This window comes from Gambusia affinis, linkage group LG21 (genome assembly GCF_019740435.1).
Source record: "Gambusia affinis linkage group LG21, SWU_Gaff_1.0, whole genome shotgun sequence".
Taxonomy (NCBI): domain Eukaryota; kingdom Metazoa; phylum Chordata; class Actinopteri; order Cyprinodontiformes; family Poeciliidae; genus Gambusia; species Gambusia affinis.
This window is the reverse complement of record NC_057888.1, coordinates 8,665,640-8,730,335: the sequence shown is the minus strand read 5'-3', so window position 1 is coordinate 8,730,335 and position 64,696 is coordinate 8,665,640. Positions and strand designations below refer to the sequence as shown.

Below are 64,696 nucleotides of genomic sequence, written 5' to 3'. Positions count from 1 at the left end.
AATGGTTGTACAAACATATGTTTTGGGCACATTGAAGGCCTTCTAAATTCCTTCTGATATGCATCTCTCTCTGTTCATCTATAAGTAAACTGGTCCTGCCTCTCAAGTATCCATGTTTTTCAGAAACCAAGGATTTGTTCTTTGTTTCTGTCTTGGTTTTGTGGCCTTGTCCAGGAGATGTTCAAAGTTTGGGATGTAGCTTTAGAACCCAATACTAGTCAACTTCTCCACAACCTTTTCTCTTATATGCATGCTGTTTTTTTTTTGTTTTGTTTTTTGTCTTCCTGATGCTGTTTGATCTCTAATGTTCTCGAACAAAGTTCTGAGATGGTTTATACTTTTAACTAATGAGTGACTCTGAAGGCAGTTGTGTGCACATCGCATCTTTCAGATTTTTTATTTGTAAACATTTTCTTCCATGTCACAGATAAGATAAGATAAGATAAGATAAGATAAGATAAGATAAGATAAGATAAGATAAGATAAGATAAGATAAGATAAGATAAGATAAGATAAGATAAGATAAGATAAGACATTGATAGGTAGGTTTAGCAATATTTTCTGGCAGAGTTCACAGAGTTCAAATTTTCCATTTGTGCAAGTCTGATAACCTTTAACTTCTATCCATTTGTATAAGTAGCTCCCCAAACTGTTTCATTCACAAAATTAATCTCTTGCAGGGACATTCCGGTCCCATTCCTCAGCGCTAGTACCACTTTTTCTCAGGACAGCTGCTGATCCTCAAGAATTGACATCAAAAACTTTTGTGTCACACAAAACAACTTCCAAGTCGGCATATAATTTCTGTCAAAGTCTACACAAGGCGTACAGACAAGTTTGTTGTAAAGAAATCTCTGTCCTTCGGATGGGAAATAGCAAGTCTCGTCTCCTTCAGCTTTGTGCCCTTTAATTTGCATTGTTATGGAAAACCACTGGATTTGGACAGAGCACGAAATCATTGAGGTTACCATAATAGAGAGTGACAGCTCCTCCTTTTCAAATCTGTTTGGAGGTAAAATCAAAATTCCTGGGAAAGAAAAACCAGGGGGCATAGAAATATATTTTACAGCTTTGAAAACAGATGTTTTAGGATGTGCAATATGAATTGCACCTGCAAAATTTAAAGCATTAACTAGTGGAAAACAATTCTTATGCCACAAAAATGAAACAACTCATGACCTTTGTTGCTTTTGTTATTGTTTGAAATTGGAAACAATATATTTTTTTATTGATCAATTCCATTCTGCAATATCTATCTGTGTGGAATAACTGTACCTTAATGTTTGAAAGAAAAAAATCTTTTCAGTCCAACCAGCCTATTAATATTCATAGACTAATTTTTATGTTTTTATTTATTTATTTATTTATTTTTTACAGGGAAGTCCCTTAATACCTTCTCAAATTAAAAGTCTTGTGGCTGATCCTCTCCATTGCCCTGCCTTTTTAGATATTGTTCTTGTGGCGCAACAAAATAGCCTCTTCCTCACCGCAGGACCCTATAATGAGCCGATACAATGAGGGTTCAGTTCAAGTTCACTGCTCACCTCTCCTTGGTCTCTCTCAGGGTCTTTGTTGATGTTTGTGAGCCCAGAGGAATTTGGGGGTTAGAATTTGGCTGCAAAAGCCAATGGCAGAGTCCGACCACAATTTTGACTCCCAGAATGACACACAAAAGGGGAAAATCTTTGCTGATTGAAAAACAGTTTCAACCTGTCAGACAAGAAAAGACATGGGGGTAAAAAAAAGTTGGCTGATTTAATTGGTATAATGTGACTGAAAACTAAGAAAATATCACTTTTACACTTGCATCTACTTTTCAGAGAGTATTATACACATTTCAAATCATTTTACAAAAATGCATAAAAAACATATTTTTTGTTAATGTGTGAAAGGAAAGTTTTTCCAATTTTAAGCCAGTTAGGCGTACCAAAATTATTTTTACTTTTCATCTACCAGAATAATTTTTTTCACTTTTTTCCACTTCAATCCATCCATCCATCCATCCATCCATCCATTTTCTTACACCCTTGTCCCTAGTGGTTTTGGGAGGTGCTGGTGCCTATCTCCAGCTACGATCCGGGCGAGACGGGGGTACACCATGGACAGGTCACCAGTCTGTCGCAGGGCAACACAGAAACAGACTGGACAAACAACCATGCACACACACAATCACACTTAGGGAGAATTTAGAAACACCAATTAACCTGATAGTCATGTTTTTGGACTGTGGGATGAAGCCGGAGAACCCCGACATCCCACGGATGCACAGGTAGAACATGCAAACTCTGTGCAGAGAGACCCCGGGCCGGGAATCAAACTCAGAGCCTTCTTGCTGCCAGGCAACAGTCAGTTAATATACTATTAAAATTTGATGGACACCATTTTAGGATCTCTGAAAACATCACTTCACTGGATAGATCCACAAGGGATCTATCTGTAGAAATATGTTTTCCTAATCATCTATTATATGTTAGTATATCTAAATCTAACAAAACTGGTTGGAGTTGTTTTACTGACTAAAACATGAGATATCTGTCTTAGTGCACAACACAGCTGAATGCCAGAGAAAATTTCAATCTCTGATGCATTTACCTAGGTATGATGTTTCTTTGTCAATATCTTTTTTGATCAGTGCAGCTTGTTTCAGTTGAAACATGGGACTTAACTATATTGAGTAGATTGTAGCACTCACATTGCTTCTGTCAAAATACAAAAAAGGTATAGGATAGATTATGTTTTTTTTATATAGCATATCAGATGTTTAGTGTCATTAAACTAAATTTACCTGGAATTACTGCAAAATATTTATAATCTCCTTAATCTAACAGAGAAAACCTACAGACCTGATACTTTATGGACTTGCAGACAGTACAGTCTATTTCCAATTAAGGGATATAATATATAAAATATGTTTACAGACCTTTACCCATTACTGTCCAATCCTATCTTTAGTCACTAAATGGTTATAACTCTGTGTAGAGGCTTGATTCTCGCTTCTGGCCCATAATTATCATTCCTGTTGTGTGTGACACAAGAGGCATTAGAGAGGTCAAATGGAAAGGCTTTAGGCACTTAGGCTAGGGGTTTTGCTCAACATCAATTGTGATTGTAAAATGCTTTGAGGTGTTTTTTGACTTTTTATCATAGAGACCTTTTACAGTGCCTTGCAAAAGTGTCACATTTCATCTTGTTACAGCCACAAACTTCAAAGACACATAGGTAATTGTTGCAGACCAACCAACAGTAGTTTCACTACTGAGGTGGAATAATAATAATAAATGGTTTTGAAATGCTAGTCACAAATAAAAAGTTTGTAAAAATGTGGTGTGCATTGGAAATGTTAAGTTCATTACCTGGAAATGGAAAGAGCTTGGCACCAAGAAATGTCCGCATCTAAACTGACAGGGAGAGTGCAAATCTGGTCTCATTGAGAAAACAAGACAGGGATTGTTGAAAGAAAGCTTTAAAATGTGTTATTTGCAATTCACCACAAGCCATGCAAGGGACATCCACAGCAACCATGTGAAAGAAGGACTTCTGGTAGATGAGACAAAATGTAACATCTTCGTCCGATATGATAAAAGCTAATACTGCTTTCTCTTCACTATTATCCAACTTACCTTACGTTTGTCTATCACACAAAGCCATACAAAAATATGCTGACATTGTGGTTGCAACATGGAAAAGTGTGGTAAAGGTTCAGGGGTATGAATACTTCAAAAGGGCCTATATGGCCCAAAGCTTAATAAAACCATCATTTTTCTATATATTATTCATGTGCCTACATCTTATATTTTATAGATAAATAGTGTACTGTTCTACAGACAGATCCTGCTCTTCCTTCAGCTTCTCTAAGTGTGTTCTTGTCCTTCAGTATATAGATATCATCATAAAACATGGTAACCCCAAAAGACATTCCATGTTTACAAAACTCACAAATTACACAGATGTTTAAGTAGGAAAGAAGGATGGCCACACTGATGCAACTTTTTTAAATTGTGAACTAACCGGACCAGACTTTATCTTTTTGAAACAGAGGGAAAAAGACTTTTTGAAGAAAAACAAAACTAGTCTCTCACCATCAGGATACTATATGTTTTTTTCATTATGTAGCTTTTTTTTAAAAATAAGCAGATATTCTAGGATGCATTTATTTGCCGGATTAGGTTGCATGGAAAACAAAACAAAAAAAAAAAGATTATATATATGTGTGAATGGGAGAGTATTATGACCTGCACAATTTATTTGTGTATTTCATGTTAGTTTGAGAACAGCTTATTAAACAATTTTTACTAGTAAGAATAAATGAAAAGAATAAAATGTGTTGTTTTTTATAGAAATGATAATACAAGTGATAAAAGTACATCATAGAGTTTGCTTGATTTAAACTAAATTACTGGTTTTCTTTGATTCTCTATGACTTATCTGAAGTTGGTTTGCAGAGGGAACATAAATTCCATTTACAGCAATCCCATCCAGTTTATTCTGTTGGATCCCAAGGTGTTCCGATCAGCCGGGGTATAAAGTTCTCCAGGAAGTTCTTGGTCTTCTGAGGGTTCTTCTCCCTATTTTGCAGTCATAAATTCGCAACTGGCCATTTTCTAACACCCTTGTCCCTAGTGGGGTCAGGAGGGGTGCTGGTGCCTAACTCCAGCTAACGTTCTGGGCAAGAGGCAGAGTACACCCTGGACAGGTAGCCAGTCTGTCTTTTGGACTGTGGGAGGAAGCCGGAGTATACGGAGAGAACCCACGCATGCACAGGGAGAACATGCAAATTCTGTGCTGTTGTGAAAAAAATACTATTTCCAAGCACTGTTGAGGTAAAATCACTCACTCAGGTTTATTCATATATTGTGCACAACCCAGAGAGCTTGTAGGACAATCAATAATGAAGCAAGTCTGGATGGAAAGCTCTGCCAGGCAGAGACTACACATGAGTTTTATACCAAGGATAAAGAATTCACAACAAGGGGCGAGACAGCCTGGTTCTGATGCAGCTGTAGAAAACAACTTCCAACCTTCTACATGTAACCCAAATAATTCTTTTGGTGAGAGTTCATAAGCATATCATATAACATGACTAGCAGATGTGACCTTATTGTAATTTTTCCATCACAGTGCAGAAAGACCCTGAGCTAGGAATCGAACCCAGGACCTTCTTGCTGCAAGGCAACAGTGCTACCAACTATACCATTATGCAGCCACTTTTTGCACTTCAAGTTTACTCTCTAAATCTCCTGGAAAAACATTCATTACTTTTAAATTTTTATCCATTTTGTCATATTACAACCAAATTATGTATTGTATCAATTTGACTTTAGTCATAAAGCAAGATAAAGTAAAACTTAGTGGTGGAATGATAGAAAGAATGACATATTTTTATGGGTATATTTCTTCCAACATTGCACATCTTGAAACTGAAGAAAATAGCTGATTCCTCCTTGAAAAACAGCTCAAATTCAGTCAGATTAGATGGAAAACATCTGACAACAAAACATTTTGAGTCTCATTATAAATTAATTACTTGGTTTAATTTCAGTCTGAAGTATTGCGTTGCCTCCAACAGTTTTTTTTCTTACATTGCCTTACATTTAACTCCAGACCTCTTAACTTAACTTTGACGGCCCAGAACCAGCCCGCAGCATACCACCATGTGTCACTGTGTGGATGATGTGCTCAGGATGATGCATAGTTTGAGTTTTCAACCGCACATAGTGAAAATGTTGATATTGCTTTTATTTGATGAACACACCTTAGTTGAGTTGTTTCCGGTGTCTTCCACATAGTTTGTGAAACTTTAAACTAACAGTCTCAATCTTATCCTAAAGGATATCCTGTGTCCTGCAACTTACAGATGTGATTTTGTTTCACCTGATTTTAAGTTATTTTAATAATTCTAAATAATTAGGTCATTTGCAGGAGTCTATTGAATTTAATTCAGGTCTGCCGAACCAGGGATTAATTTAAAATTTGCAGGTTTAATTAATTTAAAATCTTCACATGCCTGTGAGGACTGGAGTTGAAAGCCCAGCTTTAAACAGAACTTCTTATGGCTTTGTTTCATCTGTGATTTTTTTCATCCCACTTTTCTTTAAATGGAATATGTGCATAGTGTTTAAATAGGGTAATGCCAATGGCAATTAGCTGTTCTGGATTTCATTTAGGAGTATAAGATTAAAGCTTTTAATCTTATATTCCTTAATAAAGGTGGTTGAATAAATATGCACATCACATGTTTCAGACCTCTATTGGTAGAAAATGTTAAAAACCTTGTGTCAACCTTCAATTCACTGTTTTGACCAGTGAATTTGGGATATTACTTAATATCCCAGTAAGCATTATAAGTCTTGATAAGCTCAAGAAGTACGAATTCTTCTGAAAAATATTGAAAATATTAATCTAAATAAATAAACGAACTCATAGGGTGGTTTGAGCACCCTATATCTTCATATCATTGGAACGCCTCTGAGTTTCTTAGTCATTCTAAGCAGTTTACACATATGGGCTTTAATAGTAGTGAATTAAAAATAAATTGTGCATCTGTCCTAATGCAACAGTGCAACGTGTTCTTGTTATCGTTAGAAGTGCATCCAATGGGTCTATGCAGCAAAAAGATCGAAGAACCTGCTTGTCTCTCCACCCCCAATACATCATCGCCTCAAACCTCTCTCTGCCATGTTTGTACCGTCGTCGTGGGGAGAGACTGCTACTGTACAGACGCTGTTTCGTACTACTCCGTTTTTTAACTATAATAATGTTGACGTTCTGAGTATTAAATGCACCCACTGCTTCCGTAAACCTTAAGCGGTTGGGCTTTGCACAATGGCAGCCGACGCTCAGGGTGAGTATTTTTTTTTTCTTGACCTAAAAATGCTAAGTTAGCTGTAAGCTAACATGACTAGCTAATGCTAATGGGAGCTTTCAAGGAGGCTGCAGCCAAGGTTGTAGGCCGTGTTGTAGACCAGCGACGGAATGTAAAACACCTAAAATGTTTACAGTGCCAATATCAACACAGCACAGCTAATTTCGTGAACGTGATAACACTCAATTGAATAAACTACTTCAATCACGTTGAGGCTATAAGAACGAAACAATTACACGCAAGCTAGCACGCAAGCTAGCTTCTAAATTGGTGCACAACTTGTAAGAAAAATCTGTCAACTTTAGAATGGCTGGTATAACATCAAAGTAACGTGATGTTTAGTGGTTTTACATTTATATTACTGCAATTTACGGAGTGTTTTTACTCGAGGCTTGTTGTGTTTACTTGGTATTAGATTAGTGAGGCCATCAGAAGCTTCGAAGCACGTTAGATTTAAGACGAGGGTAGTTCTGAGCTCACCCAAAATAACATTACTGTACACATACAGATGCATTGATAATTGCAGACAGATTATACAGTATTTTTAAATAAACGAATGAATTAGTTAAATTATGCATTAAGCTTGCCGTTTAAAAACCATATAGGCAAAAAAAAAACCTTACCAAGTTTTTACTTTATACAAGGAATGCACAGTTTCTATTATTATTTCATATCATTACTGTTTGTGTATGTGACTGTCTGTGTTTGACATTACTGTTTGTTTGTTGGTTTGTTTGTATTGGTAAGTACCTCTTTTTTAGTGTTGTGGTTTAGTTCAGCGTAAAAGAATATTTTTTTCTTTTTGGTAAATGTCACAATGATGACAGAGAGAATATGTCTTATTAGTGTCTCCAAATGCAGAAGTTTATAAACAGAATGATTAATGTCTCTTTAAATAAAGAGGAAAAGCCCAGATGTTGATGTCATGGTTTTGCAAAATTCTGGCCGGTTAACTGACAACTGAGATAATTGGAGGCCCATCGGTGGATGTATTTTAACAACTTTCTTTACTGAAATAAAAAGAAAATGTCAGATTTCAGTTTATAAATGAACACAGGGACAAACAACTTTATTTTGGAGACATGCCCTGAGGCCTGATGATTCTAAAGTGGAACTGTTTGGTTGTAAGGACCATGTTACAATTGTATGATAAAATCGGATGCTTGTAAGCCTAGGAACACCAATCCATCTGCGAAGAATGGGGTTGTTTTGCTTCAGGAGGAACTGGTGCACTCTGCATTAGGAAATAATGTCATGTGGAAGTATTGAAGCAACATCTAAAGACATGAGTCAGGAAATTAAAACTCTTTTTCAGATTGATCTTCCAAATAGACAGTAACCTGAAGCATACAGCCAAAGTGCTAAAAAAGTGGCCTCAGGACAACAAAGTCAATTCTTTGGCATAGCCATCACAAAGTCCCGATCTCTAGCCTATAGAGAAAGTGTGTGAAGGTGGTTTGGTCTATAAATGTGACTCAGTTCCAGCAGTTCTGTCAGGATGAATGGACCACAACTCCCGAAAACTATTGTTAGAAGTCTGTTCAAATGCTGAAGAATTGTATATAAAAATCTTATCTTGAAGACGTTAATAAAAATGGTCACAATAACAACTTTTGCTTGATGATAAATTGTCTCAGAAGTTATTGTGATAAATAATAATATTTCCGTTTTGAGAACATTTTCAAGTAAAATAATGACAATGGCATAATAATGCAAGAACACATTCTCAAACATCAGTGAGAATAGTTTCAGAATAGAAACTAGAGAATAGTTTCAGAATTTGGAAATGTTATATTTCTGTGCCGGTCCCGCATATATAGTGAATGAATAAGTAAAAAAAAAAAAAAACATATTTATTCTGTTTTATTTTATTTATGTTTTTCAAATTGTATTATACTTCTAGAACAAGAACTCAAATCATGTAGGGAAGGAATCTTTTATAGAATATTTTTACTTTTAAAAAATTTAGCTGCATTCAGATTCTTAATATATTTATAAACCTGGAAATCTCTATGCATGTAATAAGTGTGCACCCAGTTGTTGGTGTTCCTATTCTACATTTTAGATATGAGTTTTTAAATAGGGCTAAAGTCTGACGTAACATAGTCTGTGTTCTTCTTATTCATTGAGGTTTGTAGCTTTGAAGGGTGTATTTTAACATATAAAACCTTACAACATTCAGCTTAAATAAATCATTCATTCACTTAAGAGATTTCTATGCATCTGAAAATGCACTTAAAATAAAATTGCTGAAATAATAGTTAGTTGAAGTTGGATCTGTACATATTTGGCGTAATGATATTTACCTCAAAAATATGTTTTTGGGGATTACTTGATGTGGTTCTCCTTAATATGCTAAATTAACATGCTTAATTAATAATGCTTAATTAATATGCTTAATATGCTAAATTCTAAGACACTGGGTCAGTGTCTTAGAATTTAGCATTCCTGAACATTTTATTTTTATTATTATTTGAAGTGATCCCAGATGCACAGTATTAATACATTTTTAAATTATACTACTTGCAGTATTCTGACCTATTTTTTGTGTTGTTGTTTTCAAATGTTTTTTAGATTTTTATGTTACAAATTGAAAAATGTATGCACTGCATATTAAAAATAATAATCATAAAAAATGTTTTCAGCTTTTGTTCTCAGTAAATTGGGAACAAATTACTGAGAACAGTAATTGTGTTTGCTATAGCATTGGTATGTCTGTAATGCTGATGTACCGATGCTCCAATGCTTGGTCAGCCTGCATGTGAAAGCTTGGCATAGTTGCAGTTTTAAAAACTTCACGGTTGAACCTAAAAAGTATCTTCCGTCAATATCAGTGAGCAACTTTTCATGATTCAGACAGACAGAATTAAATAAAGTCTTGAACTAACCTAAAAAGTTAAACTTAAAGTACATTTAAGATGCGTGCTGAAATACTGTAGTGAAACTTGTCCCCCATCTCATTAACCTATTTTTTTTAAAGTTTCCTGTCTCATTTCTCTTTCCTCTCTCTTCTAAATGTCTTTGGGGCATATATTAAAAGCTGCTTCAAGGGTGCTCATACACAGAAGTGTAAGCTAATTAAAGTTTGGTATTAAGTAGCTAAAAACACATTAGCAAAGAACACTTTTATACTTGTAAATGTTATTCACAGGGTAGAAATTTCATCACATAGCACAAAAATCCTCATGGACCAGTTGCTGTGAAGAAAGATTGACCAATCTTGCTTTGGATTTCTAATATCTGGCACTCAACTTTGTAGCTCTTCATTATGCCTTGTGTCTCCAGCAGTTCAGTTTTTATGGCCATGTTTGTAAAACTTAAGTTAACATCAAAAGTTAGATTGTTTTGTGAAGTTTTCCTTATCAGACATGCTCCCAGGATAATATTATAGGTGTTAGTGTTGACAAAGATTGGAGTTGCTGAACTCTACTATTCTTAGATATTGGGTATTAATAGTCAGTATCTTAAGATGCCCTGCTTGACAATAATCATGTAGCTGTATTTTGTTTTACTTCATTGCTAGTAATAGTACTTTATGAGCTGTAGCTGATTTTTTTATTTATTAACTTATTGTTCCGTGATACTATAGCTCACTTGAATTAATAAATGAGAAAATACTATTGTTATCTAAAAACAATTAAATATTTAAACTGGTATTAAAGAAGACCATATGTTTTACTGCAGAACTGCAATTGGTAGTATATTTATAAGAGAAACTGTTTTTCTGTTGCAGACTTTGACTTTGATGAGTATGACAAACCTGGTGCTGAGCGTTCCCGCAGAAGAAGAGGTGGAGAAGATGCTCTGGAGAGGTAAAACCTCACATCAAAAACGATCTTCCTTTCATAGTTGTCTTAAAATATATGAGACTTTGAATATCACCAATGAAATGTGCTGCAAATATGAGCCTTCAAACATTAAACTTGTCTTGTGTTGCAAGCATACTTGCTGTTATATCTGATAACAGCAAGTAGGTTATTTACCTACCATTCCCGCTTTATAGGAATTGGTTTTTCTGCCGCAGTGCCCTGTGTTTAGTAGAGGGACTCCAGTGATTACGATTCATAGATGTAAACAATCCTTCTGCTATTGTGATGCTAGAGCTTGTTTACTGCATTTACCAAGACAGAGCTACATACAGCATTGATCTTATTGTTTAGTCAAACAGAAACTTAAAAGTGTGCTTTTAATCTAAGAAGTTAATGTTAAAAGTATGTTAGAACCCCTCAAAATATATGTACCTGCTATATGTATAGTTATAGAACATTAAAGATCTGTGCAGATGGTGAATTTATAATTTTTTTGAGGCGAATGCTTAACAATATTAAGAAGAGATGTTGCCCAATACGAATTTGTAAAAATAAAGATATTATGTCATTGTTAATAGCTCAATAGAATAAAAAGGCTCAACTTCCTTAAGGGTCATGTAAAAGGTCCTGTAAAACATTATATTTTTTTTAATGAATAAATTATAATCTTGCAGATTGACAACCACAGTGACAGTATGGTTTTAGATACAGTAAAAACTGTCTCTTAAAATTTTCACCTTTATGCTCCAGTTTCATCTGAAAATCCAACTGCAAGTCATCTTTTGTATCCTATTGTAATCCATAGGGGGGCCCAGAAAATCTTTGGGAACCACTGGTTTAAGGGCAATTGTTTTTTAATTGCTGTCCTCATGTAGTAACATTTGGGGCTGCAAGATGACAAAGCAGGCTTAATTCTATCTACATTATCCATCTATTTATTTGTTTATTTGACACTGCTCTAATTTTATATTGTTCAGTGATTTGGAAGAAGATTTGTTGGAGGAAGACTGGCTGTCTGCTAAAAAGGTAAGCGTAAACAAAACTGTTTGGAAGTCAGTTATTGTTTTATTTTGCAGCAGCAAAACAATTGAGTTTGAAGCGGATTTTGTGCTTACAATAGGAATATGACGCCCAAAACATTAGGCAGTATTACTGTTGAAACCCTTGAGAATAGTTGTGAGGATTGGACATGTAGCAGGTGGCTCCTCCACAGGGGGAACTGTTGATGTGAAACAGGAGGAAATGTAGTGGACAAAAAAGGCCAGTGTTGACCTGCCCAGATTGCCTTCACCACATGGGAATAAAGCATCCTCAGGGGTTGGAGGTGACCTGCCCCCACGCCTTTAACAAACACACACACACACTCCTAAAAGAGGCATAGGAGGTACAATTTTAACATGGGCTGAAAATGTCACATTAGAATGATGTTTTTTTTACTATGTTTTAGAATCCTTCAGAAATGTCAGATGAAGAGCTAAATGATGACCTTCTTCAAAGTGATGATGACGACCTGAACACAAGGTATATTTCCATAAAATAATATTTCCAGATAATTATTTAGCTCAGATTTAGCATCAGTGTTTGCTTCTGTTTCTGACACTTTAGCCCTGCCTCTTTTGCCTTTTTTATTAATCTAATAAGCATTTTTGTCAATGTAGCAACTAATTAAAGCAGCTGATTTCCCTCAAGATATTCAAAGCATTTTTTTGTAGTTTATTTCTTCAATTTATCTCACATTTAGAATTTTGTTCTCCAACAAAGAACAAAATATAGGTAGAAAAAGCAGATTCTTCAAAGATATAGACAATGCTGCCCTTATTACTTTTTCAATCATGACTGTATCTTTGAGTAATCTCATTTGCTTTAAACCCTTTACTAAACTTAAATATTGGATTATGTTTCCATGTTATGTATTAACTTCATTCACCAGTTTATGTCTTCTTTAAAAAGTATTATTTTATATTTAAAATTAGCTGGACAATGGTGCTTAAAACAGCAAAAGTTCAAAACTAATATTCAGGGTTTTGGCAATTACTTTATGGTATGAGGATCTTTTTCACACTTTGCAAAACGTTCAGCTGATTAGCAGCCTGCATTGATGTGAAGGACAAAGTCAAAGAAGAGAAATGAAAATCACTTATTCTTATGAGTAATTGATTTTTCAGATTATTATTTAGATAAAAAAGGGTCACATTCTGTTGATTTTTCATTTAAACACTTAAGCTTTTTAAAAAAAATACTAGAAATACACTAGAAGAGGCAAATAAACAAATAGTTCAAGTAAAAAAAAAAAAAGAAAAGAAACATTTTATGACCTGAAATACAATAACATAGCAATCCTTTGGAGTACGCTTGACTATCTGTGTCAAAGGATGCGTCTACAGCTAAAAATAACAATTCTAACAACATATGAACATCTCAGCCTTTTCTGCTGAAAGAACATCAGTTGTTCTTTCAGCAAATGACGTTTTAGTGAGCCTGCATACTGCAGCTAACAATTACTCCATTACTAAATTAGTTGACGATTATTTCAATAATCATTTCATCACATTTAGTAATTTAGCTCTTGTTGAGGTGATTAACTTTCACAATGAGACCCAGCAGCTCTAATGTTGTTTTCTCTCTCAGTGGTCACCATGCTACATACAGCATGGGAGCTTCCTATGACCAGCAGGGCAACTTGCAGGAAGCAGACTACACAGATGATGTCGTGAACCTGGGTGCAGAGGGCTGCGAAGAGGAGGAGGAGTTCCGCCAAGAGGAAGAGGCGTATGCAGAATCCTACAACCTGGAGGACAACACAGAGATGTCTGAGAACCAAATTGATTATGCCGGAGAGCCAGCTGAGGGTGACGATGGCTACCAGTATGAAGTGCTAGACATCGACATCAACGAGCCATTAGACGGTGAATTTCAAGTGAGTTTTCACATTTGCTTATTGCTGCTGTGTAAAGGTTCGCACGCCCACACACAATCACACCCACACGTTCTCCCACTCACACCCCCCCCCCCCCACCTCTATTGTATCCCAGAGATAATGTCTCGTCTTGGGAGAAGTCAGGATGAAAAAAAAATCTATTCAGGAGACGGAGACATCTGTTGGCGTTTTTTGGGCAGAGGACGATTAAAATCATTATCACCTCCTGCCAGCAAATTTCTCCATCTTGCTGACAAAGTTTACTTGACGGCTTGTTTGGCCGCTGTCGCCTTTGAATCCCGCTGCCATTGTAACCTTGGGCCGTGTATCTTTAGAGCAGCGAGAAGCCTCTTTGTGTCGGGGAGATGTGCTGCCAATCGCCAGAGGTTAATATGGGAGGCCCACCCCCCCTTTCTGGCTTTTACACTAGATCTGATAAAGTCTCACACAGGTGAAAAGATTATTGACCTTCCTAAGGACACTCCATACAGTTTTCTAATGATTGATGTTAGTTTCTCTTTTATTCGTTTCCCTTTCCTCTTTAGCCAGACTAAGAGAATCAAAGATAAGGCCAAATCCATGTGCAAATGTCTGTTATGCTCCATTTACTGTGTTGTGATTGTGTTTGGCACCTGACAGAGATATATTAGCCCATCTCCCCTTTCAAAATAAAGATAAGATGTTGACCTTCTTAGCCAAAGTGGCTGTCTCTTTCCAATCTAGGGGGATGTGTGGGTATAGATGCGTATTTGCTGTTTACAGGGTCACTAAACTGGTTGACCTTGACTCTTTGCTCACCCTTGTTTCATTGAGGATTATGCGGAATGGTTTAAATGATTAAGATGTTCTCCTCTCTTGGGAGAGTCATTCCATTTGTTTGCTTCTCTGCAGGTTTGTTTTTATGTTTTGCATTTATGTGCTTTCCAGTTGGGAGGTTAATGGGGTACAACAGAGAAACACTGTTGTGTGACCTGCAATCTGACCTTATTTACCAGCTAATGCTTGTTATTCTGAATCGCTTTACTAGCTCTGTTAGTAAGTGAATGACTTGTAGATTTTTGCCTCTGCAACAGACTTATTTATTTTGAATTGATAATAATAAATTGCAACGAATCAGAAGCCGAATGAAACAGTTATGAAGATAAAAAGAGAGAAAAACTGATTTGTCATCCTGGAATGTTTTGCTTCCTTCGCTACGCAGTCGTGAACTTACAGTTCAGCCAATAACAGTGATTTGTGAGGAGTCAGTCAATGATATTTTCACCATCACTGAAGCAGGGAGGAGTGTTTTTATCTGTGCCTGCATTTCTGTATATCATGTCAAACATTTACATCTCATTGAATTTCAAATGCTGTCAGGAATAGTAATGAAGCCTTGCTCCCACTGTTATGGTAATTTGCCTTTGGAAAGGGGTGGGGCTCCCTGGTGCCTTCCAAATCCTCACCATAACATTTTGGTCTCCATTCTCTTGTTTTTTTTGTCTCTGTTGATGTAAAAATTTTATATATCTAAAATGCAAATCCTACATTAATTCAACAAACCTGTATTTTTCTTAATTCACTCACCTCTTTTGCTTATATTCATTTGTTTGTCGAGATGATTCTTGCTAGTTTGCTTTCTAACAGAAATAGGATAGGATTTTTTTTACCAAGTATTTCAAAATTACAGCAGTACATTGTTGGTAAATATCAGAGAACTGACACTTACTTTGTGTATTTACCTTTAAGAATGAGGAATTTCAAAGATCCAATGGCAATGAAGCAGACACGACTCAGGAGGAAGACGCTGAGGAGGGGAGAGGAGAAGAGCAGCAAGAAGACGACGCTACAGAGGAACCTCCAGTCTATGAGACAGAGGAGGTGGGCTTGGACTAAGTGCTTTGATTTGTGATTAAATCTAAAACTATATAATACAAACTTCTCATTTGTATGACTTTTCTCAATTTTGCAATTATTTATTTTTAACAAATTTATATAAAAAAATAAAATTTGTATTATCAATCAGTCAGTTGACTGGTTCATCTGTGGATGTTTTTATATTATTTTAGCTAATGTTTTCTCAGTAGGTGCTTTGTCAGGCTTAGACAGCCTCTTGAGGCCCCAGAGCTTCAAGTTTAAGATCTCTTGACCTGTTTTTCATAAACGCAACTCTTTTCTGTAAAAGTTGTTCTAATTTTTAAGATAACATTTTTTTACACTAAAAACTTGGATGGACCAAAGAATAGTAACTCTGACATGAATTACTGTAATTGTAGCTGGAAAATTTAAAGTGGTTTACTTGTTTTTTTTTTTTTTTTTTTTTTTTTTTTTTTATGTTAGTGGCTCTTATTTGCAGCAGAATGTGGGTAGAGGGATTTCGGGGGAAGACTATGCAGCATAAGTCCCAGATTCAGGAATCGAATCCGGGACAGCTGCGGCTGTTCTACCTCTGCACCACACACCGCCATGGTACTTGTGATTTTAATGTTGGGCACTGTCTCCAGGGTGGAAATAAGACTCTTCTTGAGGTCGAAACGCAGGAGGAATCTGATGAAGAGGACGAAGAAGGCGCAGAATCTGGCAGAATACGGTTTAAATCTGAGAGGAAGGATGGCGCTGTTGTGCGCCTGGCGGACTCTGGCAGTAAAAAAAGGCACATCCCTGAAACTCTAGGTATGCTTTTTATGTTTTCTTGATTATTTTTGTAGATAATTTATACTTTGCTCCCTGAAAGAGGAAGGCATGAATATTACGTTTCTATGTGTCTCCAGAGCTTTCAGACAAGGCCAAGAAAGACTTGATGGAGTTTGAGGTGCAGGAACGGCAGAAGAGACAAAACCGTCACGGAGGCCGAGGCAGAGGAGCAGGAGTGGGAGGAGGGGGGCGAGGAGGCAGAGGAAGAGGAGGTTTCTCTGGCTTTGGAATGACAGATTTTAGAGGAGGACAAAGAAGAAAAATGCATGACCCAATGCTGCCCCTGATGGGAAACATGAGCATACAGGTAAACTTATCTGCCCAAATTTCATTTGGGTTTTTTGAAAGTGTTTCTCCCTTACAATAATTTACATATTATATACAAATTTATTGTGACAGACTAAAACAAAGTTAGGGTATAGTTTTCAAGTGGATTGAAAATAGTACATGGTTTTCAAAATGAACAGCTTGGCATATTATTTTCTGTTCAACCCTCCTGAGTCAGTTTTTTCTGACTCAGGAGGATTGCACTTTTTTTTTGCACTTTGATCTGCAAGTGCAAGCCTCTTTTATGGTAATTTTATATTACCCGGATATAGTGTGCATTATTTCCTTTTTATGTTATCAACTTGTGACATTTGTGACTATTTTTTTTTTAATAAAATCTGTTTAGCTCAAATGCAGGTTTAATACATTTAAATAATGTCAAATATTTTCTGTTTTGACAATTCTAACCTCCAAGTTATCAGGGTGTAAATCTATATTGATGTACTGAGAAAGTATATACTATTTTGAATAATAACGTCGATACTTTAGTGGTAATGTAACAAGACATGGTTTTTTGTTTGAAAGTTTTTTGATAAACCAAATTTTATATATACCATTTATATGGGCACAACCAAAAACATGGTTGTACCATCTTGCTATAACAACAAATTAAACTTTGACACTAAGTACACTTAATGTTTATACTTCAACAGAAAAGCATGAAAAAAATGTTTTCATTTGACTCTGCCCACAACTCCTCACACAATGTTTTTGACTCTGTCCTCGTCGCGTCATGCTACAATGGTTTTATTTGATAGATCTTGTTTTGAAATCTCTTTCCAACTGCAACATACAGCTTCACTGGATCAAATATATGAACAGTTTCTAAACGTCAGACCATATCTCCAGTTTGATGTTTTTCTAAATTTAGTTTCACTTATTAGTGGCTACTTGTGGAAAATAGCTTCTCCAAAAGTTCTATTTTCTATTAATAACTCACCTGATTTTTCTCTTGTACATATTCAGGGTGATATAGAAACTAAAAGAAAAATCTGAACTGTTGATATCAGCCTTTTTCTTGTAACCCGAGCTGTTTAATATGCTACAACGATGCCTTCCGTAAGTAGTACACATAAATCAAACTGAAATTAATATCTTTTAAATAAATTTTTAAACAAAAGCTGTATAGATCTGTGGCGGTTCTTCAAACTTTAGCTCAAGGCTACAGGTAACAAAACAAACTGAGCTAAAGAGAACCCCTAAGGTTAAAGTAGTTCTCAAGGCTGCATTTAAACTCCAGCACTGCATTTTTTTAGGTTATATTAATTAATAATAATAAGCTGTAAAATTCCAAACACAACACCAACACAGGGAATGAAAAATTAATGGCACATGGATGACATGCCAACACCACAAACATTTTGTTGTCTGCAGTTAATGAGGTCGTGCTTTTTGCGACATACTGTAATTGTCAGGTTTTTACCATTTGACTAATGTGGTCAGTGGCATGTTTGTTTGTTTGCTTGACCAATTATCAAAGATCAATTTGAAACACCACTGAGCTGTACCGTTTGATCCCCCCAGCATTTATCAGTTGGTTAGTATATTTTTGCAGGTACAGATGTTTATGTTTGTGACTCATATTCATTGTAGCTCCCTTTGAAAGTGTCCATTAAAATATAAATACTCCTTAAATTAAGATTCTGTTTAACAGTTACACCTCATGTTGCCAATGAAATGGTGTCATTCTTAATGGGAAGACCTGTGTTTTGACAGCTTGTCTCGTTTTCTTACATTTTCCAATTAACAGCCGTCCTCTCGAATGCCTTCCCCGCATCAGCAGCATCTGCAGTCCCATCAGCACCACCCTTCGCGTCCAAGAGGACCACTTCCCTTCCAGGAGCACGGACGCCCCATTCCCCAGCAGGCTCTTCAGCCGCTGCTCCCCTCTCACCTGGCTCATCGCTCCCCACCGATACGACCCCAGCTGGAACAACCCCCACCTCGAATGATGAATTCCCCGCCGCCTAGTTTCCCTCAGCATCACCAACAACAGCCCACTCAATCCAAAAACATCCACATTAACCCCCATTTCAGAGGACCTGCACAGCCCTCTGTACAAAGTAGGTTATCCTATCAATAATGACTTTTTATTTTGACATGTGTTGTCTTAGTTTCTTCTGTTTAATTACTTTAGTTATTTTTTTATTGGTCAGAAAAAAAATAAAATAAAGAGGTACATTATTATAAATTATTCCAGTAATCCTGCACTCCATTTATCCCGGTTCCTAGGAGTATCAAGAATAAAGCCATAGTAAGCCATGTTTGCATTTTCTCTCAAGCTATCTGGGGAAAAACTGTAAACATAATGCATTTTAGTTAGATGAGACAGAAATTAAACTATCGGGCCACTTGCAGAACACTTTGTGTGGCAGAAAACCAAAATTACATGTAGTCCTTAATGCAGGTTCTCCATTCTGAAACATGGCAATAGCAGAATAATGGTGTGGGGGACCCCTGTCTTCATGAAGAAGAGGGAAGCTGGTTAGAGTCAGTGGGAAGATGGCTGAAGCAAAATGTGGAACAATCCCGGAAGAAAGCCTGTTAGAGGTTCCAAAAGACTTGAGACTGGAGTGTAATCAACTTCTAGCAGGACAAAGTCCCTGAGCACTGAGCGAGAGCTACTGTTGGGCGGTTCGGATGAAAGTATCCTGAGTCTCAAGTCCATTGTTACACCATGGGGTTTTGCTCTGGAATGGCGATTCCTAAAGGGGTCTTAAACTTATCCATTGCTTTTAAGTTTTGCAAATATAAAAAAATGTATCAGAGATCACAAACTGGGTTTCAAAGTGTTTAGTGTGTGATAAATCAGTCAAGATTTAGGATGTTAATTTCCAGATGTTGAAATTTTTTTAAATTAAAAATCCAAAAAAAATTATAAAAAAAATCTTGAAAACTAAGTCTTAAGAATACAGAAGATTTAAATGAAATATTGAAAGAACACTTAAAAGACAGGATGACATATGAATGATGTTATTGTCCATTGTTTCATTCATTTTTGCACATGTAGTATTTATTTGCACACTATTAAGTGGAAAAGCTCTGAATGAGTTGTTAATATACTGTCTCTGAATCTTTCTTTGCTATTAAAGAAAGATTAATAGCAAAGAATCTATTTTGGTGATTCTTTTGCAACGTAGTTGCACCAAAATTGAATTTATTGAATTATTTGATGCCAAATGTTATGAAACTGCAAATGCCGTCTCTACTTTTTTGTAAATTGTTTTGATATTAATATTACCTTGAGATCCCTGCTCCTTACCCATCAACGTAAAAAAAAAAAATAATGTGGAAATGTAACATTTATGCCTAAGAATCCTTAGTATAGAGATATCTCCTCCTCTCTGCAATCATCCCCTCTCTGCCTACTGCCTCTCATTTTCCTTGTTTTCCACCCCTCCCCCACCTCTTGCTCCCCGTTTCTGCCGCTCTCTTCTCATTGCAGTGCCCTTGATGCCTCCTGCTCAGAGCCAGTCCAGACCTGCTGTGGGTCCTCAGAGGTTTCCTGTGAGTAGCAGCTGCTCCTTCACCTTCCATTTGCTTCACTTTCTTTCACTCGCCACACGGTCGATGTCCCTTTATGTTAGAGGAAATATCATTACTTCAATTAGACCATGTGCACTGACCAAATACTGTTAAAGCAAATCCATAAACAGCGATACGAGCCTGGGTGTACAACTGGAAACACATGATAGGAGCTCCAGGCTGAAGACTTTTGGAGGCAGGGCTCTGCTGTGACGGGAATTACTTAACAGCTCTTCATGGATGGTGTGGAGCTCAGACAAGCCAGCTTGGCACATAATGGTATTGTGAATATGGGATATACTCTTGGTAAAAATTCAGTCTCTGCAAGTTTGTGTCCTAAAGACGCAGAAACGTTCTCTCAATGATATCTGAGCTAGTGAAACATGGTGGTGGACTGAGGCGTCCCCCCACCTTCCATCTTATATTCTTACATTTGACATACAAATGTATCTGAGATTAGTGATTTTTCTGGAAGAAAGGGTCTTCCATTTGAGTCACAAAGAAGCCCTCCCAAAAGGCGACAGAAATATCTTTCAAGACATAATTGCATTGAAGAAGCCTGCTTGCCACAAAGTGAGCCGAAGTGCCCTAAGTCGCACCATCCTTTTAGATAATGATGCCCAGGCATCAGGTGGGGCTGCTGCTGACTGACATATTTCTGGAAATTGCATTTTATATGGATTTATGCAAATTAGCAATCAGAAAATGACTACATCCAATTGCCTTCATGTGGCTGTACAAATGAGCCTGGCTGTTTCTCTGGAGACGCTCTTAATGAAAAGCTGTATTTTTATTTACCTCTTTCTCAACCTTCTGTGTCAGAATGATGCTGCTACTGTTCCCATACGTCTTAACATCATGTTGGATGTTGACAGCAGACTTGCTAAAAAACAGTTTGGGCTCTTATCAGAAAGCAGAAGATGTATTGGGAAGAGAATTCAGACAAGTTGGGAGATAAACAGCACAATATTGGATTCCCTAGCTGTCTATCACATTTAGGCTACCATTGCCAAGGACATGATTTGAAATGCAGGTGACACACCAGCAGGCAACTCTCCATTTATCAGTGGACATGTGATTACGCGTGATTATCATACATTATCATCCCATCAAATTTAATTGTTTAAAGGCTGGACTAATGGGGGGTCATAGCCTCCAGTATTAATGCATAAAATTTTTGGAGACAGGTTTTGAAATATTAATCTTAACACCAATTAAAGCTCTTCTTAGGAATGTTTGTTTCTACGGATCTTTAAGCCTCTAAACTCCAACTTATGATGATTTTTTTTAAATTATTCAATAAAATGATTAATTTATCGGAAAATCAACATATGGAGGAAAAAAATAAATGCTTGAAAGAACATTTTGTAAAAAAAATTAGATGCTGTTTATTTGATAGGTATTTGCTTAGTTTTGAAAACATTTCTACATTTTGGGAATCCTTATTCTACGTTGTAATGTGCTGGATAGGGAAGCTTGGCTTCCTTCCATCTATGAACAGTCATCTCTTGGTGATGCCTACTGATGCTGATGGCTGTAGAGGAGTTGCTAATGAGGTGTGTGAAAAAGAATTAATGTCACAACAGCGTCTGTGCCGAGCCAGAAAACAAAGCTAGCAGTTCATCTTGGTACCCTGCTATTTATGAGTTACAGTTTGAAATAAGTCAGCATCTACAAAAGTTAACAGGACTTCTGTGCAACACTGCTTCTAATAATAATGTCAGAACTGTGAACTGTGGAACCTTAGTTTGAGACTGTTTGTGAAATTTTAAAAGGACAGTTGAAACTTTTTTCTATTGCAAGGTTCTGTGGAGTTTTGGAATCAGTATCCTACACATAGTAGGTAGTGAAATTGGTATCAGTTGTACTTTTAATTTCTCCCATCTTAATCAACCCTGCTTTCAAAAATGCCATCATATCCCCTATAATTGACATTTTTAGGTGGCATGCGACTTGAGTCACAAAGCTTTCAGATGATAACATACAATTAAGTTACATATGAAATTGGAGCATTTTTGCATTAACATTTTATAGCCATAATTCATTGAAATTTTTGGCTATAACAAGAAACAAACCAATAATCAAAAGTTAATGTCAGTGGCTATGAAAAATGTAGTTTACAGTTATACAACTGAAGTAGAAAGGGGAAAAATATTAATGCATATGTATTGCCATAGAATTCAAATATTTCACAAATCAATTAACTTTATTGTTCACTCTAAGAAATCAATATAAATTATCTTAAAAAACCATCTTGTTAAAATCAGATGTTCATTATGAGTTGAGTGCTTTAACATTTGGCCTCCTCTAATATATTTGCTTATATTACACCTTTTTAGCTGGGAGCTTCACCAGCTTCACTCAAATATTGAGCTTTCCAGACACTGTTTTATCAAGGATTAGAAGTGAGAGGATGAGCTTTGGTATTTGAGAGGTATTATATGGACACCGGAGTCCTCATTGTGCAAACCTGTCTGTCTGACCTTTTAGAATAGTATGATTGTGCCCCCATTGTGATCCCCTGTCTTCATAAGCCCCTTTGATTAACTTTATGTTAAGCAAGTTTTGGGGACTCTGGCCTTGCTTTTTAACACCTCTTCTCTCTAAATACCTCCATAGAGCAGTGGAATAAAGATGGATTAGGCCTTGATAGCATCTTAAGTAATTTACAATAGGCTCAGAGGAGGCAAGCAGCCCATTTGTGGAAGTGTCACGTGTTGAATAGGAGGTTAATTTTTCAACAGAGATGAATGTTTAAAGAATAAAGGAGACAGTTATGAGGGGGGATTCAAATTCCAAGGAGGGATTAAATAGTTGTTATCTGGTTTTCTTGGTTAAATTGATTGGGTTTAGAGTAGAAAGCTGTCGACCAGACGAAGTGGTTGAAACAAAGATGAGGCCACCTATTCCCCCCCGAAACACCCTTTCCTTATTAGACACTGGCTCTTCATTTATATCAATAAAGCCCCAAAAAATATTAATGCAGGTTTGCTCAGGAATTCATGCTGAAGGGTTCCTTTGGTATTAGCATGCATATTGATGTTTACATCTGTTTAAAGATCCCAGCACTTCAATTACTCACACTCTCCCTGCCCGGTCTAATTCTCCACAAATTCCCTTTATTAGTTAGAGTGTTTTTTTGATTATTGAGTTTCCAGATTGGTGAAATGATTCATGAGTTTTGTGGGGTTTTCTTCCTAGGTCCTGGGAGACTTCCAGCAGCACATGCCAGGTAATTTTGGTCCACCCCAGCGACTGCCTCATCACATGGAGCCCCTAAGGAACCAGCCACCTCAGGGCCCTCAGGACAGGGAGCCTCTCTTTATAGGAGGTTAGTCTCAACGTCTAGCCTTGATGAGTGTTAGGAAGCCTTCAGAACATATTGAGCTCTCTTCATCACCTCTAGCACTATACCTAGAGGGTATGCTGCCAGCTCTCTGGTGCTGCTGTATTAGCAGATCTCATGTTAAATGCATGTATGTATATACATGTGAATGAACCTTGGAAATGGAGTTAAACATACATATTTATGATTTTTCATACCTATCGTTAATGTAAAATTGATAACCTATATTCTTCTTTCCCCATTCACCCTAATAGAGTTGTCTGATGTTGTTTTTCATGCTGCAAAGAAATCTGAAATTTCTTCTTTGTGAGAAAACAAACTTAACGGAGCTGTTGTTGTTTTGTCTTCCCTGTGTGTCCACAGAGTGTGGAGATTCATCACGGTTTCCAGGTCAGCATATTTTTGATCACCCGGGGCCCGGCACTTTGATGAACAGCGGCAACAACCTCCACCACCACCAGCAGCAGCTGCCCGGCCAGGCCCACATGGGCTTTGGCCCTCCTGGAGCACCCTTCAACCAGCCAGGCCAGGGCCCGTTAGGACTGTTCCAGAGAGAACCTCCGAGACCCAACCTCCCTCCCCACCAAGGCCACCAGGGGATGGTGAACCTGAATCAACAAGGTGGTCCTCCAAACCAGCCCCGGCCTTTCATGAGCCCTCGGCAGCCATTCGGCCAGCAGGGCAACATGTTCCCCCCTCCACCAGTTCAGTTTGGGTTGCAGGTACAACGAAGAGTAAGTGGTAGACATTTCTTTATCTTGTTTATGCTCTGATTCTGCTTGAAACTTTTATTAAGTGTTCTGAGTAGTTTTTATGTTCCCATAAAGTTGAAGTTATTTTCAAAACAGTCTCACTTAGCAAGAGCCAATGCATTTTGTCAAGAGAAATAGACTAGAGCTCCCCCTAGTGAGGGAATCCTTATCGTATGATATTTGAAATCCAACAACAAATAAGATAAGCAACAATTAAAGTTCTGTTTATATCAATCACCAATAAGTAGCATGTAAAATAGACACTTGCAGAATGAAATGACAAGTGGGATAATAAGTAGACTATGAAATATACAAAGGTAAGATTTTATCCTCGTCTTCCAAGTTTGTCTGTTGTTGATGATGGATACAAATAAATAGGTTAGTAATATATATATATATATGTGGTCTTGTTGAGAGGACCTTCATATATATCCTCAAATTTGAGTTTTAAGTCAAGTTTATTTGACTAGCACATTTCAGCAACAATCCAGTTCAAAGTGCTTTACACAATAAAAGCATGACAGAGTAGCCAGTTATGAAACAAGTAATAAATATCGCATTTTGCCAATTACCATAATCAAAATTATCAAGCATATATATGCATATATGAAATGTATCGATCAATGTTCCAGTTATTAATTAAAGGCAAAAAGTTTCCATATGACTCTACAAAGGTGTCTTTGCTTACTGACAAGGATTCTGATCGTGAATGTAGGATTTTATTGGTCTCATTTTTGAAGATGAATTTATCAAAAATCAAAGCAAAGTGAAATGGATTTTCAAATCCATGTTAATAAAGTGCAATACAAACAGGCAAAAATTTTATGTTGTCCCTCTTAGGGATAACCTTAGTCATAATTTTAACTCATTGGCCAAAATAGAGAGTGTCATAGTCTATGTTTGTATTCTAGTTCTATAATGCATTTTGTTGTTTTTGTATTTTTGTGAATCATATTTGGACTTTTCTGGCTCCAAATCAAATAGTCCCTTTGGTGGTGATAGCATTAATTTTGATCTGCTCTGTTTGAAGTCAGCTGGTCAGTAGTTGAAAAATCAATCAAAACTAAGTACTGCAATCATTTAGCAGTGTGTCCTTTAAAATGAATATGGATAATCTTGTAATTTTTTCTCTCTTCTATACACACAAATAAGTTAGACTTCAGCATATAACCTGAATAGAGAATTAAGAGTCTCAAAGTTGGTATCTGAGTTGGTGGACCAAAAATACTAAATTTCAGTTTTACCAGCTTTGCAAACAGAATTTTTCATCCATTAGGTTATTTCACTTAGTTAGAAGAAGAGCAGTTATAGCGAATCTGAAGACTTCAAGGAGAGGTACAAGGAGGCGCCATGGGCATCAAAAGGCCAAAAAAATATTTTGCTCCCTGATCGTGTTTCCTGGGAGGCAGAGCATGTACAGAAAAATGTAAAAGGCCCCATAACAGAGCCTTGGGATATTCCATGTGAAAGAGATGATATTAGTTGAACACAATTTCACAAGTTTGCTGTCTATTACCAAGTAAACATTTTATAGAAAAATAATTCAAGATGATTTAAAATATTTATTTTAATATGAATTCTGCTACCGTTGCAGGGCTTGATGCCTTCCCCCCCTGTCTCCCAGCTGCCACATCATGATCCTTTATCTCCCCATCCCATACATCAGCAGCAGCACCACCACCACCATAGGCAAGAGATGCCCCATCAACAGCACCAACAGATAAATCTCAATGAGCCTCGCTCCATGACACATCATGGTCAAAATCCTTTCCATCAGCAGCAGGGGCATGGTGGCCCCAGGCACATGAATCCCCGTTCTCAGAACCCCCCACAGAGGAACATGTCAAACAGGCAGAGAATGGTAAGAGATCAACAGAGAAGGTCATTATTTGTCAAAGTGAAATCCGAGTGTTCTGTTTTGCCATAGTGTCGCAAAATTAGTCTTTAGTATTTTTTCATTGTATTTATTTTATTCAGTTGGAACCCCTCAATTTCATTTGAGACCAAAATTATGCAAGTAGATAAAACGTAATTAGAGACCTGAATTAAATCTCTTTGTGTCTTCAGAACACGCCCATCTCCAAGCAAATGCAGCACCGCAACAGCAACCTACGGGAGCTCCCTGTAGCACCTGCTAACACAAACATGAACAGTTCCTCCCCCGCTGCCAGCATCAATCCTGTTGCCAGGACAACGCCGGGAACGCGTCCGGGGCAGAACATTCAGCCGGCGTATGGCGGTGGCAGAGGAAGAGGCCAAGCTGCGAAGACTGAACCACAGGCTGGGGAAGCAGGCAGGGTGGTGACTCAACAACAGGAAACTCCAAACACACCGTACATCTCAATACCACAGGTCAGTGAGCAAGGATCAGACCCAATTGCAAGAAAAAAACAACAAAAAAATAGCTGTCCTGATAGTTGAGAAATGCTTTTCCCCTGTTAAGCTGCTCTAAAATGGGACGTTGTATATTAACTCAGGAAATACCGTGCCTTTCTGCAGTAGTCGTTCAGTACCTTAAATTTTAGATTTATTTAGAAATATGGCTCAATCTGGCCAATACTGTTAGTAATCCTAGTGAATACTGTCAGTCCACTGTAATCCATTCCACATTGTCTAAATGTTACATATTTTAAACTAGTCCAAGTTTGGACTTGCTCTAGACCTAATAAAGGGAAATTTGGCTGATTCAGAAGTGAGCTCCAGCATTTTATTTTTTTCTAAGTAGAAGAAGTTGAGGTAAATGTTTTGTACAATGGATTTCTGATATTAGTGGGGGTTTGAGACTACAACTAGTTAAAATATTTGAAACCATCTCTATGAATGCCTCTATTTTAACATTTCAACACCAAATACACTCAATATGCATAAACTGTGCATGTTAATGCGTATTAATAAATGGTACTCCTGGACTGGCTGCTTTGTAACTCCATCCAAGAGCATGTCAAGTAGCATTGTCTCTATATATTTCAGTTTCCCAATATGCACTTTTCTTTGAGAGTATTTCAGATTTTCCAATTTGGAATTGCGTTCCACAGACAAATTTGCAAATAGACAGGTCTTCAGTGTTCTCCAATGATGTAAAATCTCTTTGGAGTAAAATAAATTAGCCATGCCTTAAGAGACACAACTTAGGAAAATTTTGGGAAAAATTTTAATTTTATGTGAGAAATATAGGATGCTTCAACTCCATTAAATATAATTGTGATTTTAATATTGACTACAATTATTATAATTTTTTATTCTTTGAGCAGCCCTTTTTACTGTTAAATCACCTTTTGCAACATGCTTTTTATGCTGCAGGACCCTGACGAAGATGAGGAGACGCGACAGTACCGTCTGAAGATCGAGGAGCAGAAGCGTCTGAGAGAGGAGATCCTGAAGAGGAAGGAGCTGCGTCGGCAGATGCAGGCTGGTGTCAGGAAGAAGGAGCTGCTGGAGAGACTTAACGCTCAGACAAACACACAAAACCAGGACTCTACTCCTCCACAGACTCAACCTTCACTACCAAATCAGCAAAAGCAACTCCCTGTACCACAGCAGCAGCAGCAACAGCAGCAGCAAGAACAAAACCTGCTACCACTACAGGCTCACCAGCAGCAGAGGCCGGTTCCTCAGAGACCACAACAGTCAGTAAATCACACATTAGCTAATCCTAATCAGGACAGTGCCATGCCTCCTAGCATTCCTGCCCTGATCCCTGCCCCACGCCCCAACGTCAAGTCACGCCTACAGATGGTAAAAGGGAGCCCAGAGGAGCAGCAGACCCCCGGCTCAGGTCCTGAGCAGCAGTGGAAGCAGCCCCAACAGAACCAACAGCAGCAGCCACTTCTGCTGCAACAAAGAAGAAACAGCTCTTTACAGAGTGCAAACAAACCGGGCGCTCAAGTTCCTCAAAAGAACACCCCTCTTTCGGTGAGGCAAGGCCCAGCTCAGACTCTAGGACCTAAAACTGGGGCGAAAAGAACTGTGATGCAGCGAGTGAAAAATTCAGGTGTGGAAGCCCAGCAGGTGCCACACAAAGTCAGAGTCGTCAAACTTTCAGGACCGGTGAGCTCAGGATTTCATTTTTATTTGACACCTTCTTTTGTGTCTGACATTTATTTGATCCTTTGCTGTAGATTTTACCCACAAGGGAAACTGCATAACTGGGGAAGGAAATGCCATTGATTCCCTCTCACTGTCTATTTTGTTATGTAGTTGATATCTAACCTATGAGAATGACATGGTGATGTCTGTGTCATTTTGGTAAAATTGGATCTGTTAACAGTATCTTCTATTAAGCATTAGGAGCTGGTATTTAAGCCTCCATGTCTTTACACACTTTTTAGCTCTTGGAACTCAGAAAGTCTAGTGGCATTAATAAAAAAAGATCAGTTTGACATTTATCTGTAGAGTTGGAGAGTCCTCGGCTCTGCTTTTAAAGGTTGATGTCCTCTTTTCAAGACAGATGGGCAAAATAAGAATAACAAGATATTCAGGAATGCCATTTCATACTCTCTTGATCCACTGGAATTCAAAACTATTGATATCTTTTGAACTTTTTAAACATTTGGGTTATGTTACAATCCCATGCTTAAGAGTTTTTCATGGAAATATTTTTTTGATTCAACAATATTGTCGGCATTTACAAAGTGACACAGGGTGTGTTGTCAAGTGGTGTTCAACACATCTGAGTAATTACTTTGTAGGACCACCTTTTGGGTCGATTACAGCTGCAAGTTTTATTAGGCATATCTTTACAGTGTTGTGCATCTGCAAACTGAAATACTAGTTCATTCTTATCTGCAAAATATCTCAAACATACTGCATAGTGAACTTCGTATTTTTTGTTTTTTGACACGATAGTGTGGTAGACTCTGTTTGATTGGGGATCAAAATAGCAACTTTTGTTACATTTTCAGTTGGTGCGGTTTGACATTGCACTGTCAAAAGAACCAAACCTTTTGAAAAAATGTTCACCCCCTCACCTGTGGTGGTGCTGTACCAAGATCCACAACATGAAAACCTCTGAAGAAGACATATAGGGCAACTTCCTTCTTCACAAAATGTAAATAAAAATGGAGTTGGGTCATATTTTAGCGGTTGTAGGATTTCTCTTTTGTCTTTGGCAAAAGACCACGACCCATTTCTCCCGTTTGTTTAGGTTGTATTTACCAACAATGCCCTGCTCTAGTTTGATTCCTACTTATGGAGTGGTCTCCGGTTCACTTGCATCTGCATGTGGTTTCAAAATGCACCATATTTCACTTCATTGGAACCGAACCTGGGTTTAATTGCACTGTCAATTCACATTGGACTTTCTTAAGAACCGATCCAGAGTTTGATTAAAGTGGACTAAAAAGAGCTGGTGTGAACACGCTTATAAAATTCTCAGAGAGATTCCAGCTCTGTGCTTTAACTTGACCATTCTTGTGTTCACACGCACAAAGTTTTTAATCAGTTCTCTGTGTCTGCAAAAAAGATGATCAGCATAGCATGATGCAGCTGTTACCTTGCTTTACCATAAAGATGATGAGTTCAAGATGTGCAATTACAATTTTCAGCCATTCATAGACTGTTTGTGGGACAAAAGGTTGAGTTTTGGTCTAATCAGACAGAATAATCTTCTCCCACAATTTTAGTTTACTCTGTGGCAAACTGTAAACAGGAAATCTTATGGATTTCTTCAACTTTCAACCATGGCTTGTAACCAACTAACATAGCTTTTATTTTTAAATAAAGGCTACGTTAGTGTAGTGCACTATTATTAGTTGTCCTAATGATGCATTTTTGTGCCTAGTTTGATGGACATTTTGGCCGTACCTTTTCCATTCTTGGACAATGGGTTGAACTGAGCTCTGTCCAAAGTTTGGGTTATTAATTTAGAATCTAATGCTGCATTAGATTTATCAACAACCTTATCCCTGAGTTGTATGCTGTGTTCTGTAGTCTTCATGATGCAGTTCATTCATCAATGCTTTCTAACAAGCCTCTGAGGCCTGTTTCAGAAAACAGCAGGGTTTGTACTGAGAAATTATAGATGGAATCTTATTGAGGCCTGTCAAAGTAATGCCTGTTAAACATATGTGCATGCCACACTTTTTTGATTTTTATTTGTTAAATCTTTAAAACACATAATTTTCTTCCTACTTCAGAATTATCCACATTTTCTATTGAGCTATGGTATAAAATCCTAATAAAATACATTGAAATGTGTAGTTGTAAGATGACAAAATAAATCTTGAAGGTTTATGTAAAGTTACTGCTTTGTTCTAATTGCACACTAATCTTTTTTTTTGTTATTTTTGAACAATGACAAAGGGGATGCACGTTGTGCATTAATACTCATCATTGAAGAGACATGTCAGTGGGATGTGATACTATTTGAAATAAGCCGCTTTCAGCCCCTCATCCCTTAGGATGAAGCAGCTGCGGTAAAATTGCAGACTGACTGCAGATGAAGTTCACAGGGTGTCACTGTGTTAATGGACATACTAAATCAGGAAATCAGATGACTCTGCATCTGATTTCCTGAACCTTAAAGGGGAAAAAAAAGTGTAGGAGGATCTGAAGTGGAGGAAAAGTGGTTGAAAACGAAAAGCCTCATAAGTTGCAGAGCGAAGAAGATTCCCTCCTGCATTGTTCTGCTGTCGTCAACGAGAGCTTGACAATGTTATCTCCTCTTATTCCCCTTCCCTCTTCCTCTCTGTCATCCCTCAGTTGCTTTTGATATCAACCCATCTCTCAGGTGTGAGGCAACAATAGATGCCAATCCAAGACCCTTGTAATTAATCTTTCTTGGTTGAAGGTGTACGGGGGGATAACATAATACCTGTGTAAGAAAGTTGCCACTTTTGAGGATTTTGGATTTGTATAGCTTAGGCACAGAGATAAGAGGCAAATTATATTTTCATCAGAGGTAATACAAAAGCAGTGCAAAACACAAAAGCTCAGGAAAATGGTTGTGTGTGAAGCAGGGGGAGGGATGGGATACACATCGAGCTGCTGTCGCTTCAGTGTAATACAGCTTAGCATTTGATGGGCTCAATCAGGAGCTGTGATTTCTATAGAAGGGATTAATCCATTTACTCTCCGCTGGGGACAGGTCAGAGATAGCGGCTCTTTTCTTCCCGTGTATTGATCTGTCACATCTTTCTGCAGAGTTGGAGAAGGGACGACCTTCAATTCCTCGCCGCATGTCAACAGCGGAGCTGTGACTTTATTTGATAATGAGACCATCACCTTGTTGGGTTGATCTTTATTCTCTGCAGAGTGGCTGATAGAAATCCAGTTCCAGTGATTGCAGATATTTAGTTTCTTTTGTGGAGCTCCTTTCGCAACCCTTGGTCAATTATATACAGTTCCACACAGAAGTGTTAATACCCCTTGAACTTTTCAATGTTCTTCAATGTATTTTATTGGGATTTTATGTGACAGACAAACACAAATAGTGCAATAGTGGAATGGAAAGAAAATTATATGTTTATTTTTTATATGCAGGTTAGAATATTAGGGACATGGCAAAGGTTTGGAAAAGCTGCTCTGGTCAGATTAGATCAAAAATAAATCTTTTTAGTCTAAACACTCTACTCATTTCCATAGTGGAACATGGTGTTGGTTGCACAGTTCTTTGGACACGTTTTCCCCCTGATTAAAAAAAAAAAAATACTAAAATTATAGTCTCCCTACAATTGCAAACCTGGCAACCTTTTGCTATATTTTGCAAAAAAGTTATTAGTGTCAGCCAAAATTGGAATCAGCAGATCAGGCTTTTTAGAGATCGGTGATTGGACAGAAAATTGCAATTGGTGAACCCCTACCTATTTCTAAGTACAGTAATCATTATAGTAATCAATGTAGCGGCCATTAATCGAAAGAAAAATGTATTTAGTAGTTGCTGATGGAGTACTAGAACATGTTTTGACTGTTTACATTTTCAACAGAACATTTATAAGGAAAATAAACATGTTAAAATTCTTTATTGATCTTCTATATACTGTGTATATATATAACTCCTTTTCTGTTTCTATCTTTTTATCTTTATCTACTTTATCTTTCTATCATGTATGTATTTCATTACAAAGCTCACAGTCTCAAAGCTGTTAGAGTATTTCCTAAATACAATACTAAATGATTTGACAATTATTTCAGTAATCAATTCATCACAATTAATCAGATGAATTGTTTCAACACTTATTTTGATTGGTTAATAAAACTGGCATTGCAATTACTTCATGCTATGATTCTTTGAGAGAGCACAGAATTATCCTGCTCTTGGATAATGGGAGGACAAATGCTGCTGTGTAAACTGTTGGCCAAGTACTTTGTGTCGGGGCTGCGCACAAATAAAGACGAGCAGAATTTGGATAGTGACCTAGTGTTTTTTCCTCATTGTTCCAATCCAGAGTGGAAAGGGGCCCGAGGCAACCAGCAGCCCAGCGCAGCAGCAAGGCACCTGGCAAGCACCTCCACTCAACCAGAGCGTCCAGAGGAAGGTGACCATGATGGGACAGCAGCAGGCGGGACCAGGTGGAACACCGCAGGCTAGCCGCGGGGGCTCGGGAGACGCACAGCAAAGCAGGGTGTGACATGAAAGAGACCTATCTCTATCTCTGTCTCTTTTGTTTTAGGACACTAAGAATCTTTTTACCTGTAATGTATTTATTACCAGTGTAAACTCATGTTTCAAGGCAACTCCCAGCCAAAACGTCTCTTGTAAAAAGTGATTATGCCGGCGCTGGGTAGATGTAGCAATCATGCAGTGGGACAGACTAGTGTGCCAGGTTCAGGCGTATTGACAGGCTGAAAGCAGTAGAACAAGCAGGGATCCTCCATCTCCCCTGGCCGCTCCACGCACATGTCACCACCAGGCTCTTGTCACTGGTTCCAGACTCGCAGATGCTGACAGTGTAAGGCAGCCACCACTACACCTGCATGGCTGCTCTGCCTTTATGCTCCCTCAACCCCCAGATACACACACACACACTCATAATCATATTTCCTCCACCTCCTCCTCTTTCTGCACCAGGGGAAACATACCTCTCTCTCACACAAGATCATATGAAGATATGTCATGCAGCCTGGCATCATCTTCTGACGTTTATGTTCTGTGTAGAAATATGATGAGTCAATCACGTTAAAAGTCTGAAAGGCACAAGAGGAAAAATATGTGACGTTTTTTTAAACGTATCTTTGAGCATATATACTGTTTATATCGTCAACAGAAGCAGAGTTTAGAATTTTTTTTTTCAAGCCTTGTTTTATTTATTTTTGCTCACTGCTTGGTTTAGGTTGTCGTATCGGGCCGGGGTCGAGGTAGAGGGACCGGTCCGATGGGACGGGGTCACCCACTACCCACTAAGCAGAGCCAGAGAGGAGCAGAGAAAGAACACAGCACTGTGAGCATCGAGGGCCTCTCCACATCTACCACCGAGTTTCAGCTCAAGAACCTCCTCATGTCCATCGGCCCTATAGAGGTAGGACACACCACATCTTTAGAAAGGTTCAAGTTTAAAATTAATTTTTGCAAACGTTTCCTGATATAGTTTTGGTCACAAACATCAATCTCATTTATGTGGGTTTTATTTGATGGAACAACCCTTCTGATAAAATAGTGGCTAGAAGAAAGCATTTTTTGAATTAAAAGCAATCATGTCAAAGTAGGTGAATCCTTTGGTGTGCAGCTAAATTTCAGTGTAAAACAAACACTTCAATGGCACTGGCAGCATTATGCTGTGGGGTTGCTTTTCGTTTTCAAAACAGTGAAGTTGTTCAAAGCTGATTGAAACATGGATGCACCTTATATTGTGTTGATGATCTGGCAAAGAAGAGATCTGTAGAGCACTTTCTATGTGTTGAAAGTGCTTTTATTCATTATATGCTTAGATATAAGGACATCTATTTTACATAGAGAAATTGTGATGAAACTCATGATCACAATTTTACTGTTGGAAAAAGAAAAGTTGACATATTTTTGACATGTTGCCCTCACCCTTCCAGTTAGTATTTACCAAATATGGGACATGATTTGGGACAGATTCTCCATTTAGACACCTTGAATCGTCTGTAGTTTTTATGCCAGGCCACTATTTGGCTCTGTGATTGTAGCATGTCGTTAAAACGTATGTCTTAGCTTTCACGTCATTTAGAAAACAGTAACCCGTCTCCAGTGTACCATTCATATGCATTTTTTGTCAGAAGTTGTATTAAGCTAAACAGATTACGTGGCACAATAGAGTACAATGCTATCACCCATCGTTTTTATTCGCCCGTGCTGGCGTAGACAAACCCTACGCCCATGTGTTCTGGGCATGTGCTCTTTCACAGTGCTTCACACCTCTGCAATAGTTGTTCCTAAAAACTTCCATTCTGAAACCTGGTTTCAAAAAGTGATCGCGTCAGAGACTCGAATCGATCACTGGGTATGTGTAACACAACGGCTGGATCACAACAGAAATGTTACTTTCACTAAAGAGCAGCTTTGTGTAAATGGGGCCTCAGTAGCAAGACTAGAAGCTGATGTTCACAGAAATACTTTGTCTAATTTGACTGTGCTTGTGTTACTTTTCGAAAAAGAAGGGGAAAAAAGTTCAGTTCCTCAGACGCATCGAATACAAATTTGTCACACTTTTTAGATTTCTAATCCTTTAATTTCACTTTAATTTTGCTGTTTTGCTCTACTATGTTTGGTCTGTCACCAGTAAAAACATTGATGCTTGGTGAAATAATATAAAAGGATTCAAAGAGTATGAAATTCATCTCTCCACCAGTGTAGAAATGTGATCTCTTAGCGCCCTCTGTTGGGTTGATTTTGAAGTTAATGAATAAATTACCTCAGTTGGCCCCACCACCCCCATGTTCTCTTGTGTATTGGATGAGTATCTCTCTCTATTCAGTTCGTTCCTTCTCTGTCTCCTGCAGATGTTCAAAATGATGCCGCAGCAGAGAAAAGCTATTGCCAAATTTTCCAATCCCCAGCATGCTGCGAGTTTCCAAATGAGCTTCCATAGGTAATCAATACTCACCTTCCTTTCATCTTTGTTTACATAATTAAATGATTAGTAGTCCTGATAGAGCCTGTGATGATTTCACGTACGGTGTCTCTCAGCAGTCTGTGGTACAAACAATTTTATCACCATTGCTACACAGGCACATGATTGATTTGTCCCACATTGATGTGTCGCTGACTGATGGCTGAGGAGCTCAGCAGATCCACCAAAGGGTCTCTTTCTCCTGCTGTGGTGGGAGTCTCTCGTGCAAAGCTCTGCTCCACGTGGGTACAGGATTATTTCTTCAACGCACTCATCGTCTCGCCACAGATTTCATCATTCGTCTCCCTCCAGTTTGGACAAATGAACACAAAAGACAGTAGCTGTGTGCATGCATGTGTTTGATTCTGCCTGCCTAGTGGCTGTAGTTTTAAAATAGCATTGAAGAGACACTAAACAGTGAATCATCCCTCGATGTTTGAACTTTCTTTTTTCCCCCTATCTCAAAAGGACATGGTAAAATCTATCATGGGATAATTAATGGTTGCTGCCCTCTTCATTGAGTTGTCTATAATAAACTTAAAAAGTCACTTGATTATTATTCAGCTTTAAACACCTCATAGTATGTTTATTTTATACTTCGGTTTCATGCAGGGAGAAGTTTGTGGTGTCATTTTTACTCCCTCGCTGTAGATGGCAGTATTTTATCTCTTTTGTTGCATTGTTGGTTTCAGCCTAAGCTTATCCTCAGGTTGGGTTTTTTGGCCAATGGCGCCATCTAGTGGGGATGTTTCATGCAGGGACAGAAGGGACCTGGATTCTGATGGGATGTTTACTGTAGCAGCAGCTGAAGTTAGAGATCCTTAGATGGTTTAGTTTTCAGAATGCCAAACTCTCTGTGGAGTTTGTAAATACTGTTTAGTCTTTCTGGTTCTCCTCAGAGTCCTCTGGATTTAAAAGTTAAAGAATTTCAGTTTCTTTTTGTTCTGAATGTAATTCAATCTTTTAGCTGTGGATTGTAAGGCATTGGAGATAAATGATTTCTTTTGACATGCGGTTTGTTTGTTTGTCAGATTATGTACTTGTCAAAAGTTTAGAGCTGTACCAAAAATAGAAAGTTTATTATTATCAAAGTCACTTGATTTCTTATAGTTGGCAAGTGCTATATTTAGAATGTTTTTTTAATTGCTTTGGGAGAAAAACTGCTTTCATTCATTCCTTATTCTTTTTTTTAAGCCAGAGAAAGGATCTAAGATTTTGAAGTCATCTGATTGGTTGATACCTTATAACTGAGCAGGGTGGTTTACTTGGATTTGAAATCATTGTCACTGCTTAATACCATTAATTAGAAGAAAAGTCAAAGAAATTTAACTGCAAACCTTGTACTATAAATTGAATTCACACAAACACTCATCTGAACATGCTGAAGTAGTTCAGTTAAAAGCTATTGGGAAATTACCCAGATTTCTCCTTTACTTATTATGATAAAAATTTTCAGTTTTTCTGTCTTTTTATATTGTATTACATAAATCAGTGATAAACAGGTTTTCTGACATTTCAATTGACATTTAAATTCATTTCATTTCCCTCTCTTTCTCCACTACATCTTTTTATGTATTTCACAAAAAAATATCACTGAAGTTGGTGACATTTAAATATTATTTGTAGTAAATGTTGAGGGAGCAACCATTAAACATCTAGTGGTCCTGTATATAAGTAAACAAGACATTTTGCTCTTAATTTATCCTTTTTGACTATTTCTTTCCTTTCCTTGTGATAGTCAAGTTGTAACAAGTTAGTTTTTTTATATGTAAAAGCTGAGCTAATTTGTCCAGAGAGAAATCCTTTTTACGAGTGGTGTGTTTCTATTTTAGAGTCACAACAAGAATTGAAATTTCTGTTCATGAGTGAAAAAACAGCAACAAACGTTTCAAGGAAAACAACAAAAAAAATGCTAATAAAAACATGGCCAATATACCGTAAACATGCTGGTATGTGAAGCCGGTCAAACATTAGCTCAAAGATGTGTGCTTGGTTATGTGTGATGTTCATGTGTCTGGTGCCTTTATGATGACGTCTCTTTATATGTGTGTTATATTTTAATCTTTTGTACTTCACAGAAGCTGTGAGTTTGTGGGTATTCACCAACGTGTCGTACATTTATATGGAAGATTTAACAACTACAGGATTAAACCATTTCTAAAAATATTATTCCTTAGGTTTAAATATTTAAGAGCCAGCCTTAAAAATGCAACCTCATTGTCCATTTTTTCACTGATTTTTATCAGGAATATTAGACATTTTAGCATTCAGGTTTTACAGTGGTGACATCCTGATGTGCAGCCTCATAAAACAAAGCCTGCTTAATTTCACTGTGGTATAATTTAGATGAAATAAGGATAGATGAAAAATTGGAGTATTAAATATGGATGCTAGATAGTTTGACAAAACTTTCCCTTGGCTGCTTATCTGGATGAAACCCCAAATGAAGATCCTAATTTTGTGTTTTACGCTACAATCTTGTTTACAAGTTCTTGTTTACTTCTGACCATTCTGCATGTGTCACAAACTCTTTTAGAGATATTTCCTTTCTAATTTGGGTTTAATTGAAATAATTTACTTTTAAAGAAGTTGCACATTCATGAAGTTGCTGCACTAAGATCTTAGTAACTGAGGGTATGAAGCCATATGTTACTAATTCCTTCTTGTAAACAAGAGGTTTTACATTTAAGTTATACTTTGTGTCTGAACTGACTTCACCATGTTTCATTCTCTTTGATTTAAGTTGAGCTATTTTAGAGATTTTTTTTATTTATATGTTTCATGTTCCTGTGTTTTAAGTTGTTGATTTTTCTTAAGGTGTTAGTAAATCCTGTGGATTTGGAACAAGTATCAGCAATGCTGCTCATAATGACAATATTATAAGACATTATGTCTTTATAATTCCAAACACAGATTCACATTGAATCTTTTGTACTTTACAGTGAAGAATGATTTGCATACAAACTGTGAATAGTTGAACTTGATGCAGTAATTTTGCATATTAACGAAATATTGCAGTGAGCTGTTTAACTAGCAGCAACTGTTTTCCATCAGACCACATGTGGTTACAGTAGACTTCATGCATTTTTTTTTATTATTTTGGTTTATTTTTTTCCTCTGATCTTTTATTAAGAAGTTTTATCAGTCTATTAATTGATAATCAGAAGGTTTATGCCAGCTTTGATCAAAGGTGTAAATTCGTTGGATGCTCGGAATCACTAATGTATTGCTGTTTGTTTTTGTATTAGGCCTCAGGATCCAGATGATCTGAAGATCTGCTGTAATCTTCATATTAATGTTCTTTTCTGTTTTTTTTCCAGATCAATCTCATCCATTAAAGACGCACTTATTGTGGTTTAAGCCTGAGTGACCATATAAATGGCCTAGCATGTAGTAAAATGTAGTTCAGCATACTTGTATTTAAAGTAGATGATTTAATAGAGTTGCAAACATGAATCATTTAAAAGTGGCAACGTCTCAGTTCTGTAACACAGGATTTTACTATTTAAACAAAGGTTGACTTTTTGAACAGCTGTGCTGTGTTGGCCATTAGTGTTGTTAGCATCACGAAAACCGTAGCATTTGTGTGTTCCCTTGATAATTCAGTTCCCTAGCTGAACTATGGTTTGCTAAACAGTGCCAACATTTTCAAGTCCAGTATGTTCCCTAACAATCCCAAGTTGATAGTTCTAAAGAATGAAATGCAATATCTTCACTGTACTCCATGAAACCTTCCTGTTATCTTCTGAAAGTTATGCTCTTTTTCACTCTCTTGCCGCCTGAATGTAGCTCAGATATTTGTCAACATGCTATAGAAAATAGTTTCCTTTTAAATATCTTCTTAATGTTTCTTTGCTTCTCCTAACTTCATCTTGCTGGTGCTAAACATAGTTGCTTAGTCTTTGCCTTCTTCTCTCAGTAACAACTTTAACACTGAAGAGGGTTCTTGCTATCACAAGCAGGATAGGCAGGCTTAACTGAAAAAGTCCAGCTGTTTATTCTGATCACAACGGATTTTTCTTTGGTCATTTTTATTATTTAGTGAATACAACTGTGTGTTAGGATTATTTGTGGATTTGTTTTTGTCTGTGTAATATTAAAAAAATCTGATATTACTCTTAAAATTAGAGTAAGATCAGATTGTTTCTGTTGGTTTATTTGAATTAAGGGAAATTGAACAAAAGGGGAAGTTGAAGCTCATAAAACCTATTCAAATTTAATTCAAATATTGTTTTATTTCAAACATGATAGCAATATAAAGTAACAAACTGTTTTGTTCACTGGAGGTACGTGTTAATTTTACTTGTGTTCTAAAATTGCCTTGCTTTTCTTCAAGGCCTCGTTTTCATAGAATTAAACCAGCAGATTTGCTTTATCAAAAAGAAAATGCAATACATTTGTTTCTGTAACTTGATTTTTGTCAGACTCTGTTCCATGCCTGTGAACATAGGCTTGTCTTGTACAAACTTTATAAACGGTTTGTAGATTTTGTTGATCCCTGTAAACCTAGCATAATTAACTTTTTGTTTCTTTTTTTTTCCCAGTTCAGTTTTATATTTTTATTATATGTAGTCAGGTCTTCTCTGTGACATTCCTAGTCTTTGGTATGATCCACTTCTTGTATTGTTTTAGTCACACAGGCTAATAAGTTTTGCCTTTAGTACTGTCTGTAATGTCTGAATTAAATCCATGCACTTTATCTTCAACAGAATAATGCTGATCTGAGCACTTTGATGGACCAAGGACACGCCTGTCTCATTAATGCTGTTCCATATGCCTAACGGTCAGGTTTTCTTTCAGCTGTTCAGTTCCTGGGCTCAGAATGAAGGTTTTATCTTGACCTTTTTTCCCTGAACAGCTGCAGCTGATTTTTTTGTTGCTGCCTCTTCTTTCCTTTGCTCTTCTACTTACTTACGGTACACAAACTTGACCATTTCTCATCTTTCCTTCCACACCTCTGTTGTTGAGTGAATTGCAGCAGGTTGGCTTCCCTGGATTACCATTGTTTGTTAGCCCTGTGGATGGAGGTTTCCACTTATGTGACGACTTCTGGGCTCGCAGAGCAGACACGTAACTCTAAAGAGAGCCGCTTTATGGCTTTCTCTGCACCAAAGGGTCCTCCAAGCTTCTTGACAATCACTGTTTGGTCAGACTCTTTAACAGAAGCCTCTATGGACTCCTGATGTTGAACTGTATGTTGCAACAAACAAGTGACTAAAGAAATCCAACATGTTGGAGTTTTGATGGAAAATGTTGACAAAGCATCATCATCTGTCTTTACACCCTTGAGTGATATTTCAAATGTGAAATGACCAGGATTATGTCTGAAATTATTGTTCCATTTGTTCTGATGCTGTGAATGTGGAAAATCTTCTACAGTTATGTACATTTGAACATGTGAAATGTTTCTATAAAGTTGTGATTTGTTACATTGGAAAGCAAAGATGGAAAATAAACTATTTGACACAACAAATGTGTAATTGACTAATTGGGGGGGGATGGGTTTTTTGGTGTAAAGGATTTAAAAAGTTAATTTTCTTTTATACTTGTTGGTTCGGTAACCAAATTATAAAAATTCTGCATATTTTTCATTTCTTTTTTTTTTTTTTTTTGCTTCAATCACTGGTTTTCTAAACTTAGCATGCAAATTTTTTTTTATGGTTTTGAACATACATTTTACTTGGAGGCCTCACAGTTTGCTTTTGTGCAAGCTGTGAGGCTGTTGGTCCGCCTCCCAATGGATTAAATTGTTGCATTTTTCTGATTATGCTGACCACTCAAAGAGCCTTGCACTATTGCTAAATTCACCATATTACACTAAAGTTAATATGATTCCCAGATCAGCATTTAACTTGAAAGTAAGTGCTCATTATTTGGTAGAAGTGGGAATTGAACCATTAACTTTCTGATTGATTTCCTATTGCACCATAGACTTCAAAGATGTTCTTGTATACAAAGTCTCTCAACATACAAAGTCTGGTTTGGTCATTTGCTGGTCATGATAATGCCTCTTGGATCGTAGAAAAATGCCATCAACCACTCTTATTAAAGTCGCATTTTACTAACTTCTGTTGACCAGTTTAAACAAAAGGAAATAGATCTTGATATAACTGTTTTGAATCTTGGTGTTATTTCAGTGAGTCTGTAGTGTTCAGCCTCTGGTGTTTATGATATTCACACTGGGAATCTCATACGGGTCCATGCTTACCCTAACGAAAGCCACACGTGGTTCTACTCAGGCCAGAGGTTCCTTCAGAAGGTGGTGAGGGGAGCTGAAAATGTGCGGATCTATTAGCTGCAGTAGCTGCAGTCATACCTTTAATTTTTATTACATATTCTTTTGATAAATTAACATTCTTTAATTTATCTGAGAAAGAGACAAGACCTTTAAGTATTTTTTTGGTGTAATAGTATTTCTATATTTTATTTGTTGGGGTTGTTTTAGTGATTTTGGAACTGCAAAATGACTAAAACAACTAGACTTCTGTCCAGTTATTGTTGAAGTGTATCAGGTTGTTGATGCTGTTCATTTCCCTCTAACCTACCACTCCTCTGCCGCCACAGAAGAGCAAAAAGGACTTTGATGGACCGAGCCAGCCAACACCATTTGCAGAAACTGGGAGTTTTGTTTTCCAGCAAAGCCAGACTGTTCATGTTTGCGAATGTCAGCATTTGTAAAAGCGGTTGTTGAGCCCTGGCAGACTGAGGGCCCCCAGAGGGATTAGAGGAGGCTCTGTTTACCTGCTCTGAGGAATGCTGCCCTGCGTGGACGCTTTTGTATCTGACGGGGACCCAAGGTCACAGCGCCGGCAGAGATGGGCCGCTTTGTCTCCTCCCTGAAGTTTCCACCTCACAATATCAACAGGACAACACAATGTGGGAGAAGAAAAGGGAATTCCTGCTCATGTTGCAACAGTGCTCAGAAACTCTGGTTTGTTGGCCCTTTTTACCTTTGAAAGCTCAATGATGGACGACTTTTTGTGTCAGTTTTTCAATCTGTATGGTTAAAATTTCCTAATTCCCACCATGTTCTAAGTCACGTTTAGGGTTACTAGTTTTTCTGTTTCAACTTTAGTGCAAATTGTTGACAGAAATTCACCACTTTGGTCATTTTTGTAGGGTTTTTAGTTGTGAGTGAGGGGAAGACTTTTGGCCAAGGTTCAACAGACTGGGACTCAAACCTGTGATGGCTGCATATATGACAGACGTCCATACGCCACCATCTGAAAGGACTATTAAAGTATCTTTAACCTCAGTGTGAGATCTGTTTCAGAAAGGACAAAAATGTTGAGCATTGTCCAACTCTTCAGACCATCTACACCAACTTTTTCTGTCTGCTGCTATCAGGAACACTAGACTGCTAGACTAGAACACTAGTCTGCCCCATCCTATTAAAATGGCGCACTTCATCTTATTGCAGGTATTGTATTTGGATCTTATAATATTTTTAAGGCAATCTGTTGAATGATCTCAAAGAAAGGCTACTCAAGTAATTTGAACAAATCCCTCAAAAGTATTTTATTTCAGTCAGTCCAGCCATTCATTCTTCCAGTTATCCAGACCAGGTCACATGGCTAACAGATCCAGGTCAGTAACCCAGACATCCCTCTCCCCTGCGACACGCTCCAGTCCATTCTAGGCAACCCCAAGTAATGTCTTGGTCAGAAACTTCCATATGGTGCCTGGTTTGTGTTCTTGGTTTAACCCAGGACCTCCTCCCAATGAAAAACCTCTGCAGGAAACCATCTAGGAGGAATCTTAGTCAAATGCCAGAACCATGTCAATTTACTTTTTCATGCTGAGGAGTTCTGGCTTTATATAAAGAGCTCCTCATGCTATTGCTAAGGCTCAGTCCAGCCACTTTTACAGGTTCTTGTTATTCTGGTGATCTGATCATGAGTGAGAGTCGAGACATAGACTCACTTATAAAGTTGGAGTTCCATTTTATGGATAAGTTTTCTCTTTGCTTTTTTAAAGTTAGCTCTCAGTTGTAAAAGGAAGGATTTCTTCCATTGGGTGAGGGACGCTGTCTTTTCCTCAAATGGAAAAGTAGATTTAACCTTTGACCAACAAAAATAAACTATGTTAGAAATCTAAACTCAGATTATTTCTGTCATGCAAACATTTCTTGTTAAATCTGATATATTTGTGCCGTTTTGCTTCACTGTGTTCAACGTTCTCCAATTATCAGTACCTCTTTTTTTACCACACGGTGTCACCATTGTACTGACTAATAACCTCCAAGCCACCGTGCAGGAAATTGGCGCTGGAATCAGTTTAACAAAGACGCTCCTTGAAAGCTCTCCATTAAGCGCTAAACGCGTACTATAAGTCTGTATGAAAATAACGGAGGATTACAGAGATTTTCTGAGACTAAGTGAAGCTGTGATGTGATTTTGGGACTATATTTCCTACAACCCGTGTTTGACCTGAAGCCGCCGACACCGGTGGTACAACAAACACGCTCCTGTTTAATCTGTCTGCACGTTGGGGAAGTTATTTGCAGAGGGCAAAGCTCGTTAAATTTGACATAGGCTCTCAACATTTCACAAGCATGCAAAAGGCAGTTCAAAGCGCAATATTCGTCTCACTCTGTGTTTCTCTCTCTCTGTGTTTTTATTTTTCCTTGGGTGTTCCACTATTAATTCAAATAATCCAATTAGAACTCTAAACGCCAGATTCTTGTTCATTATTGCCACACAGTTTGCAAATAGAAAATTGTATTAACATACGAAATAAAGGTAACTTACGAGCTTCGGGGGTGGGGTGGTGGTGTCTTCTTTATATGGTGATTTCTTGAGTGGAGCACATTTAGACAAAGACAACTGCAAGTTTGAAGATTTTCTTTATCTCATTTTTGTAATAAACATATAAATAATAAACTCTAGACATTTCTTGACACATCGCCCTGTTATGAAAGTTAACTGGTATGGTAGAGACTATCCAGACATGTGCATCTGCCGCAGGTCATTTTCTATACATAGAAAACTATGTCCCTATTACAAAATATGAAAAGAAAAAAAAAAAACATTTTAGTACATTTACAGGAGTTACTTATTAATTTATCTAACGAAGTTGCTTCAGCACTACTTTAATGGTTACTGAACTGTCAAAATCTGCATTTTTTTTGACATGTTCATTTCCTCTGAAAAAAACAGGAAAAAAAATAGAAACATACACACACAAAAAAAGCATAAAATGCAGACATGACACCAAAAATAATAAAATAAAACAAATAGCAGTACAAGAATTCCAATACTTTCCAAGCTACTGTATTTTTTTTAAATTAAAATATATTCTCATATCTTACACTATTTCAAATAACGAAATGTGATTCGGCAGCAAATCTAATTTACATTTCTGTGTATAAAAATATAATTTATGGAACCCCGCAAAGTTTGTTCTATACCCCCAAAATATAACAGTCAGTTGCACATGTATAGTGATCTTCTTCTCTGTCCAGTTATTTTTTTTATTCGTTTTTATATTTTTTGTTGTTTTTATCCTTTTTCAAATCTTTTTGCTTTTTGTAGTTGAGATATACAAAAATAGATTATGCACAATTTGCTGCTCGCATCGTTTCACAATCCATTTCTGTGACAGCAGCAGCAGAGTTCACATGAGAATAAATTATTCAAAGAGGATTTTTTTAAGGCTCCATTCATTCATTGAAAGGGGACGCATCATGGAAAAGTCACTGAAATAAATATCCCAACTCCGCTGGGGCCTTTTTGTTCGTTTTTCTTTTCTTTTTTTTTTATTTAAGATTATTATTATTATTTAATATGTCATTCTACTGGATAGTTCGAGGGTCCTATTGAGTCTGATTTTGTTCCTGTGGGGGGGATTTTCAGCTTGGGTATGCTGACATCCCCAGTGGATGGATCGAGTGGTCGTCCAAGAGCCACGTCCCCAGCTGGTAAAGGAGTTTGGAGTACCAGTGGACCCCCTCGTTGTGCGCCGTGACCCGAGGCCGGGAGATGAACAGCGATGAGGACACCCAGTGGGCGATCCTAACAGGCGCCAGGGCCCAGTGCGCAAGCTGGTGGTCCTCGATCACCGCGTAACAGGATGCCAGAATCTGATCCACCACCACGGTTCCCTGTGCCGTCACGGGCGCGAAGGAGCCCTCGTGCTCTTGCGTGTAAATCCGTTTCACGTTCATGGCCACGACTCCTCTCCGCTCCCCGTCGTAGACGAACACCTTCTGTCCGGGTCGCACGTCACTGGCGAACGTCGCCGACCGCGTGGAGTTCTCGCGGGCGACAAAGATGAGGTGCGCAGCAGTGAGGGTGATCTTCTGGCCCGTCTCGGTCTCGATCACGTAGAAGGTCCTCCTGGTGGTGGAGTCTCGGTCTATGAACATGATGAAGTCGGTGAAGATCGGGTTTCCGTCGCCGTCCGCAGCCAGGACTCTGTCCCCGGGTTGGAGGTCTCTGACCGGCTTCTTGGTGCCGTCCTGCAGGGTGACTGTGGAGGATCCCGGGAAACAGCCACCTGACTTTGCTGCCACTGAATTTTCTGTTGGAATAAAAGTTTATGTAAAGTCATCACACTGACTCAAAAAAAAAAAAAGAAAAAAAAAAAAAAACTTAAAATGTAGTTGTTCTTGATTTTTCCCCCTAGCCTTTAGTCATTGATTCATGCTTGGTGGACAGGGATATTTTCCTTAAATCTGACAGTTCCTGTGAAATCACAAGGCTTTAAGACATGCTATAGCCACTATCAAAGAACTACATTTCTTTTTTTTTCAGTCTTGACACATTTTGATGAGCCCAAAGATTTTTGCATATTTTGGTTGCTTTGTAGCAAATGTGACCTGAAACATGAAAGTTCCTGTAAAATTACAAAAATTACATTTATAATATAGCCATCAGACAAAACCTGCTGAAGAAGGCATTTCTCGACAGATCTTTCAATGTTCACACATCTTCTTGGACCTAAATGCATTTTTATACTGATGCCAAACCGACTTCTTCAAACAAGGTGCCTTAGCGTGATTTTTTTGTGTGTGTGAAATCAAAAGACTTAATCTCATATAATAATCTTCATTACAAAAACACCTAAGGACTTCATTTTCTTGAACTTATTCATTTTCCACAGGTCTCAGTGCTCCCCCATGCTTTTGATATATGTGTATTGATTTAGTCTATAACCTGAAGGTTTTATGATATTAGAAAATGTAAAGTCATAGGCATAATTAAAGAATCATTGCCTTTCAAATTTCTTCATTTGGGGTCTTCTTCAAATCATATGTGTTTCATCTTGAAACCTGATTTTCTTTTTTTTGAAAACCTAGTCATAAAACAGCTGTCATTCAAAAGCGACTCAATAACTAATTCCCCCTGATTTTTTTCTTGTTCTTTTTTTTTTTTTAGCCTTTAGACGTCTTGGTGTTCCTGTATGCATTTTGCATATTGATGTCCCACAGGCTCCTTGATGTCAGATGTGTATTGGCTTGGCCTGTAAAAACTAAAAGCCTGGGCTCATCTATCCTTAATTAAAAAAAAGCCCAATAAAGAACAAGCATTGTTATTCTAAATCAGCTTGGTGGATGGAGCTACTCTTCGCAAAGAACACTCACGCCTTTCCCAGCTTCTCTCCCCATATTTACTCAGGTGCAGAAACCTCCATGTGACAATTCACACAAATAGGCGACTCACAACTACTATTTACCCAGTGGAGCCACTTTTCCATGCCTCTCGAGTTGTAGATTTGAATTTAAATGAGTGCCCCCGGACTCTTAAATGCTTGCTGTTGTGCAACATCAATACACACCCCCTCCACCACCACCCTGTCTACCACCTCTCCTTGCTTTGTTGTCAGTCTTGATGACGATAATTTTGGCCTTGGTGGAAGCTCTTCACATACCAGTTTCTAGGATCATGCGGAAAAAAAAGAAAGGGGGGAAAAAAGGGAGGTTTTTCTACTCAGAATTTGGGGGCTTTTAATCTTCTTTTAAGGTTCCCGAGCATGAAATGAGGTGACAACTGCAAACCAGATTTGGCTAACATTGTTCGGCCAAATCCTTTCTGTAAAGTCGCATGACCCCTGATGACATGTCAGCCTAGAGCATACTGTGATCTCAGAACGTGTGAGATGAATGAGAAATAAGGGATTTATCAATAAAGTGTGGAGTGAGAGAAGCGCGATGGTTCATCTGTCAGTGGTAAAGGGAATTTAAGTGTGATGCAGTTAAGGCCTGAATTTATATATATATATAATACATCATTATATTATGTATTTTTTAAATACGTGGGATTTATCTAAAATATTGTTCTATCCTTTTTGTGGAGCTTTAGCTTTTCTGGGTCACAGCCAGCAGCCTTGTTGAGACTGCAGTGTGTTGTTCCCACTAGGAGACGGTGTGGGGCAATGTAAGCTAAAGGAATGAGCTGCATGGTAAATGCTCACAAATGAATGATAGGTGCTCATACATCACTGCCTGAAATATTCCTGTGAAATTCCTTCCTCGTCACCATGGGCACTGCCAGGAGGCGTATAACGTTGATTAATCAGTCTCATTTGAGAACATTTTTAAACAGAAGACAATTATTTTTAATCTGCAACCTGTTGCACTTGATTGACTGCTGTGTTTTTAGACACTATGGGTTTGTTTTCTAAGCTTCCCAGAAAAGCATCTAGAAAAGACAGCTTTTCTAGATGCTTGTTGTATCTAGAAAAAGTTTGATTTTTCTGAGATACAACTGATGACCAACCCTTTACAAATGTAAGCCTGTTTCTGTATATTCCGTTTTCGAAAACAGGTTTCAAGACTCAAACCTGAATATCTTTAGTCCAGGTATGACCTGTTGATACATTGTGATTTCTATGCTACACAATGTAAGGTTGGTCTTGATGCCAAAAAGTATTGAACGTCTCCCTTTTTTCAGAAGCAGAAATGTCCATTTCATAGTCGATATGAATTAAAAAACATTTGTAAAATACTCCCTAAACAACAATAAGAAGAATCTGAATTCAAATAAGTGGCTAAACTCTCTGAATGTTTATATTTTCTTACAATTCCCATCCTCCATTGACTAGACAGCTCAGTGAGTTGTAGGAAACTAATTCAACAACAACTGACATTAAACCTTTTTTTCCCAAGCACTATTGTTGCCCCCTGACAGAATTACATCCTGGGCTGTGAGCCAAATTGACATAATAAAGAAAACCCAGTGGTAAGAGAGAGAGGTACTCCTTCCTGGTACTGCTTGTTCCCCAACCCTAGCCTGTCTACATGGCGTATGGTTCGATTTGTCTCAAAAATTAAACCTCTGCTCTGGAAATGATGAGACACCCAAGTTCAAGTTGGAGATTGGAAATCCAGCATTGTTGGTTGTTGTTTTACTTGCAACAATTAGCAAGGCTAAATAATAAAGTTTTCCCCTGTTTTTCTGTTTAAAAGTTCACAAGTTGAGCTCACACTGAAACACAAGGTGAATGGTTAAAACACTTGATATCAGTTTTTATGTGTGGCAGCCATGTTGGATACTGAATTTAGGGGACATTATTGTTTCATTTCTGTCAGGAAAAACTGAACATCCAATATTCGAGTACAAATATAACATAGACATTCCACCCTGTAGTTATTTATCCCCCCTCCTGGAAAACCTCTTGCATCATTACCAGGACAAACCTGGTGTTAACCAGTGGGACATGTTGTAAAACAAATCTGCAGCCTTCTTTAATCAGCTCCCCTCACTTTTCTTTGCAGGGCCATCTGATAAGTCCAGAAAAAAAATCCTGAGCTGCACCTACTTTTGAGGATTCATTTGCACAGCAGTGTGCACCTCATAGCTCCCACCTTAATGCAGCATTGCAAGGAGGGGAGATCAAGGGGAGTAATCACCATCCTATAAATTACCCCTACCCCACCTCCAGTAACCAGACACTTATGCGTAATACTTTACATGAGCATAAATTGAGAGGAGTAGTCAAGTTACAGCTCTGACTTCCTCACACAGTCCAAAAACATGACTGTCAGGGTAATTGGTCTCTCTAAATTCTCCATAGGAGTGAGTGTGTGTGTGTGTGTGTGCGTGTGCGTGTGCGTGTGTGTGTGTGTGTGTGTGTGTGTGTGCATGGTTGGTTGTCCTGTCTGTCTCTGTGTTGCCCTGCTACAGACTGGCGACCTGTCCAGGGTGCACCACGCCTCTCACCCGGAACGATAGCTGGAGAGAGACACCAACACCCCTCTAGACCCCACTAGATATAAGGGTGTTAGAAAATGGATGGATGGATGGATGGATGGATGAATGGGTGGATGGATGGATGGATGGGTAGATGGGTGGATGGATGGGTAGATGGGTGGGTGGATGAATGGTAGATGGGTAGGTGGATGTGTGGGTGGATGGATAGTCAAGTTACATGACAATGAGTTACATTGTTGCTGTACTTGTATTTGTTGTGGGCTGTTTTTGTTTGTTTTTTTGTTTTTACCTTTGCAGCTGCATTAGGGACATTTTTGAATGTTTCTCCCTCATCCTTATATATTGAGACAGTATCAGAAAAACTGCAATTCTGTGATGACTTGATTCTGATTTTGGTCCCTATTTTTCCTCCATGCCTTGTTTTTTAAAATGTTCTGGAGACGCCCCTGCTTACCTGCTTTCACAGAGCAGTGGATGTGGGCCTTTGACTCATAGTAGACCCAGTCGAATCCGGCTTCCACTGCAAGCCTGGACAAGGTGCCATATTTGCTCTTGTCTCTGTCTGAGGTGGTGATGTCCACGGCCCTGCCCTCGTAGTGCAGGGACTCGTCGAAGTGGTGCCCGTCCTCGTCCCAGCCCTCTGTGACCCGGAGCTTCACCCCAGGCCATTGGTTCATCACAGAGATGGCCAGCGAGTTCAGCTTGTCCTTGCATCTCTGTAGCAAAGCAGAAATCAGGTAAATAAGCTGAAACCAAAGCAGATCATTCAAATAAATTGAACTAAAAACATGTATATTTTTTAGTCCTATTGCCACACTTTCATTTGCACACTTTCTCCATTATACATCTGCTTGTTTTTTGTTTCTTTTTTATGTCAGTAGCAAGGAAAGACGAAAATTTGGACTCGGTGAAGCCTCCCCATCCCCTCATGAATCCATGAATTCTCTCCGCTGTGCTGAAACACTGCACCTCTGATCCTGAGCTTGCATTTCTCAGTGTGAGCAGCAGCGTCAGAGGGCACAGCTCGGGTAAGAAAGCTGCTCATGAAATATGGATAAAGCACTGCATTCGCTTCACTGGCCCTATATCATCTGGGTCTTTGGTTTCTGGAAGGTGCGTGAAACTTCCCCCCTTTTTTCCCTGTCAAAGAAGGGACCATCTGAACAAGATAAGCACATTATAAACACTCAAGCTAAAGTTTTTTTTTGGTTTACTTTAAATCAATAACTGGTTCTGGAGGTGATATGAAGATTATCCTTCCTTAAAATGTGTGTGAGCACTCAGTGAAGATACTTGGCCCTCTCCAGGACAACTGTTCTCAATATGTCAAATAAAACATCACAAAGAGTCCTTTCAGACATAGGGTGGGGGGGAACTTTCATTATTCTGCTCCTGCAAAGTCCTGGAAAACGTGACATGCCTCCTTAAGTGGAGATGTTATTAGTTTGCTGACAGACAGACCTGTGAAATATCAGAGGAGCCTCATGGACAGCTCAAGATTTTGGAGGTTTCACAGAGACCTTTAATCTGTGTATCACACTTGTAGCATGTGATGAATAAAAAAAAAATCTGTTTGGGGAGGTGGGTGAGGGGGAAGCAACTCACAGAGTGGGGATTGTCGTAGTCAAGAGCCGTAAAAAGCTTGAACCCTGTTTATTAATTCATCAGGTCGTGTGCCGCAAATCAAGCCAAATTCTGCTCAGCCACCATGCATGAAGCAAAGCCCAGCAGGGAGCCTGCAAACCTGCGCTCTTGCGCTCCGGAGGGGTGAGGCGCTCAGCAGCCCGCCTCTCAATCGTTTTTCACAAATTATTTGGCTAGAGGAAACACTTATCAGCTACCTGTCAGTGCAAACATCTCTTTCCCCCACTCACTTATTACGCTGCATAAACACCTACTTTAAGAGCGATTTAATCCATTAAGTCGAACTCGTTAAAATAGAATTCAGAGACTTAGACCAGGTAGTTAAAAACGGAAAATAAGATATTTCATAACGAAAGTTGCGGATACGCTCATCTTCACCTGCTTTTTATGAGACACATGGAGCTGAGCATTGAAGCCGGTATAAAAGCGGCCCCGTCACTTTTGGAGCTCTCCTCCTCCAAAACTGTATCAAACTAAACGGGATAGTTCCCACGTTCCCTGGCAATGAATTTGACTTGCTTCACTGAGAAGTAGGGTCGCTTCTCCTTCGGTGAATTGTTTTATACATTTTGTCACAGCTCACATCTACCAGAGTTACCGCCTGCGCGTCTATCAACGAATATCTATTTTCTTAAGCGCCAGAGACTGGGTTAAAAACTGCCCGTAAAGTTCTGCGCGCCAATGCGCCCAACCTAAGGCACAGTGCAAAACCACGCTGGTAAATCTTTACACATTAGGCTTAGGTCACCTGCAGCCGCCATCACTTTGCCTGGATGTTAACTCATTGTAATAGTTTTATGTGATGTAAACGAAAAGAATGGCGATCAGGTCTGCTACTTGGGCTCTAAGAAGTTAAACTTTTGCTTCAAGTCAAATTGAGGGTGCCTTGAAGCTCTTCAAAATAAGACATGGTCCAGGTTAACAAATTGGCTGAAAATTAAACCATGCAACACAAGACTACAGTAACGCAGAAATATCCGACATTTTAACAAAAGTTATCACCCTCCCTTCCACGCGTGTTTAAATCTATTCCAGGAATAACACCCAAGTTCCTTTAAAACGCCCAATTTCTATTGGAAATGAACCACAGAACCTCTAAGTTTATCCTCACGGCTCCACTCTGGAAAGAATGCATCCTGCAAGGCCTATAATTTCCTAATCCCCATCTTTTGGTAACTTAAATGTATCGGATAGAAAGGAGAGAGGAGGGATATGTGGGGAAGGCTGAGACCTCACGCACGTAGTGAATATTTCATCGGAGCCCATGCCTGGTGCAAGGCTCGAGTTCAGAGACTCCAGCGCGCCACCATCGCCACCATCGCTCCCACCGTCGCATTTTTATTCTCACTGAGCCGATACGAACCCAAAGCTGCCTGTTCAGTGTTTTCCTAATTCGCCGAGCTCTTAGTGCCGAATGCAAGGACGGAGGGACGCGGCGTCCTGCAAGCCTGGAGATAGGAATCGAGTCGCGCAATAAGATCTACCGTCCTTCCTGCAAAACGCGCTTGCAGAAAACGCGCAACCGGTCCACGTCCACTGGCTCCCCACCCTTTAAGAAATGCAACGTCTTTCACTGCACCGCTGCGCGCACAATCCAGATGGAAGAAATGTCTAAAGCGCATCACCAGGGAACACAATAATCACCTTAATCCAGAAACACACACAAAAAGAGTCAAAGAACGAGGCTCTGCAGAGCTCTCAGATGGAGCCTCATTCAGATACAAATATAGATATGAGGAGATGGAGGAGATGGAGGAGGAGGAGAAAGAGGAGGAGAAAGGAGGGTGGATGGGGGGTGGGGGGCGCATTAATATTTCAAATTCACTGTCACAATAATGAAGGCCGAGTGTCCTGACTGTCCGCCTGCACATCACTCCTCCAGCTGGATCTCTGTGCGAGAAAGTCCCAGGCTGGCGCATCAGAGTGCATCTGCATTTACAGTGAAGTTAAAAGGCTCAGTGTGAAGAGTTCAGACTTCACCTAACGTGCGCAATCAGACTGACAGGGAGACTGTTGCAGTACGCGGTGATGGTGGTGGAAGAAGAAAATATACAGGTCAAAAAAAAAAAAAGATTATTCAGTGCGCTTACCTGAGTCATCATCCTGTCGGCTCCTGTGTTCTCCTCATCCTTGAAGATGATGTCTGTGTTATAATTGGGAGTGAGCTCTTTAAAGCGCTCGGAGTTCCGTGTGATCTTGCCCTCGTATCTACCGCTCGCCCCCAGGGTCTTCTCCGCCACATTGGGGATGAACTGCTTGTACGCCAGAGGTGTCAGCTTCTTGGGGTGTCTCCTCCTGCCGTAGCCCCTGCCCGGTCCGCATCCCATCACGGAGGACACCAAGGACAAGCAGATGAGAGCGACAGAAGCGATTCTGGTCCAGCGCTGATGCATGTTAAATATAAAATAGTGAAGAAAAAAAGATCTAAAAAAGGAAAAAAAGAAAAAAAGAGTCACCGCTGCGGCTGCTGTCTTATCTCAGCTGCCGATGTCCTTGTCTCCTCTCTTCTCCCCTTTTTTTGCCCGCCTGCGTCTCTTGGTCTCTTACCGCGGCAGGTGCGGAAATGAGCGCCTCAGTCTGATGGTAATAACGGGGCACATCGAAAGAGGATATATAAAAAAGAAAAGTAGTGAGAGAATTATAAGCCACGGGATCTCTGGTTTAAACTGCAGCCGCTCGTGTGAGCCGAGCGCTTTTACTGCTTTGTATTATAGCAGCGATCTATAGCAGGGGTGGGACTTAATTGGCTCGCCTAGACAAACCCTCCTGATGTTATCCCACTGAAAAAAGGGGGGGAAAAAATCAGGAAAAAAAAAAAAGATTTTCTCCCACCTTACGGTTAGTCTCCCCTTCTCAGAGGACGCGGGCTCCTCCTCCATGGGAAAACATCAATTATGAAGCAAAGCGTCTCCAACCCTCCCGTTTTCCAGCCTATTCACTTCACAGGGAGAAACTTGCAAAGTGCTGGACACAGATCTGAAATCAGTGTTAAGTTCTCCGTGTGTGCACCGGGGCAACTCTCCGCATGGAGACACTCGTGGACGCGCAGTGCGCATACCTGTGTTGGATGACTTCGCCGTGATCCGTGTCCAGCGAGGATAAAGACGTTAAAGACATAAAATAAAATGGAGATCTCGGTTGAGCTTGAAACGACCTGATCTGGCATTCCCTTGGTAAGAAAAAACAAAACAAAACAAAAAAAACCCCCACAAAACATAAAACCTTTGCGCAAAGTTGCGCAAAAATGCCATTGATGACACTTTTAGATAATCTAAAGTCTTATGAGATTCCAGTAAACTTACTTGAATTAATGTTATGATTTTAACGAAAAATAGTCAAAATGTTTTCGAAAGAATCAGATCTTTGGTGCGCTCGTGCTGTGCGCCATTTTACGCATCCAAGCAACAAGACAGACTAACAGAAAAAAAAAAAAAACCCAACATATTATGTCTTAGATCCTATTGAAAAATTAATCAGGGACACCTTCAACTCCAAAGAGCGTTAGAATGAGTGGGTTTGGTGATAAGATGAGACTTATACGTATTAAAACATAAAAATTAAAAGATATCCACTGTTTTGCTCGACCGGTTCAAAGCAGGGCATAACTGTGAAGTGGAAGAATAATAATCTATGTTGTCCAGTTTTTTACGAGTGAAAATAATAAAAAAAAAAACTGGCACGCAATTACAGGAAGGTGAACCTTTATCTCAATTTCACATCTTTTCACACAAGTTTTAGTTCACGATTTTACTCCTTTATGAACTCTGAGCAGCTTCTCTGTCTCAAGTGATGCAAAAATATCCCCATAGTTACCATGCTGCCTTAATGCTTGTCACTTTAATTGATCATGTTTGGTAGGTTTGTAGTTGTGCCTTTCAGTGCACATTTTCAGATGAGTGATTAAACGCTGCTCAGGAAGATGTTCAAGGCTTGGAATCTGACCCGTCAATAAACTTGTCCAGAACTTTCTCCCTGACCTGTGTTCCCTGGTCTTTGTGAAGATGTTTTTGACAGAAGTTCTCAAACACACCTTTGGGACATTCATAGAACAGCTTGATTTCTGCCAAGATTAAATAACAGAGGGCTATCAGAGAAAAGGATGATTAATGCAAGTGCATATCACACTTTTTAGGCTTGTATTTGTAGAAAAGGGAAGTAAAAAAAGAAAACACCTAATTGTTCTCCAACTTCACAAATCCAAATAAAATACAATGAATGTTGCAAATAATGTGACAAACTGTGGAAAAGTACAAGGGATTTAAATATCTTTGAAAGTTATTGTAAAGATGAAGGGCGGGGGAGTGCAGACATAATCATGTTCCATTTTGCACCTGTAATGTTGTCTTATGTATTCAACTAGACTTCATGAGTCAGCAATATAGAAAAGCTGCTTTGACCCAACACAAAACCAATTAAGTCTTGTTTGACATAGCTTCACTCTGTCAATCCTAAACCCTCACTGCATTCAAGACACATGAGTTCAGACAAAAACAGATATTCAAAACAGTTTCAGGTATTAAAAAAAAGATTTGTCTCATAACAAAGAGTAATTACAGGCAGAGGACTGTTTCGGGGCCAAGGTTGGCTCTCATCACACAGACTGTGTGGTACGTTCGCTCTGAAGTGAGGACAGATATGCCAGGCTTTGGTGTGGCTTCAGTCTCATTAAAGCAGGCTCTGGCTGACCTCCAGTCTGGCGTTGTTCAAGCCTGTGCCAGGCTTGTGGGAAGCAGAGGGGGTAAGACAACCTGCCGCTCAATGAGATCGTGATCATCAGCTCCTGGCCAAAAGATGGCGTGTGCACCTGGCACACTACTGTATAATCCTAAAATGCTTCCAGTGGTGGATTTCAGTTTGGGTGTTTTGACGGATTTTCTTAATATGTCCTCCTCCATAGTTGGTTTTATAGATGAGCTAGTCAAACATAAGGCTCACAGCAGTTTTGGGGGCACCATAGCCAGTGTTTTGCCTGGTGGACCTCAGAAGTTTTCTTCAGTACAAATAATCATAAAAATGCCTGTCAGGCAAAATAAAACATATGATAAGATGAATACTATAGGCCAAAGATGGTTCTTTGTATATTAAGCGAGTGACAAAACGCGACGCAGAATGAAATGAATTATGGAGAAATCGCAATGAATTATGCACTGATGGGTCTGAACTTGAGTTTCTCCCGCAGAGGAAACCAAGAATCTTTCAGGTAGACCTTAGGCAAAGAATATTTGCAAACATTACACCTTAGTGTTTAGTTTTGGTCTATGGCAGCGCCAAATGGGTGCAGTTAGAAGCTAAAAGCAAAGGAAATCTCTGCAGGCAGACAATCTGGTAAATGAGAGTTATAGTAGACATTTTCTTTTCTTTAACTGTCAAAAGGAACAATTTAAAACAACATGATTTCATCAATGATGAAATGATATGTAGCTTGAAATGTGGATTTAAATTTTTACTTAAAAATAAAGATCTAAAGAAGCAGGAATGCACTGACACCCAAATTAAAACACTGTTACTAGACAGCACACAAAAGTTTAAAACAGATTTAGGTTATAAAATAACATTTCCAGGGCACAGTTCAAGCCATCTTTTGGAAATGAAAAAAGCGAAGCAGATAAGGTTGTCATGGTGACTCTGGAGGAGCTACAGAGGTATACACTCAATCCCTCCTTATTCACAGTGAAGTATTGGCAACTTTGTTTGTGCTGAGTGGAAGTTATTTGCAGAAAATTCACAAGTTCTAATATTCTAAAGAAAATGCAGCTAGGGAAGATGAAATAGCTTGGCAGAATACTACCAGACAAGTTTTTTTGTCAAGGAGCCAATTGAAGAGTGCCATTTCTTTTCCCTGGCACTGATTGGCTATATCTACAAGAGGCAAGGAAGACTGCAGATGTTAGCAATGTGTGGGCAGTTTTCATCCATCCATCCATCCATCCATCCATCCATCCATCCATCTCCAGCGAATATTTTGGGCGAGAGGCAGGATACACACTGGCCAAGTCGCCAGTCTGTCGCAGGGCATAGACAGTTTCCACTGTGCAGATTAATCCATCTTAAGGTATATTTGGTGCTTAAACTTTCAATATAGGTAGTGGCAACCATTTTTAGAGGGGATCTCAAATATTCACAGATTTCAGCTGTTCAAATTTCAGCTGTGGTCCCAAAGTCCCCCGAGAAATTGGGGGTCCTCTGTACAACTCAAGTGGGAAAATCTGTGTACTGGATAGCTATTTGTAATGGACTCCACAAATCTGGCCTCAGTGGAGAAGTTGGAAGGACAAATTGATAAAACAAACTTTCAATTCAATAAATAGTTCATTAATAGCAAATTAACAAACTTTGTTTGCCGTTAGGCACCACCTGTATAGTAAACATGTAGAAGGAAGGGCTTTTCACATCGCTCTAAACATACAATCTCCATAGTGAAACATAGTGGTGGCAAGATTGTGCTTTAGGGATGTCTTCCTTCAGTGTTGAGTATTGTATCACAGTTTCATTCACATTCTCATTAGGGTTAGATATGGTATCAAATGTCAGGTCTGTTTATGATGTAGTCTGGATGGGATTGAGGTCATTTCAATTACACAATTCATATTAAGAAGTCTGTTAAGCCTTTCCCATTCAGGCACAGTGAGTAATCACTTTTTGCCATTTTTGTGTCTCTCTTTCCTCCAGACTTCACCTGCACTGCTTCCTCCGCTAAGAAATACTCGCAGCTATTGTGCTGCCTTCATTTAAAAATCCTCCCTCTTCATCTTGACATTCAAAGGAATTAATAGATATGCTGTTGCTAAGACGAAATCCACGCCTATGTTTGATTTCTCGAACCACAGTCCTCATGAAGCACAAGCTAGATGCAACCAGGAGTGTTTGATGGAGTTTAACCAGAATAAGTCCCCCCAATTACTGCTTAAAGCCTCCTCCTGTCTGAATGTTTTGTAACATTGTTAGACGGATTAGGACTACGGAATAATCACGCACAAAACATTTAAGCAGTGTCAGGCTGCTGTGCTGTTTTCCCTTTACTGCAAATAGGGTTTCCTTTCTGTCAGTCAATAGGAAAGCCGGCCCAACCGCAATTCATTGTGGGTTTTTCTCGCTCGCAGGTGGAGTTAACATTCAGACCTTTATCCTGTTTTGAACATTTGACAAACCGTTTACAACACAGGCAGGTAGCCACCAATCCCACGAACATGTGTCCTCTTTTGTCCCGGCAATAATGTGTGAATGGCCGTCCTCTCAATGGTTTATCTAAGTCGCACGCATAAAGCATTATGTGGAAGCAGTGAGTAACAATCCAGCCCAACAGATACAGGTGCCCTGGAGCTAATCCGTGAGCTACAATGGGAATTTCACAATACTGTATTTGGAATCACAGCTCTCCCGGAGTCTGTAAAGGCATTTTATTTGCACTCTCCAGCCGCTCCCAATACTTAAACATTAAACGCCAAGGCTAGACAGGCAAAACCACTTTGAACTGCAGGGCAGGGTGAACTCTGAGGGAGGGGAAGGAGCACTGAGAGAGCACAGAGCAAAGGGGGCTGGTGTTTGAGCTCAAGGTGAGTCAATGCAACACCATCACAGTCTTTTGCAATGGTGACGGAAAAGGGAGGGACCTATGCATCAGTATTTTTAAATCTGACTGTATTAAAAGTCACCAGACAATATAAACAACATCATATTGTTACTGTTATGCCTCTGTGTTTATGCGCAAAAATGTATGACGGAATATACCTTTAGAGGCTATATGCAATTTTCTTTTAAACCTGCATGATGTAATGTTAAACAAAGTGTTTATATATATATATATATATATATATATATATATATATATATATATATATATATATATATATATATATATATATATATATATATATATATATATCTGTGAAAAAGAAATGGAGCTTCTCCTTGCAGTCTTATTGCTGTCTGCATAAATACACTCAGTCAGACCTTGATCCTGACAGATTCCTCAGACAAGAAGTCAACAGGCAGACCACCCAGGCTACTGCTGGTGTCATTTGTGGACATGATCGAATTGGGAAATGAGCATCGAGGTAGGCCAAAATGCAACAGTCCTGCAAAAGTAAATCAACCCTTGCTGCTTTTATAAGAATTAAGAATGAAAGAGGCAGCCAGGCACATTTATGTAATGAACAACATCCAGTGCCTAACAGCAGGTGTGACCACTTGTAGAAAGGAAACTGTATTAACTTTTTGCTCAGCTGAAGCATTCAAGCATGTGATACTTATTGCTATATATCTAAGTTGTTACATGGATGACAGTGACTTCTGGAAAAATGGCAATTGCGCAAAAATCATCAAAGTGAAGGTCTTAGGCCACCATAATATTAAAACTTTTCTTTAAGCACAGTGGTGGAGTGGTGATTACAAAAGCTTGTTTTGTACTCACAGGTCAAAGTCACTTTACAGACAATGAGTCAGACACTTCTAACTACCAATGTTTTAAACAATTTTGGGCCCACCTGTCCAACGGCTTAAACTAAAATTGTGTCATTCAGTACAACAACATTGCCAACCCCATGAGCTTACTCTGTAAGCTGAGAAGGAAAAAAATCAGTGTGTTGTATTGCAAAGTTAGACCTTAGTGGAACTGTAATAGTAATAGTAGTAATATGATTATTACTAATAATAATCATACAGGTGAACACACTTCTTTAAAAGTACAACCTTTGGCCGTTTTGCTGATCTGGAGCTTACATGTGTGTGTGTGTGTGTTAACATAATGCCAAATTGGAAAGACATAAGCAGTGACCTTAGAGAGGCATTGTTGCTGCAGACACTCTCTCAAGAGTTCTTAGGCTATTTCCAAACAATCTGAATTACATCATTCTACACTGAGAAAAGGGAAAACATGAAAGTACCAAAAGTCAGCTTTGAAACACTTAAATTTGAAACTCAAAGACTAAGCAAAAACTAAAAATATGGCATGCTAATTTTAGCTTACAAAGGTACATCTGAGTAAAACACAAAGCCTCTGGAACAATATCAGTCCTGTAGATGAGAACAAGGTATGTTTAGGTTTGGTCATGATACACAAGACTGGGTTCAGAGACAGCATATAAAAAGACATTTCACTCTCACACTACTGGTGTCACAGGTAGACACACACTTTACACACTTTGCAGTCCCAGGATCTGACCACTGTTTAGTTGTGGCATGAACAAAGCACTCCGCTATAACACACACTATTCTGGAGTCAAGCAAGAGGCTATCGGTATGACATGAAGTTCACTATCGGGAGAATTTACCAAAACTTAAAGGCAAGTTGAAAACAAAATAGATAAAAAAAGAGAAGAATCAAGATGTTGTAATGGTTCAATAAAAGTCCAGACATCAACATGGTAGTTGACAATGATGCCTGTTGATCTCAGGTCAAGGAAGAGTGGACTTGTTTAAGATGTTAGAGAACCAGGGTACACACTACCATCTCTGAATGCACAAAGTTGAACCTTGATCCAGATAGTTCCAGCAGCAGAAGACCTCTCCAGGTCCATCTTCTACATAGATTCATTTGGAAATGTTAAAATTACCACCTGGTTTCACACATTTTAAGTTCAGAGATTATGCTGTTTCTTTTCAATGTTTCAGGCTGATGGCTGTAGTGTGATGGTGTGGCGCATAATATTTTGGCATATTTTTGGCCCTTTTGTACCAGTTGAGCATAATTTAAACACCAGAACTTATCTGGGTATTACTACAGACCAGTTCCATTGTTTTATTTATTTTTTTGTCATTAGTGTATCCATCTTCTGCTGGCAAACTCTAGCAGGACAGCAGATCATGACACTAATCTCAGTTCCGCACACATTGGTTACTTGAACTTGGCAATGGGTGATTTTTTTTCCAGTGGTTATCACAGTCATTAGATCTACAGCAGTGTTTGGTGTTATGGTTAACCTATTTTAGCCAGTTTTTTTCTTTTTTGTCTTGTCTTTGGTCTAGATTAATATGTTACCTCACCTCCCTCCTCTTATCTTCCACCTCAAGTTCTCTTACAAACCTTCATAATAAAAGAGCCAAAGCAGGAATTTTCCTCCAAATATGTGAAGCTTTCTCCCATGGCAACAAAAGCCTTTTGCTGTTCCCCTTTATATCCACATAGACTTGGCATGCTTGGAATGAATCAATATTTAATTGAATCAGAAATAAAACTGAATTGTGACTTTATGAATCAGAGCCATCCATTGTTAGAACAACTAGCATGGCCTGTTTCATATTTTCAGTGTTAAAATTTACAATCCAGGCTTTTGTTGTGTAAAAAAAAAATTTGAAGCCTTGAGTGAAGAGCAAACTCTCACCCAAATCATCAGTGACAATAAGCGGCAAAACTAGTAGAACGTAGTCAATTAAAAACAAAGAATAACACAATCTTTTTATAAAAAAAAAAAGACTCATTTGAACTCCTGCCTTTTACACTCTTGCCTAAATTAAAACCCTCACAACAACAAAAAACCTCCAATGGCAGGAACCCATAACTAAACATAATATCCTACAGTTGAAGTGAATTGAAAACGCAGTCATTCCTCTTGAACTTTCCCACATTTTGTCATATAACAACTACACACATTAATGTTGCCAACTGGATTTTGCATAATAGATACAAACTCCATAGTACTGGAAAAGATAGAACATGTTCTGTGGTTTTCAAAACAGTTGCAAATCCACGCTTGAAAAGTGGCAAAGAGTTATATTCATTCTAATTTTGATTACCCCAACTAGGGTCCAGTGCAACTAATTTAATCACAGGATAAATGCAGCTGTACTGAAAAGAGTTTAGAGGATTGTTAGAGAACATTACTGGACAGTCATCAAGAAAAACAGCGGCATTGCTGGGACACATCAAGAGACACCCTCAGCTTAACAATTATGAACTACTTCGTGTTGGTCTGTCACATGAAACCCCAACAAACTACTCTGACGTTTGTGGCTGTAATGTAATGAAACATGAAACATTTCAGGCATGCTTTTCCAAAGTTTGAGAAAAGTATAGAACCATATTACTATTTTACTTTTTTGTTGTTGCACCATATTGATTATACTCAGATTTTCTCAAAACAAGAGTTATAAAGTGGCATAAAGAGTACAGTTAGAGTATTATATTTAACACTAAATGTGAGCTCTGGTAATGCTTGTATCAACACATGTTGACCTACAAGCTTACAGGAGAGCTTCAGTTGGAGAACACCACCAATGACTCGAAGACATAAAGTTGTGAAACAGCATTATAAATGATTAATGCCCCAATCTGATTCACTGTGATCTGAGAGCACTGGCTGTACAAATATACTTCTTAGAGATGAGCAATGTGCTTCAACATGAACTCCTCTGGGTTTGCTTTCATTAAAGTGAGGACACTGATTCTATCTCTCTAATGAGCCCTGAGTGCTTCGAGTGTGTGCCATTTCACCTCGGGCAGCAAAAAGCGATGGTAATAACTCCCCTCTGACTGAAAAGGGGAATAGGAACACAACAAACAGCAGGAAAAGCTTCAATCACGCCCCGTTAGCAGGCTACTACACTACCTGTGCCTACCGCAGTAACCACCTGTCTGCCTGAGTCACTTCATTTCTGATAACGAGGCGCTCAGACATTCCTCTCCTCAATCAGCTCTTTCTCATTTGTTGCAGTTATGAATGCAAAACATCACGTCTCTTAGCAAACTGACGGCAAAAGGTTTGTTTGTTCCTGTTCAAGGTAAAAAATACGTTTTTGTTTTCCATAAGATTTCAAACAATCTCAGGTCGATTTGCAGCAGATATCGCAATTTGTAACCAAAAGAGGAGGAAGTGCTGGCATGCAATAGATAGACTCGGTGCTAGTGTTAAATCAAAGCTGATAGCAATCAACCTATATCCTTCCCGCTTCTGCTCATTCATTCAGACCCCACTAATCCAGGAAACTGCAGCTGCTGATCAAAGTTGTTGCTTAGAAGGAACAAGGAAAAAGAGCTGATGTGGCTGAGTCTCATATCTTACTGTAAGAGGTTTGGATGGACACAGATCTTTGTCAGCTGGATGTTTGATCACAATCTGTAGTGGAAATATTGGCAGTTTAACAGTGTTGACAAACTACTTGTACAGATAGGATTTTATTTTACTAAAAAAAAAACCCCGCAAGCATCAACATTTAGGAAACAGACTGAAGTCAAGAGGAAGTGATTTGTGGTTTGCAAACATTTTCATGAATAAAAGTCTAAACAATGCAGGGCGGATTTGTTTTCACTCCCCCTGAGTTATTACTTTGTAGCATAACTTTTTTTATGTAAATAATGCAAGGCTTTTGGAGGCATCATCTTTTTTCATGAAGAGAAAAATGAGAAATCTTTGCCTATTTGCAAATTAGTTTTGTCAGACTGAATGGAGAGCATGTATGGAAATCATTCTAACAAAGGGATATGCTTTTATCTAAAGCATTCTATATTTAGGCTCTGGCTGAATGTTTAAGGTAGTTGTCCTCAAAGGTGAACCTGCTCCAGGATCAATTCTGGAACCAGTTTTGTCCTTTATTAAACATCATGCTTTTTCCTATCCACTGTAACAACAGCTTCTGTCTCTATTGAAAAAACCTCTACCTCATGATGCTGCCACCACTATGTTTCATAACTGGGAGGTTGTAAATCAAGTTGGTGTGCAGTGCTTGTTTTCCTCCAAGCAGAGTGCTTTGCATCAACTTGTTCTGATATGACCTGAGCACCATCTTCCACACGTTTGAGAGTCTCATACAAGATTTGTGGCAAACTGCAAATTTGACTTGGTGTTTTCTTTCAGCAAGCGGCTTACGTCTTGATTTGTAGAACGCACAACTAGTGCTGGTTTGTTCAGGCAGGTTTTCTCACCCAAGCTGCGAAGTTCTGCATCTCCATCAGAGACACTATGAGAGTCTTGGGAGATTCCCATGTGACCAGAGAGAGCCAACGCTGATATTAAATGCTCTCAGCTCCACCTTGCTTATACCCTCATATCCTCAATAGCAAGATCCACCCTGAGATGTCTTCAGTCTGTTTAGTTTTACAAGCAGGACCTTTCTGAGAAAAGATTCATAAAACGGACCAAATCCATTGACTGCAGCTTCATAAAAGAGCTAGACTCTTGTAGCTATTTTTATGATTTGTTTAACCAGATTGCTCACGTGAGCTCAGGGTCTAATTGTCTTAAATGGCAGTGGCTTCTGTTTGTGACACTTAAAAGAGGCTATATTGAAGTGACCTGCATTAAAACCTCTTTGATGTACGGCAAGCGATGGATCGATTTAACTGAGAGGAAAGCAAAGACCACAAACAGACATGCAGCTTAATTTAACTCTGCGACCAAACGTTCATTTGTGGTGACATTTATTTTATCAAACACAAAATAAACAAGATGTCACACTAATTTATTCAGAAAAACAAAAGGATTATGTATTAAAAGCTAAAGCAAGTCTAACCAAAAATACAGGTTATTTTTTAAGGAAATATCACAGGTTTCCTCTTAGGCAACATTCTAAATAATTTTTTAACATTTTCATTTACAATTTTTTGCTTACGCTGCAAAATCTTGAAGTTACACATAGAAAGTACCAGAGGTAAAAATGAAAATGAAGTTAGTTGTTTTTCCCTTAATAAAAAGAGAAATCACAATTTCAAGACTGCAGCTTTTATTTTTCTGGTTATTTCTATTTCA

General features: G+C 38.5%; 2 protein-coding genes across 3 annotated transcripts; one reads left to right on the top strand and one right to left on the bottom strand.

Annotated features, from left to right (window-relative positions):
* The first annotated feature begins 6,622 nt into the window (after window positions 1-6,622).
* Window positions 6,623-40,689, top strand: rbm33a (RNA binding motif protein 33a). Of its 2 annotated transcripts, none has more exons than XM_044104353.1 (19): window positions 6,623-6,841; window positions 10,596-10,674; window positions 11,649-11,697; window positions 12,119-12,192; window positions 13,300-13,588; window positions 15,323-15,448; window positions 16,072-16,240; window positions 16,339-16,568; window positions 18,339-18,651; window positions 20,034-20,095; window positions 23,315-23,444; window positions 23,823-24,193; window positions 25,806-26,072; window positions 26,279-26,563; window positions 27,512-28,258; window positions 32,596-32,772; window positions 33,481-33,666; window positions 35,111-35,199; window positions 35,339-40,689. In XM_044104353.1, exons 1-19 carry the CDS (start codon window positions 6,823-6,825, stop codon window positions 35,385-35,387), a joined length of 3,711 nt encoding a protein of 1,236 aa, XP_043960288.1. In that variant the 5' UTR covers window positions 6,623-6,822; the 3' UTR covers window positions 35,388-40,689. The 2 variants fall into 2 exon arrangements, with proteins under 2 accessions (XP_043960288.1, XP_043960287.1); XM_044104352.1 differs by having other exon boundaries at window positions 6,624-6,841; window positions 15,317-15,448.
* A 3,363-nt stretch (window positions 40,690-44,052) lies between these two features.
* Window positions 44,053-53,735, bottom strand: shha (sonic hedgehog signaling molecule a). Its single transcript, XM_044104351.1, has 3 exons — window positions 53,108-53,735; window positions 49,828-50,089; window positions 44,053-45,741 (listed from the first exon to the last, which is right to left on the bottom strand). The coding sequence occupies exons 1-3, from the start codon at window positions 53,408-53,410 to the stop codon at window positions 45,071-45,073; spliced, it is 1,236 nt and encodes a 411-aa protein (XP_043960286.1). The 5' UTR covers window positions 53,411-53,735; the 3' UTR covers window positions 44,053-45,070.
* Window positions 53,736-64,696: the final 10,961 nt, after the last annotated feature.

Excerpts from the sequence above, each read along its gene's own strand:
- rbm33a (XM_044104352.1), top strand. Across the intron at positions 16,241-16,338 it reads GCACATCCCTGAAACTCTAG|AGCTTTCAGACAAGGCCAAG; the intron begins GTATGCTTTTTA and ends ATGTGTCTCCAG. Across the intron at positions 26,073-26,278 it reads TGTCAAACAGGCAGAGAATG|AACACGCCCATCTCCAAGCA; the intron begins GTAAGAGATCAA and ends TTGTGTCTTCAG.
- shha (XM_044104351.1), bottom strand. The coding sequence starts at position 53,410 with ATGCATCAGCGCTGGACCAGAATCGCTTCTGTCGCTCTCATCTGCTTG. Across the intron at positions 50,090-53,107 it reads CCGACAGGATGATGACTCAG|AGATGCAAGGACAAGCTGAA; the intron begins GTAAGCGCACTG and ends GCTTTGCTACAG. Across the intron at positions 45,742-49,827 it reads CCACTGCTCTGTGAAAGCAG|AAAATTCAGTGGCAGCAAAG; the intron begins GTAAGCAGGGGC and ends TTATTCCAACAG.